At 35.9% G+C, this 72,089-nt stretch overlaps 4 protein-coding genes across 6 annotated transcripts in view; 2 read left to right on the forward strand and 2 right to left on the reverse strand.

Moving 5' to 3' along the window:
- LOC143541389 (uncharacterized) overlaps positions 1-2,354 on the reverse strand; it is a 7,387-nt gene extending 5,033 nt beyond the window's left edge. The window contains exons 1-2 of one of the 2 annotated variants that reach the window (XM_077034228.1): positions 2,219-2,338; positions 1,876-2,093 (exon numbers count right to left, since the gene is read on the reverse strand). In XM_077034228.1, the coding sequence (XP_076890343.1) occupies positions 1,876-2,082 (207 nt within the window). In that variant the 5' untranslated portion in view covers positions 2,083-2,093; positions 2,219-2,338. Of the gene's footprint in view, positions 1-1,875 lie in introns of both variants that reach the window. The other variant, XM_077034229.1, reaches the window with a different exon arrangement.
- A 9,767-nt stretch (positions 2,355-12,121) lies between these two features.
- On the forward strand, positions 12,122-12,937 carry LOC143541368 (uncharacterized). The gene has a single exon (XM_077034208.1). The coding sequence runs from the start codon at positions 12,122-12,124 to the stop codon at positions 12,935-12,937; it is 816 nt and encodes a 271-aa protein (XP_076890323.1).
- A 20,719-nt stretch (positions 12,938-33,656) lies between these two features.
- On the reverse strand, positions 33,657-39,878 carry LOC143541390 (ubiquitin carboxyl-terminal hydrolase 17-like). 2 transcript variants are annotated; one of them, XM_077034231.1, is made up of 12 exons: positions 39,445-39,878; positions 39,179-39,366; positions 36,931-38,230; positions 36,748-36,836; positions 36,598-36,683; positions 36,352-36,514; positions 35,912-36,032; positions 35,688-35,845; positions 35,026-35,110; positions 34,734-34,946; positions 34,584-34,645; positions 33,657-34,497 (listed from the first exon to the last, which is right to left on the reverse strand). In XM_077034231.1, the coding sequence occupies exons 1-12, from the start codon at positions 39,691-39,693 to the stop codon at positions 33,957-33,959; spliced, it is 3,255 nt and encodes a 1,084-aa protein (XP_076890346.1). In that variant the 5' UTR covers positions 39,694-39,878; the 3' UTR covers positions 33,657-33,956. The 2 variants fall into 2 exon arrangements, with proteins under 2 accessions (XP_076890346.1, XP_076890345.1); XM_077034230.1 differs by having other exon boundaries at positions 39,179-39,878.
- A 3,630-nt stretch (positions 39,879-43,508) lies between these two features.
- LOC143541370 (uncharacterized) lies at positions 43,509-49,806 on the forward strand. Its single transcript, XM_077034209.1, has 24 exons — positions 43,509-43,730; positions 43,832-43,939; positions 44,042-44,176; positions 44,727-44,763; positions 45,101-45,177; positions 45,244-45,314; positions 45,394-45,472; positions 45,664-45,808; positions 45,923-46,042; positions 46,111-46,188; positions 46,351-46,406; positions 46,590-46,659; positions 46,740-46,824; positions 46,919-47,165; positions 47,665-47,844; positions 47,924-48,217; positions 48,297-48,331; positions 48,445-48,547; positions 48,688-48,801; positions 48,903-48,976; positions 49,062-49,104; positions 49,214-49,300; positions 49,412-49,483; positions 49,581-49,806. Exons 1-24 carry the CDS (start codon positions 43,509-43,511, stop codon positions 49,803-49,805), a joined length of 2,757 nt encoding a protein of 918 aa, XP_076890324.1. The 3' UTR covers position 49,806.
- The last annotated feature ends 22,283 nt before the right edge of the window (positions 49,807-72,089 follow it).

The following is a 72,089-nucleotide window of genomic DNA, read 5'->3' on the forward strand; positions in this document are numbered from 1 at the left end:
CCTTCTCCGGGAGGTTCATCATCATTGCCCGTCTATCTATCTATGGGTCCAGTTCCTTTATACCCAGCCGGCTAGGTTGTACGTTGGTGATGGGGTTCAGCAGGGAGACCCCCTTGGGCCCCTCCTCTTTGCCTTAGCATTACACCCTCTTGTTCTCTGGGTACAAAATGACTGTAACCTCCCATTTCATGCTTGGTACTTGGATGATGGGACTATTATTGGTGGTGCCAACGAAGTCGCTAAAGCCCTAGACATTATCAGCTCGAAAGGGCCATCATTGGGGCTGCAACTTAATATTAAGAAAACCGAGGTTTTTTGGCCATCGTGTAATGGGGTGAAAGTCAAAGATGGGCTCTTACCTAGTGGGATTAGTAGACCAGAGAGAGGGGTAAAGCTCCTTGGAGGGGCTGTTAGTCGAGATCCCTACTTTATTAAGGAGTTGGCGAGGCGGAGAGCATCTCGTGCGGTAGATCTTATGAAACTCTTACCTTGCCATAGGGATCCCCATAGCGAACTCCTCCTGCTTAGGTCTTGCATGGGGGTTGCTAAGTTGCTTTTTGGGTTTCGAACATGCCACCCCCATATGATGGATGATGCGGTATCCTGTTTTGATAAGGGGCTTCGAGAAGCCATCGAAGACATAGTTGTATGTGGAGGCCCGTTCTTTGGTGATCTTCAGTGGCGACTTGCATCTTTACCGATGCGCTTAGGGGGTTTAGGCCTTCTTTCGGCTCATGATGTTGGGGTTTACGCTTTTGTAGCGTCGAGGGCTCAGTCTTGGAAGCTACAGAATCACATCTTAAGGAATAGCGGAGTTGTCGACCTGGACTCAGACTACGTGCAGGCCCTGGAACGCCTAAATGGCGCTCTCCCAGACTTTGACATTGGCGGTTTCTCTAATAAGGAAACAGCCCCACCAAAGCCTCAAAAAACTTTGGCGAATGCCCTTTTTGGCAAAATCGCTCAGAGCCTGGGAGAAGTTTTTGGATTGTCCCCCCGACAGAAGGCGGTTATTGAATGCTTACAAGGTCCTCATGCCCAAGATTTTCTGACCGTTATCCCGATTGATGGCTTGGGCCAAAGCATGTCCGCAGTCGAGTATAGGGCCATTCTTAAGTACCGTTTGATGGTCCCAATGTACCCAGAAGACGAAACATGTCCGATCTGCCGTAAGGCTTGCCTGGATAAATTCGGAGAGCATGCGGTTCATTGGAAGGAGATGCCTAGGTTCAAATACCGACATGATTGGGTGCAGGACGTTCTTTGGGACATCTTAAGGCGAGCTGGGATATCAGCTAAAAAGGAAGCCCCCGTAAACTTCCTTACAGACCCCACGGAAGGGAGATCCACTCTACGACCGGCAGATTTGCTCGTCTTTGGTTGGGCCGGGGGAAAACACGTTTGTGTTGACCTCACAGGGGGTATCTCCCTTAGCTGGTTTGAGGGATAATGGGTTTGTAGCTGGGCAAACAATGAAAAGGGCTGAAACGAAGAAGGTGGAGAAACATGTTAAAGCCTGCGAAGAGAACCAACATGTTTTTGTCCCTCTGGCTTTTGATACCTTTGACTCCTTGGCATCGGAAGCCATCCGTTTCCTAACCAGGGTCCAACGGGTTGTGCATAGCAATGTGTCGACTCCAAAGGGGCAGGAGTATATCTTTAGCAGGTTAGGGTTTGCAATTCAGAAAGGGGTGGCGGCGCAGCTTGTTGCCCGCCTACCTGCTATGTTGATGTAATATCTATGTTTCTATATAATGAAAGACCCAAAACCAATTTTTCCCAATTATTTTTATCCCCAAATCGTGTAATCGATTCAACAATAATAATCAAATTAATAAAAACCAACAATTTAAGAAACAAAAACACTGAATTTACCAAATCAGCCTCGCCGTCCTGCGACTGTGAGTCACGGCGGCCGGCGGAATCACCGTCATCACAGCTTTCATCATCATCTTCAATACACCCAGCATTACTTAACAATTCAAGAGCTCTTTGGCACTGATCAAGAACTGCTTCAAGGGTTTTCCTCTTCACACGCATCTCATCTCTTTCCGAATTGCCGATGATGGTTTTCGCCTCCATGAACAGAAGCCCTAAATTAATAATTATTATTATTATTACACATCTGAAGTTGTGAAATTGATGAACTGGGTATGAATTTGATTGGATTTGTTAATGATTTGGGTGGGTTAAACTAAAGGGTTGGAATTGGAGTTACCGTAGTGGAATTGGATGGATTACGTGTGAATCTTGATGAATTTGGGGTTTGGGTGCTGGCGTGAGCCGCCTACGTACCGTTTCTCCATTATTGATGCTTATTATTATATATATAATTGGTTTGTATAGGCAGGCAATCTACAAAGACAAATTCGGTTTTTTCGTAGAAAGTTAATCTGAACTTTGGATTTGGGTTTAATAATAATATACTAATCCAATTCGATAATGACTCAAATTCTAAGAATAGTATGAATCGTAATACTAAACATAACATTTTATACTTTGCATCTAGGTTATTATCTCATGTAACACACAAGTTACAATGTATTGCATAATAAATATTAATGAATCGGCAATTATATATTTCTTAAAAAATATATATAGATTAATAAGAATAATTTGTATTTATATTTTTAAAAAAATCAAAAATAGAAGGTTCTGAATCTATGTCTATCAAGGAAAAAAGGATAAATATCAAAAAAAATCATCCTAGTTGAGTTGGTAAACAACTTTTATTTATAATGTTTTAAAATTCAAATTAGTAAAAAAAAGGTTTTCATTGTTTGATAAAGTTGATCAATTAATTATGAAGAGCGTAACTATTTTAAGATTTTTAACATAAGTGAGAGTTATGATTATTTGATTCGATTTGTGTAAACTTTTTACATAATGAGTATGTTAATCGAAAATTTATTTGTCTAACTTATAAATAATATATACATAATTCAAACTATGATTTAATATATATATTTTTTTACTAGATATTAAATTATTTTGCATACCACTTAAATAAATATTTGTTTTCAATGATACAAATCCCAACTAAAAACTTGTTACTTGATGATAACATATAACATATGTATTTTTTTTATATAATTTGAGGTTTATATTGGTTAATTAACGTTTTTATTAATAAAATCAAAATAAAATTTATGTAAATAAATAAATAAACTTATTTAGATATGTTATAGAATAGTTTTAGTACTTGAGTAACTTTTATATAAGTAATTAAATAATTTAATGATAGCTTTTGTACATTATGGAAAAGGCCAACGAATATAACTGTCACGTGTATATATATCTCAGATTATTATATTACAAAATTTCACGTGCCTAATTTTTTTTTGGAATCGACAAGCTATAGCCACAAATTCATAAGCTTATTAGAATAATATATGAACTTTGAAGTTAACAAGAGACAAGGGAATAAAAAATATAAGACTTATTAATCTTACTGGGATATCTTTACTCGTTGCACATACATCATATTTATAGTGTCAAGACATTACTTGAATACACTATCTAGGGGGGACAAAAACCATATAATTGGTGCATATAAAAAGTTTGTCAGTGAGGTCAAATAATTGGTGTCATCCAAATAATATTGTCGGTAATTCATAACACTCCCCCTTGGATGACACCTTTTCAAAACTTCGGGGTCTTGAAGTACTGCCTCATTAAAAACATTGCTAAAGAAAAACCCAATGGGAAAAAGCTTTAGCTAAGGAAAAAAGAGTGCAGTAGATAGCTCTCCCTCAAGTTGCAGGTCGTTACATTGTCTGTACATGGCTCATGCCAATATCATGGACATGTTTTTTGAATGCATTATGGGTAAGATTAGATTGTTTCATGATTCTATGCCTGTCCCCAGCTGATGTTTCTACTCCCAGCGAGAGAAACCTATCATAGCTGAGGTTGTCTAACTATGTTTTCATTCCAGGCTAAGACACCCGGTATTGAACTGGGAAATGCCATTGTTTGTATCCATGCTTGTCATCTAATCGTATATCAGTATTCCATAGGTAAAGACACCAGAGAAACAGAAACTGGGTAAATCCTTAGTTTATATCGTAAAAGGAAAATAGAAAATGGATTATTGGAAAGATGTTGTTTATGATTTAGTTAAGGCACGAGGTGATATGAGTCTTGTGAAAAGGTTAGAGGTATCAGATTTTCTTTATTTTGCATATAAGGACTGTAATAACACAGGAATCTTAATCATTGAGGAAGAATATCATAAAATCAAAGATCAAATTGATTGTGGTAAGTATGTTTTCAATTTTCATATTTCAGATTTACTCACAAAAGAATTCGATTCTGAGTTGGCTGATGCGGAATCTGATATTTCAGCATTCTCAGGATTCTACTGGGATTCTTGGCTAGAGAAAGGTTCTGTGACATGGACGTCCAGCCCAACTCGGTCGGTCGGTTGGCCCACCTAAGATATTCAAAAATGATCGATCAATTTGATCAAATTTGAAAAAGTCTTTCTCACTATTCAGAACTTCTCCCCCTATAGTTATAGCAGTACTGGGGAATTTCTCTATCTTCTTTGAATGAGGAGAGAGAGTACTCATTCCTCTCCCTCTGGTCGAGTGGCTTCGCTCCTATAAGCTAGTTCTCACTTCCGAGCTCTAACTCCTTACTTTCTTTCTCACCGTAGAACTCCAATCGAAAGGGGAATCTCCCCTTGGTCCGCTTTCTCTATCTGGGGTTCATTCTGTTCGTACACATCTGATCCTTCTTTCTCAACCTTCAACTTCTTCCGATCCTCTTTAAGCAGGAAGTGCGATCTGAAGGCCTGGGTTAAGCAAATAGATTTCTTCAATGGTAGATTCCACTCCATTCGCTTGTACTGCGCTCTACTGGCTCTAAGACCCAACATTCTAGGAGTAACCTACACTCGCTCGCTCCCTTTCATCCGATAGAGAGTTTGAATTCAGTGATTTAGGAGCATAAATGTACTATCGGGAGAGGGCAAAAGCAAGCCTATATTCTGGATTGGATACTGCGCGAATTGGTCAACCGGAATATGGAATAGGAAACTCTCTCCTTTCATAGCTCTCGGGCCTATTCTATTCATTACAGGAGAAAGTCACTATCCTCAGTTGCCTTGTCTCTGCATTTAGCCCCCCCTTTTCAGCCCTAGACTGGGTAGATTCTTTCGATTCTTCAATGAAAGCCTTCATGAAAGCTGCAACAGGATAAAGGATATCCTCTCTTCTCGCTCTGTCTGCTTAATGCCTTCTATTGAATCGATTGGTGCCATTTCTTCTAAAGTGCTTTTGTGAAAAGATCAGCTGAGTTGTTGCTGGATTGGGCATATCTCATCTCAACCTGATTGTCTTTAATAAGGTCCCGAGTATACTCAAAGTATCTTGGAGGTATATGCTTTCTTCTGTCACTTTTGATATACCCTTCCTTCATTTGCGAGACACAAGCTGCATTATCTTCATAGATAGGAGTTGGGATTCGATCTTTCTCTAGTCCACAAGAAATGAATATGTGTCGTGACATAGATCTTAACCATACACATTCTCTTGAAGCTTCATGCAATGCAATGACTTCAGCATGATTTGAAGATGTTGCAATGAGTGTTTGTTTCTGAGAACGCCATGAAATCGCAGTTCCTCCATTCTTAAATACGTATCCAGTTTGAGATTTTGCTTTATGGGGATCAGATAAATAACCTGCATCTGCATAACCAACTAACCCTTCTTTTGAATCGTTAGCATAAAATAAACCATTTTCAGCAGTTCCTTTTAAATACTGAAAAATATGTTTAATGTCATTCCAATGTCTTTTAGTATGAGGTGAACTGAATCTTGCCAATAAATTAACTGCAAAAGAAATGTCAGCTCTTGTACAGTTAGTAAGATACATAAGTGCTCCAATTGCACTGAGGTATGGTACTTCGGGACCAAGAATCTCTTCATTATCTTCGTAAGGACGAAATGGATCATTGTCAACATTGAGTGATCTAACAACCATCGGTGTGCTTAAAGGGTTTGCTTTGTCCATATTGAAACATTTTAAGAGTTTCTCAGTATAAGTTGACTGATGCACAAGTATCCCATTATGCATATGCTCAGTTTGTAAACCAAGACAATATTTGGTTTTTCCAAGGTCTTTCATTTCAAATTCTTTCTTTAAAAGAGCAATTGCTTCATTAATTTCTTTTTGTGTCCAAATTAAACTGAGATCATCAACATACACAACTATGATCACATATCCCGATGTTGTCTTCTTGATGAAGACGCATGGACAAATAAGATTATTTGTATATCCTTTGCTTATCAAATAATCACTCAGACGATTGTACCACATCCTTTCAGATTGTTTTAGTCCATACAAGGATCTTTGTAACTTGATGGAAAACATTTCCTTAGGCTTTGAGCTTAATGCTTCAGGAAGTTTAAATCCTTCGAGAATTTTCATATAGATATCACTGTCTAGTGATCCATACAAGTAAGCTGTGACAACATCCATAAGATGCATCTCTAAATTTTTAGAGACTGCTAAGCTGATTAAATATCTAAACATAATAGCATCCATAACAGGAGAATACGTTTCTTCATAGTCAATTCCTGGTCTCTGAGAAAAACCTTGAGCTACAAGTCTTGCTTTATATCTTGTAACTTCATTTTTCTCATTTCGTTTTCTCACAAAAACCCATTTATATCCTACAGGTTTCATTGAATTTGGTGTAATGACAATATGTCCAAAAACCTTTCGACTGTTTAGTGAGTTTAATTCAGATTGCATGGCATCTTTCCATTTGTTCCAATCTTGTCGATTTTTACAATCATCTACAGATTTTGGTTTAGGGTCATCATTTTCTTCCATGATATCACTTGCCACAGAATAAGAAAATATATCATCAATATTTTCCCTTTCATCTCGATCCCACATTATATGTGATTGACCATAGTTGATTGACAATTCTTTATTGGAATCATTTATTCCTTCCTGAGGAAATGTTACATCATTTATTCTTTCCTGAGGGAAGGTTTTGTCAATCATTCCTTCCTTAGGGTCAGTATCCTTTTCAGAGCCCTTTTTTTTTCGAGGATTTTTATCCTTTGAACCGATTGGCCTTCCGCGTTTTAAACGTTTTTGGGATTCATGAGATGCATTATTATTATTTTGCTTGCTTGGAATCTCAACTCGAGCTGGAGCATTAGCAGCTGGTATATGAGATTTAGTGACCCTGTTTATATCAGTAAATGCATCAGGTAACTGATTTCCAATTTCTTGTAGATGTATTATTTTTTAAACCTCTGTCTCACTTTGTTTTGATCTTGGGTCTAGGTGTAACAATGATGGCACACACCATGATATATCTCTTTCTTGTTTTTTCATTTCTCCCCCTAATGCCGGGAACATTGTCTCGTTAAAATGGCAATCAGCAAAACGTGCTGTAAATACATCACCTGTTAAAGGTTCAAGGTATCTTATAATGGAAGATGTTTCATATCCAACATATATTCCCAACCTTCTTTGGGGACCCATTTTTGTGCATTGTGGTGGTGCGATAGGAACATACACAGCACACCCAAAAATCCTAAGGTGAGAGATATTTGGCTCATTTCCATAAATAAGTTGTGTGGGAGAGTATTTATGATTTGCACTTGGTCTCACACGGATTAATGATCCAGCATGCATAATTGCATGACCCCAAATAGAAACAGGGAGTTTTGTCCTCATTATTAATGTCTAGCTATTAGCTGTAGGCGTTTGATCAACGACTCGGCTAAGCCATTTTGTGTGTGTACATGAGCAACATGGTGTTCTACAACAATCCCCACAGACATGCAATAATCATCAAAAGCATGTGATGTAAATTCTCCCGCATTATTAAGCCTTACTCTTTTAATGATATAATCCGGAAAATGTGCACGTAATTTGATAATTTGAGCAAGAAATTTTGCAAAAGCAACATTACGAGTCGATAATAAAGAGATATTAGACCATCTGCTGGATGCGTCTATTAAGACCATGAAGTATCTAAATGGTCCACATGGTGGATGAATTGGTCCACATATGTCACCTTGAATTCTTTCAAGAAACATTGGTGTTTCTTTATCGACCTTTAATGGCGAAGGCCTTGTAATTAATTTGCCAAGAGAACAAGATGTACATTGAGACATTTTATCTATTTTGTGGATCTTTTGACCTTTCAGTGGATGCCCATGTGTATTTTCAATGACCCTTTTCATCATTGTGGATCCTGGATGGCCTAATCTGTCATGCCATAAGTTTATGATACCAGAATCGCAACAATTTTATTTGACTGCCATATGTGCTTGAGGCACATTTATATATGTATAATGCAAACCAGAATGGAGCATTGGCAATTTTTCCAATATTTGATCTTTGCTTGTGATATGCAAATATTTTTCATTACTAACAGTCCTTGACTGAGTATCATATCCATTATGATATATGTATTTGAAATTCAACAAATTTCTTGTTGATTTTGGGGAAAATAAGCATTTTCTATTTTGAGATTTGTACCATTTGGTAATGCTAAATTAGCTTTTCCCACTCCTTCTATCAAGTTTGTAGGACCTGATATTGTATTGATGATCCCTTTTGTTGGTTTCAGTTTATAAAAATATTTTTTAGATCTAAGTATAGTATGCGTGGCTCCACTATCCGCTATACATATATCTTCTTCATTTGTTTGATCTTGTGCTCCAGTGTTTTTCATTTTAAATCTTGAAAAATATTAAGAAAAGTAATAAGTGTATAACGAAGACATATGATATTTTAATAAGAACTTTATTTAATTGAAACACAAGCAGTACATGAAAGAGGAACTACATAATTAAAGATAATGAGAAACACACTTAATTATTGCATCTAATTATAGTCGTCAATCAACTTTTTTCAGAGTTCCACCTCAAAGTCTTCAACGCTCAGCTCAACATTGATATTATTAAAGTTATCAACATGGTTCACTTCTTTCTCTTTTCCTTTGAGGGAGGCTTGGTACAGTTCACACAGATGTGAAACTGTGCGACAAGCCTTTGCCCAGTGGTTTGTACTTCCACATCTAAAACAAGAAGTGTCATTGTTTTCGGACCTACCAGCTTCATTCCATTTATTGTGTTGGTTGGAATTGTTATTTTGTGGAACATGGTAATTGTTGTTTCTCTGGCTATGACCACGGCCACGGCCACGACCACGTCCGTAAGAATTAGTGTTCCATTTAAATGAATGGTTACGATCATTAAAATGTCTTCTGTCAAAATGACCACGTCCACGGCCTCGTCCACGACTTTGTTCCCATTTATGACCAGAAATTTTATGAGAATTTTTGTGAGCAACATGTGCTTCTGGTATTGCTAATGAACCCGTGGGGCGAGATTGATGATTTTTCATCAATAATTCATTATTTTTCTCTGCTACAAGGAGTAATGCATTTAGATCAGAGTATCTCCTAAAATTCTGCAAACGATAATGTGTTTCCAAGTTTATATTTGATGCATGAAACGTGTAGAAAGTTTTCTCTAACTTTTCTTCCTCTGTTATGGGATACCCACAAAATTCTAGCTTTGAGCAAATTCGGTATAAAGCAGAGGTGTAATCATTTACCCTCTTAAAATCTTGGAACCTAAGACTATTCCATTCATCTCTAGAAGTAGGAAGTAAAACTTCCCTTAGATGACCAAATCTGCTTTTCAAATCTTCCCATATCATATATGGGTTATCACAATTAAAATACTCATGCTGTAGTAATTCATCAATATGTTTATGGATGAAAACATTAGCTCTTGCTTTATCCTGGTCAGAGCAATCATTGTCTTCTTGGATTGTACTAACACATCCATTGATTTCAAATGTCTTTTGACATTTGCTGTCCAAGACATATAGTTTACTCCAGAAATGTTGAGTGCAGGGAATTCGAGTTTTGAGATATTTGACATTTTGTTGCTAAACATAATAGAGCAAGTAATAAGATAAATATTAGAATCCATATATATCAATCAACAATGAGATACAATACATTGGTAGAGCTATAAACATATAAAAGAAAAAGAAAATGCCGAAATCTTCAAATGGGAGATTAAAAATTAGAATGAGAAGTAGTATAAGCATTATAGTGACCAACAGCAAAACCGGGTGAATCATTTTGAAAGCTTTATCTTGGATAAATTTTATAAGAAGAATGTTTGTTGTAAATGAAATGGGGTTGATAATTGGTTATTTACAGTTAAAATTTATAACCGTTTTACAACGGTTATATTACCGTTTTATAACGGTAACATTACCGTTTGTATGTGTGTGTGTGTATATATAATATTAATTATTTTAAAGTAAGATAATAAATAAAGTTTATTTTTATAAAAAAATATAACTAGTATGAATAATAATAAGAATAAAATTTGTTAGTGTAAAAAATCTAACTTCTAAATGAAATATTAGTGTGCATATATATATAAAAGTTAGAATAGTTATCAAATTTTAATAACAATGTTTATACACATTATTGCTATTACTTATATATGTATATATTTCCAATGTACATAATTAAAGAAGTGTTTATGATGCTTATGTGGATACCTTTGTGTCTATTACATTTCTTGATTATGATATAAGCGGCTCGTGCTGATAACGTGTTATAATATTAACTCTAACTATAACAAGCTTATTAGAATAATATATGAACTTTGAAGTTAACAAGAGACAAGGGAATAAGAAATGTAAGAATTATTAATCTTACTGAAATATCTTTACTCGTTACACATGCATCATATTTATAGTGTCAAGACATTACTTGGATACACTATCTAGGGGGGGACAAAAACCATATAATTGGTGCATATAAAAATTTGTCGGTGAGGTCAAATAATTGGTGTCATCCAAATAATATTGTCGGTAATTTATAACAGTCCTTAAATTGTTGTTATTTTCCGGGTACATTTATCTAACAATAGTTTTTAGAGGAAACACCGAAAAAACATTTTATGATAAAAAAAAAGTTAATTATGGCTGATTAAGAAAAATTATTTTATAAAAATTTATCTAAAGCGTTGGCAGACGCACTTTCAAAATAAATTAAAGTGAATAAAACGAATTGACAGGTTTGCTTGAGTCAGCTAGACTGGCCATTTTTTACGGTTTGACGGTTCAGTTTGGTTATAACGATTTTGAATTTTTTTTTCCAAAAGACTTAACTTTACATTTAATGATAAAAGCGAATCACAACTATAATACATATTCATAAAGTGAAAAAATATAATTAAAATGTCAAATAGTTGGTTCAATTTACACAACCGATTCCAAATTCCAAATCATGAAATGCCAAACCATCAAAAGCATATTGTGGATCAAACCGGATATATATCAAACTAGTCAAACAAGATAATGAGACTGACTTGATTTCGTTTGGATGTGTCGATGAGTTTCAATTGTTTATGCGCACCCTTATCTAGGCTTAATGGATCGTTTTCTCTTTCTTGAAGACTAGAGCTAGGACTATGGACCAAAGCAACATATATATATATATATATATATATATAATTATAAAGAATGAGCTCATACATATTGGGGATTAACTCATCGACTTTTTTATTTCTCGCCAATCTTCTTTCGTTTATCCCTGTTGGTAATTAACCGAGTCGGACATGTCGAGTCCGGGCCTAAGTATCTCATTATGGTGTATGAGATTAACAGGCTATATGGTAGTTAACATTAACTAATGTAGTTGGCATTAACTTATGTGGTTGGCCATAAATAATGTAGTTGGTCATAAGTTTGGTGGTTGGACATTTATGTCAAGTAGTTGGACGTAAATGCAAGTAGTTGGCAAATTGGATAAACTAGTATAAATAGATCTAACAAGTTTGAGTTAGATATCACCCACCACTATCATCTTTCAAAGTTTATTATATTAAGGTTTTGAGCTAGTTTTCTTGATATAATAATAAGTGAAGTTCGGTATATTTCTTTGTTCGTTTATTCGATTGGCTTGGGACTTGAATTGGTATCAGAGCCGTTCAAGGACCAATCGATAAGCGTTTATTGCTGCCAAGGAGAGAAACCGAGGTGTTGATACTTTGGTTGAACGAGCTAGGTTTAATCAAAGATTGTTCAAACAAGTTGGGTTTGATCAGTCATGGGTGACTCAACTACAACACCGCCGCTAGCCAAGCAAGGCAGTAGCACGGGCTCGTTTCAATGGACGATGTTAACCACAACAAAATACACAGTATGGGCACTCTGCATGAAGGTTATTTTTAATGTGCATAGCGTATGGGATGCGATAGATCCTTGTACGACTGATGCAAAGACAAATAACGTGGCGACCGCCCTACTTTTCCAATCCATACCCAAACAACAGATTTTGCAAGTCGGCGGTCTGAACCCAGCAAAAGAGACGTGGGAAGCAATCCGAACCCGACATCTAGGACCCGAAAGGGTAAGAGAAGCAAGGCTCCAAACATTGATCGCTGAGTTTGATGCTTTGGAGATGAAAGATTCAGAAAAGATCGATGATTACGCAAACAGAATATTAGAGAGCTCTTCAAATTCTGCCACGCTCGGAGAGACTTTTGAGCAACAGAAAATTGTCAAGAAATTTCTCACAAGCTTACCTCGTCGATTTATTCATATTGTTGCTTCATTTGAACAAATCCTAGATCTAAAGACGGTTGGGTCTGAAGACGTAGTGGGTCGGCTTAAGGCTTATGAAGAACGAACCAACGACGAAGAACCACAATCCGTAGATCAATGTAATCTGTTGTTTCATTATTCTGATGACCGGAATTGTGAATCAAGTAAAGGAAGGGGACGAGGAACCGGTGGAAATCAGAGTAGGGGTCAAGGTCGAGGTCGAGATAATGGCCAAAATTGGGGAACCCGAGACAACTCCGAACAACAAACCGATGAAAAACATAAGGGTAAAGATCGGTCAAATGTACAATGTTTCTGATGTGACCAGATGGGTCATTTCGCTTCCTCTTGTCCTGAACGAAGAAAGGAATCAAATCTAACCGAGGTCAATGAGACCCTTATGATGTTACAACAAGTAGATGAGTCGGTCTACGTATACGAGGAGAAAGTTTTACCATGTCGGTACCAATCCGAAGGACCGAAAGAAGGGATTTGGTACCTCGATAATGGTGCTAGCAATCACATGACAGGAGAGATGTCATTCTTTTCTAAGCTTGATGAAAGAGTGGTAGGTCGAGTCCTTTTCGGTGATAATTCCCAAGTCAAAATCGAGGGGAAAGGCACTATAATGTTACATTCCAACAACGGGGAGGTAAAACAATTACTAATGTTTATTTTATACCAAGTCTTCGGTGTAATATTTTAAGCTTGGGTCAAGCTACGGATAATGGGTGTGAGGTTCTTTTGAAAAAAAAACGATCTTTGGATGTATGATGGTAGCGGTAGGATAATCATGAAAGTACCAAAGAGGAACCGACTTTACAAGGTCAAGATGCGTGTTGCAAAGAACATGTGTTTGCACGTAAACGAAGACCGGATTTATCAAACATAGCATGGCCGAGCAACGACCCAAGCGATAAAAGACAGGTCTCCGAATGATGCATTCAAATAGCAGAAACCGAATATAAGTCATCTAAAGGTATTTGGTTGTATTGTATTTGCAAAGTTTCTGATACAACACCTAAAGAAACTCGATGATAAGAGTAAGAAATTGGTGTGTCTTGGAAACGAGAATGGTTCCAAGTGTTTTTGCTTATTCAACCCGCCTACAAAGAAAGTTATGGTTAGTCGGGATGTTAAATTTGATGAAGGAAAAGGGTGGAATTGGTTCGAAAATTCGAATGAAACAGTTAATGAGCGTGTTTAGCAAGATTTTGTCATCGATAGGGGAGAGGAAGATGTGCAATTCGATAACGAAAATGAGTACGAGTCTGTTTCCGAACCGATCAACGGCTCGACCTTATCAGCAAGCCCAAACAGGAGCAGCTTGGGCTCATCATCTAACCCGAACAGCAACAACAACTCAGTTTTGGATCACGATTCAAGTCTGATACTTAGGAGGTCCACACGGGTGTTGGTTCCACAAAGATACCTTGATGATTATGTACTCGATGAGGATTTAATGCTTTTAATTGAAGACGGACCTACAAAATATGAAGAAGCAAAAGAAAGTAGAGAGTAAGTTTAAGTAATGAAAGCCGTGATGGAATCAATCGAGAAAAACAACACGTGAAGCTTATGGTTTGTCCTAATGGGGTGAAGCCTATAGGGGTAAAGTGGGTTTTCAAAGTTAAGAAAATTTCGAGCGGGTCAGTAAACAAGTACAAGGCACTGTTAGTTGCAAAAGGGTATGTACAAGGACACAGGATCGATTACGATGATATGTTCGCACCCGTGGCCCGACTCGAGACTGTTCAACTTATTCTAGCTTTAGTCGCGAGTGAAGTATGGGAGGTACATCACATGGATGTAAAATCCGCCTTATTACATGGTGATTTACTAGAAGAAGTGTTTTTTGAACAACTAGAAGGGTTCGTAAAGGAAGGAGAAAGTCATGAAGTGTATAAACTCTCGAAGGCTCTTTACGGGTTAAAACAAGCTCCAAGAGCTTGGAACTCAAAGTTAAAAGGAGTTCTAAGTGAGATGAGTATCAAAAGATGTATCGAGGAACAAGCCGTATACGTGATGAAATCAACCAAGTCCATATTATTTATTGGTATATGTCGATGATCTCTTGGTAGCCGGATCCAAAATTGAAGAAGTAAAGGCGTTCAAGGAGATGCACAAGTTACTTGGAGTTGAAGACCTCCCGAAATATAATAAACCACAAAATAAATTAAAGGATAAAGTAAGAAAATGAAAGGAGAAAATTTCATCCCACATTGGTGGAGGAAAGAAAAGGAGAAGCTTCAACCATGGTATAAATAGAACTGTAAGTCCTTGTCCCACATCGCTAGATTATAAAATTAGTGAGTTCTTTATAAGAAAGAAAAGTCATATGTTAATATTCCTATAAGAAAATTCACACCCAGTGGTCCTAGCGGAGGGTGCGAAGCACCCGAATGCGCACAGGCACGGGCTCGGGCGAAGTGCGATGGGCACAATGTGGCACTTTGATGGCGCGCTTTGCACTTCGCACGCTCGCAGCCGCTTAAGGGCCGTCTTAGTATTTTTGTGGAAAATTAAGATTTTTAATAAACCACCCATCGCGATACGCGACGGGTTTAGATTAGCCTCATCGCGTTACGCGATGAGGTGTAAAGATTATCCAGAAACATTGCGGCGTAGCGATACGCGATGACCTATTAAGGTAACACATCGCCTATCGCGACATGAAGGTTACGCAGACGAGACACGTCGCATGCCACGTGGCGTGCCACGTAGCATGCCTAAGGCTAACTCGGCGAAGCTATAGATTCTTTGCAATACGCGATGACTTTTGTTTATATCCATCGCGTATCGCGATGGGCTCCAGAATTTGCTATAAATAGGTTGCAGACGGGACATTTCTTCTTCGTCCAAAATCATGCTTTCTCTCTGAATTTTCATATATATATATATATATATATATATATATATATATATATATATATATATATATATATATTAAGTATTTGGTATTACATATATATATTAAGTATTTAGTATAATACCCGAGTATTGTAGCGATATCCTATCCGATCGAAAGAAACTTATATACGCGAATCCAAAAGCTCTACCTATTAAGGTAACACATTGTGTCATTGTGTAAAGTTTCTAATATCGTGATTATCGTTTTGATTATTGACTTTATACTAATCTAGATATACTACATTGTGTTTAACCTAGGTGCTTAATATCATGAAGCTTTCTTTAAATTGTAAACTTGCAAGGTGAGACATTCGAGTTTTTGTACCACTCACATTTGTGTGAGACAACTATTTTTTTGACACTGTCATGATGATTTCAAAACCTATAAAACTCAAGGCAGATGGTCAAAATGGTTTCAAATATATTCTTAAAGTTTTTTTGTAACACCCCAACCCAGAGCAGGCTGACGTGTTACTATTACAGATGTCGTAAACCAAACAAACACCACTAGAAAGAAAGAATTAGAATCCAAACCAACGAGTTCAAACAAACCGAAAGAAATCCTAAGTCTCATTTATTAAAAACTGAATTAAAAGAAAATAAATAAAGTCTTGATTCTTGAACTTCATTTTACTCTCATCACTGAATTCCCTGATTTCCCGAATTACCTATCAACAAATAATACAAACACAACAAGAAAATACAGCAGAGCCAAAGATTGCCCAGTAAAGAAAAGAACAATAGTGATGGCGATAAGAAAAATGAACGAAAGAAAAATAATAACAAAATTTATTATAACCGAAATAAGTATGATACTGAAATCTGACACTTTTAGAACATATGACAATATAATATCATAACAAAAACCAATACTAAACAGATAATGATGTTGCTGAAATAAGTCCCACAATTAAAGGAGTACCCAGAGCCAAAACATATAACATATAACTTGTAACATATAACGTATGACGTATAACAAATGACTGAACTAGGATCGATCCATACGCCCCTAAACGGCCAAAGTACTACCAAAGTACAAGTTAGAGACGCAGTAAACTTTTAAAACACACTGTCACGAAAAGGGTTGTGCTCGGATAACAGAGTACTAAAACTAAAAGGCAACATAAATACTACCTAACATATAACATATTAACATAAATTCATATTATTGTTAATAGGAACATACAATAATGAACTAGTAACCAAAGCGAATAATAAAACAAAACCATATAAAAGTGACAACGTATAAAATGTCCAAAGACCAAACGGATCGTATCGATAGAGACAACTTGATGGTACTAAAATATGAAATACGGAAAGTCCGTACTACAAAGTAACGGATTAGAATTTATACTATAAGTAAATGAAAACAGAAACCATACTACGAAGTAACGGAATATAATAATACTATGAGTGAAAGAAACCAGAAACCGTACTACGAAGTAACGGAATATAATAACACTATGAGTGAAAGAAACCAGAAACTATACCTTAAATTATCAAAGCAAAAGTAAGCAATTAGAGCGTTTTCAAGTTGTTAACACCTACATTATAATTTTCTTGAATCAGGTTTACAAGTTTTGGCCTAGTTGTTCTGTTCGTTTGCAACTTCTGTTCCAGCAACTTTTTGAAGTTTCCTTAACTTGTTTTATATATTTATATATTTATTTTAAAGGTTTATACTTGAAAAGTTATGACGAGTAATAAGAAGTCCAAGCTTATTTTAATATTAATACCTTTGTATTTTTCTTTACCAGCCAAGCTACTTTTAGTTAGTGTTAATGGTGAAGGATTGATTTATTTTTCAAAACATAGGATATAATAAAAGCTTCTGTGCATGTTCTTAACCAAATTAAATTAAGATAAGAATTTCAATTATAACATTTACAAAGTATTCATAATGGGAAATTCTTTTGAGTTTTTTGTTCTGATTAACCGTGGTTTTATCAAACTTTAGTTTGGGATCAAAATCAACATTTATAATGACTGAAGTGTCTTATGACTTAATCGGCATGGACCAATGTGTCTTATTCGGTTTAAGAAAAACAAGTCATTTACATTCGCATTGAACATGACTTCACATATAACTAGTATTATTTTGTTCTCAACGTGAAAGTTCCGAATAAACTAGGTTTGTGTTGCCGGAATAAATCAAACGATCACATAAGTCACTCTCAAAAAAAATAAAGCATAAACAAAACAGAAAACGGAGGACCGCATTCATTACCTGAATCGTCAACAGAATGAATTCGGGAGCAAGGCAGCGGCTAATTAACGTACGTGTGATAACGGTTTACCGGCGGAATCGGAACGGGAGATCAAATGGAAGCCAGAGAGATTATATGGAGACGAGAAGTGGGAGGTCTTCATGATATCGTATGAAAGGTTAAAGGCCTTATAATAGATTGATCAAAGTAGATGATGAGGGATTGAAATCCCATATTTCCGGAAATTCGTTCGTAGTGGATCTGCTTTTAAGTTTTGAGAGTTTGTTTATATTAAAACAATATATTGCACTCAAACTCAACTTGTCATGTCCTACGTAGATGAATATATATTTGTAGATATCTTTTAATTATTTTACCTTTTCTTCTAAAAGACTAAAACTCAAGAGGTTTCATTTACTTATCATCTAGGTAATTAATTTGTTTATTTTATCAAGTATTTTTGCTTTTATCATTATTTTGATTATTAGTATTATTTTAGAGTATTACATTTTTTAAATACATTACAGTGATTAAGTCTCTGCAGACTTACGGGATGGTTACTACTGGTATTGTGGGTTTTGTATACAAGGCTTGCCTACTGGGCTATTACACGTTACTTATTGGACAAGTGTTAGCCAATAAGTAATATAACCACAGTTAGGGATGGGCAAATTCGGGACTGGTACCGGTTGGTACCGGTACCGTACTGGTACCGGTACCGAAATCGGTACTGATTTGGTACCGTCGGTACCGAATCGGTACCAACGTTTTGAGTTTCGGTACCGGTACCGGTACGATACGGAACCGGTATTTCCCGAAATTTCCCGAAATTTTACCTTAAATACCAGTACCGTGCCGGTCCCGTACCGGTACCGGTACCGAACCGAATTTTTCGGTACCGGTACCAAGAATCCGCGAAATTCGGGACCGGGATTTTTGGGACCAGGACCGGTACGGTCCCGATCTCATCCCTAACCACAGTCACAGATACGGTCGAGTGATGATGACCATCGTTCAAGTCAATCAAAAACCTAACTAAACTACCTAGATAGGATAAGTAAGGTATCGTATCTACCAGGAGTACGTGGTCAATGTAATTCGTGTAAAGACTTAATATTATGAAGTAACTAGTTTTTAGTACTGATCACACAAGCAATTAAAGTGAATTTCGAAAACTAAGTAACAAGCAAGTAAACGAGTTTCAAGCAAATCACACCCGGGAATTCAAGTAAGCAACATACAGTTATCTCATGCAACCTAACAGATTAATTATTAACGATTAACTACAGACTGATCAATCAAACAAAACCTTAGACATCAACAATCGCTTTACACACGGCACTGTTATCAAACAGTCCTTGCCAGTGTGACTCAGTTAAGGGCAATTGTATGTTTTATCGTATTCAATCTAACTAAACAGTCATATGATCATAATTTAGCAACTGGTAACAAATCGTTCAGACCAACGTAAACCTAAACCGACTGAACACACAGAAATACTAAACATCAATAATCATTTATCAACCATAAACAATAATTATACAAGAGTGTTCTTAATATCATGAGAAAATTGTAAAAGTTACAAACTATATATCCGGGGTATGATTCGGAGAAGACTAGCCAAACATCGTAATCGATAGATCTTCAATTATGATGAGGAAGGCCATTAGGATTGATCTAGAGATGATTGGTAGCCCTGGAATTCACCCAAAATCGCCGAATAGCTGCTGCTGGTCGTCAATATTGATTAGGGTTCGCCAAATAGATAATATAGGTCAAAACCCGTTTTTTCCCGTTTTTTATGTCCATCGCGATACGCGATGGCCATATGACCATCCATCGCGTATCGTGACCTAAGAAAACATCATTTTCATATTCCTCTCGTTGAGAAACCCAAAATTCATATATTATGGCTCCCGTAACTCATTTTCTAGCTCAGGATATGCTCATTTTACTTCAAGGTTGCATTTTGTCAACCCATCTTGTTCAGTTTTAGCATCGGCTTATGATTTCTCATCCATACTCTTCCCGAATCCTTGTAACACTTCCCAAAACATAAAATCATGCTTCGGTCTTCCCGAGATATCATTACATGCTCGTACAAGTCTCCAATTTAGCATCTTTAATGATCAATGACTTGAAATACAAAAGCACGTATGAAATACCAAAGTTCTAACAATATATTCAATAAAACCACATAATTAATACACTAATGTAGATACAAAATGCCCGACCATCACATCCCCATACTTATCTTTTGCTTGCCCTAAAGCAAACTCTAAAGCAAACATTAACCTCCATCATATGTATGTAAATTATCACAGTTAATACTAGTAAGGTTTAAGGTCATACCCAGTTTCCCAGACTGACACTTTCTAGATTGACATCCCATAATTAAGGTTAAGTGCTATAATAAAACAATAGAGCCGCCCAGACAAGTGTACTTTGTTTCCGGTTAAGGTACACATGCTCATACCCCTTATAATATAATAACTCTCCTCTCGGTTTAATATCTAGAATAGCAAAATATGTGCTAGTATCACTTGCTCATAGTATCACTCATAAACAAGTATCCATCCATAAAACTGCTTTGACACAAATGCAAATCAAAAGGACTTAAAAAGGGTTGTAACGGGGCTAGGTGTAAGGGTATGGAAGGAAAATTTTTAAGTAGCTCAAACGATCCGACCCGGCTTATTACAAAACATCTAAATAAACAAAACTAACATGCAAACTGATTTCATCTTTTTTTTACTATACATAGACGAACTACTACTTGCGTAACTGAATATAAACAAACATTTCTTTAAGCATAATAACGTGATTCTTAATGATGGAACAAATACAATACAAATACAAAAACAGAACAAATACAAATACAAAGAAACCTATTATGTCGGATCGTTTCGTAACATAATATCGGGGTTAATCAAATGAAAAATAGGTCCAAGAAATGTTTTCTAAGGGAACCAACCCCCCGCCCCTCTCATTACCCACGCTCATATGCATAATGTATGAGGCCCAACCCCTCGGTACCCACACTCTCGCTCATCCAGACGAGGCTTAACCTAATTGCCTCTATCACTTTTGCATTTTACCAACTACGATCCTGTAATCCATGAACATCGATGAAAGCACTCAAATGACATGTGTGTACTATATATTATATATGTGTATTATATATATGTGGTCAACTCACACACGTATCGGAGGAATAAGGTTTCCGATATAAACATGTGTACATGTCCCCATGACTCATTATCCCCGCTTAAACGACCCCATTTTCAAATTCTCGTTATGAAAACATTTGTGAGTAAGACTATTGAGAAGCTGAAAAATCAACCATGACCAGAAACCTATAACTTGGCATTAATGACAATAATTAACAGTTAATAACTTTGGTTTCTGAACACTCTTCGAGGTACTATCGGGTAGTTTACATTGTCCTCAATGTTAAAATATTTAAACAATTAACGAACATTTGAGGGACGGGGTTGAAATTGACTTTTTAACTGTTAAGCAATTTAAAACTCGGGGCTACTTTATAATATTAAGTTTGTACACGAATTATGTTGACCACATACTCCTGGTGGATACGACACCTTACTTATCCTATCTAGGTAGTTTAATTAGGTTTTTGATTGACTTGAACGAGCGTCATCAAAATGGCGTCGTTGCTGGGGAGTTAGTGCGCTTAGTGTTATTCGTGTTAGTTGATTTTTGTGTTTATTTTAGTTTTAAATTTAGCTTTGATTTTCAGTTGTTAGTTTAAATTTTATTTTTCTTTATTTTACGTAGGTTGTGTTAGTGTGCAGATAACAAGTTTATGCGCACCGCCATTCGGGCCGACAATCACCATTAATTTTCGAGCCCGAAATCGAGAGGTAAGCTCGGCATAACCGAGTTCAGAACAAAAATTCAGAGATGTAATATCAGAACCAGAAACAGAACCAAAACGAAAACCATAACCAGAACCAAAACCAAAACCAAGACCCACTCCCACACAATAACGCGTTTCACCCAGATAACATACCTAACCCACTAAACTTCAATAACCAAAATGACCAAAATCACTCACCTCGTACTTCCAGAACTCGAAACTGAAACCAAAACCGAAATCGAAACCTGAACCTCAACTTTGACCAAGCCGGACCATCAGTTCCAAATAATAACCCCAATTGCAGAGTTTGGATGGATATTGATGATGTTCAACCGAGTATTCCGACAGAAGATGAAGAAGAGGGGGAAAATAATAATAGGAATGAGGGTTTTGAGATTGAGAACGAGGTAGATCGGTGGGTTAGGAGAAATCGAGCGATTGAGCCTGAGAACAAGGTTGTGGAACCAGAAGAAGTGGATGATGATAATGGGGATGAAGAGGTAGAAGAGCCAGTTAATCGAAGACGGGCTGAAGCAGTTAACAGAAACGAAAGGGGTCGAGACAGGGTGAATCGGGCGGAATGGCCCAAAAGAGTTCGTGGTATTCAGGTTAACCGGGGCGGTTTGGCGAACCCCGGGGGGCTCAGGAGAATTATATGACCCCGGTTCATGGTGTTAACAGTCGGTTCAGACCGGCTATCTCAGATAGAGAATCCCCGTTGGTCCCACAGGAACAAGTGCCGGGACAACAAACTTTATGTCCCGGCCATCATACATCAACATTGTTCCTCATTTCCACGGATGGATTCGGAGGACCCGTATTCTCACTTGACCAATTTTTCAGCTATTTGCGGGTCTATTGGTGATCGTACGTTTGATCAGGATGAGATCCGGTTGCGATTATTCAAGTCTTCCCTAAAAGACAAAGCAAAACTCTGGTTTAATTTGCTACCGATGCACAGTATCAGAAATTGGGCCGAGATGCAGCAGATATTTCTAAACGAGTTTTATTCACAGTCGAAGACTAGCGAGGCCCGTTCAGAAATTCGCAACTTTTCATAGTTATCGGGTGAATTATTCCATGAAGCTTTTACCAGGTATAAGGATATGATCAGAAAATGCCCACACCATCAGATTGAACTATGGGAACTGGTAAAGTGCTTTGTTGATGGTTTGACATACGAGGACCGAAAGCATCTAAAGGCCTCGTGTAATGGTCAGCTGCTGAATCAGCCTGCAGAGGATGATTGGGATTTCTTGGAATTTATGTGTGAAGATTCAAAGGCAGAAGCAACAACCGAGAGACGAAGACGTGGTACTTCCTCCAGGTCAGTCAATTCAGTCACGAGTGAGTCTGAAAGAATTGCTGAGTTAGAACATGAACTGGCTGGGTACAGAAAGGGCAAGAAGAAAGAAGTTAAGAAAATTGGAGTGAAATTCCCGGTTTGTGAAGATTGTGGTAAGCTAGGGCATAAGGCAGAAAATTGCCCCGAGTTTTATGATGACGAGGAGGATGAACCCGAGGAAGTTAATTATGCTTACGGGGATTCCAGTGGTCAAGAGTTGAATTCAAACACCTATCACACGGGCCTGAGGAATCACTCGAACTTTCGTTACGGTAATGCGTCCACACAGTTGAACCCGAACTTTCAGGGATCGAGCCAGAACAGGTCGCAGCGTAATTACCGCCAGGGCGGTTATCAGCAGCAGCAAGGTTCATATGATCAGAATTGGGGGTATAACAGAGACGGTAACCGGGGTGGAAATTCATCAAGTAATCATGACCAACATAGGGGGTCCTCGGGAAATGCGGATGAGTCTGTGCACTCAAAGTTGGATGCATTGATGAAGATTATGGCATATCATAAGGCTGAAACGAAGAAACAGTTTGAGTTACATGATAAGTCAGCAGAGGCAATGTCAAAGCAGATTGGTCAGCTCGTAGCAGATATGGCAAAGTTGCCGAAGAGCGCATGCCAACTCCCGAGCGATACTACAGTCAACCCGAACCATTACTGCTCAAGCTCCAAGAAGGGAAACATTGTGCACATCAACGTTGTAAGTCTTTTACCTCATTTTGAAATTTCAGTTGTTGAAGTTGATTCACCACCACAGTTTGTTTAGGGGGTGGTGGAAGATGTTAGTCGTGAGAGTGACTGTGTTGGTCAAAATGAATCAATTTTCCAAAATAAATCAGAATCAAAAACATATGAAATGTCTTTTTGTGAAAATTGCACATGTGAAAAATGTTTAAATGGTAAATTGACCAACATGAGAGATGAGGAGGTGGAGAATAATACCACCTCAATAAACTCCAAGACCCAGGAGTGCCGCTTTTATCAATTCAAATTGGGAAATTTAAAACTGATCGGGCACTTCTAGATCTTGGAGCATGTGTGAGTATCATGCCCGTTAGTTTATATGATCAGTATGAATTTGGCCCATTAGAAAGGGTAAACACCACCGTAGTGTTGGCGGACCAAACTCATACACTTCCCGGCAGCGGCGCCATTTTGATGACCGTCGTTCAAGTCAATCAAAAACCTAATTAAACTACCTAGATAGGATAAGTAAGGTATCGTATACACCAGGAGTATGTGGTCAATGTAATTCGTGTACAGACTTAATATTATGAAGTAACTAGTTTTTAGTACTGATCACACAAGCAATTAAAGTGAATTTCGAAAACTAAGTAACAAGCAAGTAAACGAGTTTCAAGCAATTAACAAAGAAAATCACACCCGGGAATTCAAGTAAGCAACATACAGTTATCTCATGCAACCTAACAGATTAATTATTAACGATTAACTACAGATTGATTAATCAAACAAAACCTTAGACATCAACAATCACTTTACACACGGCACTGGTTATCAAACAGTCATTGCCAGTGTGACTCAGTTAAGGGCAATTGTATGTTTTATCATATTCAATCTAACTAAACAGTCATATGATCAATTATTTAGCAACTGGTAACAAATCGTTCAGACCAACGTAAACCTAAACCAACTGAACACACAAAAATACTAAACATCAATAATCATATATCAACTATAAACAATAATTTTACAAGAGTGTTCTTAATCGCATGAGAAAAGCTGTAAAAGTTACAAACTATACATCCTGGGTATGATTCGAAGAAGACTAGCCGAGCATCGTAATCGATAGATCTTCAATTATGATGAGGAAGGCCATTAGGATTGATCAAGAGATGATTGGTAGCCCTGGAATTCACCCAAAATCTCCTAATAGCTGCTGCTGGTCGTCAATATTGATTAGGGTTCGCCAAACAGAAGATATATGATGTATATAAAAATATACATCTTTTTAGCATTAAAAAATCTCTAAAACTTGCAACTTCTATCATATAATATAGTTAAAATAACTACTTATCATGTTAAAATGTATTTTCAGGTGAATCCAAACCTCAAACAAAGACACGAATGAAAAACGAAGAAAAACCAAAGAAAACCCAAGAAAACAACAAAACATGGGGCTGTGTTTCAGAAAGCATAGAGCTGTGCTTCTGAAATCATGGGGTCGTGCTTCTGGAAGCACGGGGCCGTGCTTATCTATCAGAAAAGACAAAAAATATACAAGAAAAGACAAAATAGTGGACAACTAGACACGGGTCCGTGGTCACCTTTCAGAAACGACAAAAAGAATTAGCACATGTCACTAAAAAGCACGGGGCCGTGCCTCAGGAAGAACGGTGCCGTAGTCACCTTTCAGAAACGACAAAAAGAATTAGCACATGTAACTAAAAAGCACGGGACCGTGCCTCAGGAAGCACGGGGCCGTGGTGAGTCATCGTGTACGATCTGACAACATGCAACTGGGACACGTAGACACGAGGTTGTGCTTAATAAAGCACGGGGCCGTGCTTCTATTTCCAGACAGCCTATAAATAGAGGCTCTTGTGTCATTTGATAAGTGTGCCTTGAAAAGAATTCTATCCGGTTTTCTTTTATAAAAACACACACTAACACTCACATAGAAGATTTAGTGAAGAGTTTGAAGGCTTGAAGGTCATCACCATCAACCATCATCATCATCATCCATCATCATCATCATTAAGAAGGAAGATTCGTCTACATTTGGTTAGATTGTTCCAAGTTTAATCATGTATTTGTTATCATCATTCATCTTAATGTTTATCATCATACTCATTATGAGCTAAACTCCTTTTACCATCTAAAATCTATGAAGAAGCTTTGTTTTATTTGATAATTATACAAAACATATGGTGTAGTCTAGTAAAGTGCATGGTTATATTACAATTATCTTTTGATGAGAAATGTTTCACCATCTTAAATCACTAATTCAAAGTTGGTGGTTGTCAGTTCTATTGGCAATCGTTCATGATCGATTCATGTTCTTAAAAGATAGAAATACTTTGATACATTATCGAAACAAGGATCCTCATATTGTACTTAGAAATGATGAGATATAAGTTATGATGTATTTCTCTAAGTCTTGGTAATTCGAAAATGGCTTTGCTTAGGATATCATGCTAGTTAAAAGAATCATATGTTAATGGAATGTGTAATTATAACCTACATAAATCAACCAATGGGAGGTTGTGTGACTAAACTACAACCACCCGAAGTTGTTAGAATTGGTATTTGAGAAATCGAAGTCAATCCTAATCTTTCTACTTTACGAAACTACTTGTCAACTTAAATTGAAATCATTTAGGTGACATGACATTAGGAAAGGGTGGACTTTAAAATGCGCATGTTACCTCCTTAGTGCCAAAGATGCTCATATATGGTTTAAGGAGCTATTTATATATTGCTATGGAAAGTTTACCACATGTTTGAATATTAATTATCAATGCTAAATGGAGTGGATTCTTGATCTTAGATAGTAACCTTCGCATAATTGAACAACTCGTTTAGAATCTCTCGTCTTGGTCACCTATATATATTATATATATTATATATATATATATATATATATATATATATATAAGTATTTATATTTTATAAAAAGTTCAAAAATTAACCCAAAAATGATTAAAATCTCCGATTAAAGTAAAACAACGATTTATCATTAGAAACATTTGTGTCCATGGATTGATACTTGGTTCTTACAAATACTATTCTACATATACGATAGGTACACTTGCCTATTTTGTGTGTGTTTAATCTTTGTAGAAATCACTTTTATAAATTTAAAACACGATCTTGTGCAAAACGCTAAATATCCAATCCATCCCATCTTTTATATTTCACCACACGCACAACACACATCAATATAGGTCAAAACCAATTTTTTCCCGTTTTTTATGTCCATCGCGATACGCGATGGCCATATGACCATCCATCGCGTATCTCGACCTAAGAAAACCTCATTTTCAGATTCCTCTCGTCGAGAAACCCAAAATTCATATATTATGGCTCCCGTAACTCATTTCTAGCTCAGGATATGCTCGTTTTACTTCAAGGTCGCATTTTGTCAACCCATCTTGTTCAGTTTTAGCATCGGCTTATGATTTCTCATCCATACTCTTCCCGAATCCTTGTAACACTTCCCAAGACATCAAATCATGCTTCAGTCTTCCCGATATATCATTCCATGCTAGTACAAGTCTTCAATTTAGCATCTTTAATGATCAATGACCTGAAATACAAAAGCACATATGAAGTACCAAAGTTCTAACAATATATTCAATAAAACTACATAATTAATACACTAATATATATACAAAATACCCGACCATCAAGTGACAAGTACTTTTCGGTAATTTGTAAGCAGGCAAATGTAAAAACATCTTAATACTTTAACTGTAAAATGTGTCATTTACAAATGAATGTACTCACCAGTATTTCTTGCTGATCAAATATTTTAAACATGTTTCAGGTGACTTGTTTAAGACAAAGGAATGATGCCTGTGGGCTTCCAGCTTAAATAAGTGGCTTGTCACCAGAATAAAGAAACGTGTTTTGTAAATTGGGGTTTATCCCTATAAAGTTTATGTTTTTATCAAAATGGATTAAATTTTCAGCTTATAATAATAATAAATATGGTGTTTTTATACCTCTGATCATTTTTCGTAACTAAGGTTCTGATAAAATACTACGCTGCAAAATAATTTAATAAACACCGATACCACCAATCAATGTTCACATATTACCTCCCAAGGTATAGGGGTCGGGGGCTGTGACACGAAATCTGACCCGGAAATTAGGGGGGGTGAATGTTGGTAATTAACCGAGTCGGACATGTCGAGTTCGGGCCTAAGTATCTCATTATGGTGTATGGGATTAAAAGACTATATGGTAGTTGGCATCAACTACATAAGTTAATGCCAACTACATTAGTTACTGCCAACTACCATATAGCCTCTTAATCCCATACACTATAATGAGATACTTAGGCCCGGACTCGACATGTCTAACTCGGTTAATTACCAACATTCACCCCCCTAATTTTCGAGTCGGATTTTGGGAGGTCATCAACTCCAAGTAACTCCTGGTTCTCCTTGAACGCCTTTACTTCTTCAATTTCGGAACAGGCCACCAAGAGATCATCGACATGTACCACAATAATCAATATGGACTCGGTTGATTTCTTCATGATACAGCTTGTTCCTCAATACATCTTTTGAAACCTAACTCACTTAGAACTCCTTTTAACTTTGAGTTCCAAGCTCTCGGAGCTTGCTTTAGCCCGTAAAGAGCCTTCGAGAGTTTATACACTTTATGACTCTCTCCTTCATTTACGAACCCTTCCAGTAGTTCAACAAACACTTCTTCTAGTAAATCACCATGTAAGAGGGCGGATTTTACATCCATGTGGTGTACCTCCCATACTTCACTCACGGCTAGAGTTAGAATAAGTCGAACTGTCTCGAGTTGCGCCATAGGTGCGAACACCTCATCGTAATCGATCCCGTGTTGTTGTACATACCCCTTGCAACTAACCGCGCCTTGTACTTGTTTACCGACTCGTCCGGATTTTTCTTAACTTTGAACACCCTTACTCCAATCCTTTCACCCCGTTAGGACAAACTGTATGCTTCCACGTGTTGTTTTTCTCGATTGATTCCAACTCGACTTTCATTGCTTGAACTCACTCTTTACTTTCTTTTGCATCTTCATATTTTGTAGGTTTGTCTTCAATTAAAACCATTAACTCTTCATCGGGTACATAATCATCAAGGTATCTTGATGGAACCGACACCCGTGTGGACCTCCTAAGTATCGGACCAGAATCGTGATCCAAAACTGAGTCCAAGCTGCTCCTGTTTGGGCCTAATGATGAGCACGAGTTGTTGACCGGTTTGGAAATAGACTCGTACTCATTTTCGTTATTGAATTGCACAACTTCCTCTCCCCAATCGATATGAAAATCTTGCCAAACATGCTCATCTAACGTTTCGTTCGAAATCTCAGAAAAAATCCACCCTTTTCCTTCATCAAATTTAACATCACGACTAACCGTAACTTTCTTTATAGTCGGGTCAAATAAACGAAAAGCCTTGGAACCATGCTCGTTTCCAAGATACAACAATTTCTTACTCCGATCATTGAGTTTCTTTAGGTGTTGGGTCGGAGTTTTTGCAAATGAAATACAACCAAATACCTTTAAATGACTTATATTCGGTTTCTACTCTTTGAATGCATCATTCGGGGACTTGTCTTTTACCGCTTGGGTCGTTTCTCGACCATGCCATGTTTGAGAAATCGGGTCTTCATTTATGTGTAAACACGTATTCTTTGCAACACGCATCTTGACCTTGTATAGTCGGTTCGTCTTTGGTACTTTCATGATTAGCCTACCGCTACCATCATACATCCAAAGATCATTATTTTTTAAAAGAACCTTACACCCATTATCCGTAGCTTGACCCAAGCTTAAAACATTACACCAAAGACTTGGTATAAATAAACATTAGTAATTTGTTTTACCTCCCCGTTGTTGCAATATAACATTATAGAGCCTTTCCCTCGATTTTGACTTGGGAATTATCACCAAAACGGACTTCGCCTACCACTCTTTCATCAAGCTTAGATAAGAATGACCGTTCTCCCGTCATGTGATTGCTAGCACCATTATCGAGGTACCAAATCTATTCTTTCGGTCCTTCGGATTGGTACCGACTTGGTAAAATTTTCTCCTCGTTTAAGTAGATCGACTCATCTACTTATTGTAACATCATAAGGGTCTCGTTGGCCTTGGTTAGATTTGCTTCCTTCCTTCGTTTTATTAAGAGAAAGCGAAATGACCCATCTGGTCACATCGGTAACATTGTAACTTTGACCGATCTTTACCCTTATGTTTTTCATCGGTTTGTTTTTCGGAGTTGTCTCGGGTTCCCTAGTTTTGGCCATTATCTCGACCTCGACCTTGACCCCTACCCCGATTTCCATAGGTTTCTCGTCCCCTTCCTCCACTTGATTCACAATTCCGGTTATCGAAATAATGAAACAGTAGATTACCTTGATCTACGGATTGTGGTTCTACGTCTTTGGTTCGTTCTTCATAAGTTTTGAGCCGACCAGCTACGTTTTCAAACCCAACTGTCTTTAGATCTGGGATTTGTTCAAGTGAAGCAACAATATGAACAAATCGACGAGGTAAGCTTGTGAGAAATTTCTTGACAATTTTCTGTTGCTCAAAAGTCTCTCCGAGCGTGGCAGAATTTAAAGAGATCTCTAATATTCTGTTTGCGTAATCATTGATCTTTTCTGAATCTTTCATCTTCAAAGCATCAAACTTGGCGATCAATGTTTGGATCCTTGCTTCTCTTACCCTTTCGGCTCCTAGATGTCGGGTTCGGATTGCTTCCCACGTCTCTTTTGCCGAGTTCAGACCGCAGACTTGCAAAATCTGTTGTTCGGGTATAGATTGGAAAAGTAGGGCGGTCGCCACGTTATTTGTCTTTGCATCAGTCGTACAAGGATCTATCGCATCCCATACGCTATGCACATTAAAAATAACCTTCATGCGGAGTGCCCATACTGTGTATTTTGTTGTTGTTAACATCGTCCATTGAAACGATCCCGTGCTACTGCCCTGCTTGGCTAGCGGCGGTGGTGTAGTTGAGTCACCCATGACTGATTAAACCCAACTTGTTTGAACAATCTTTGATTAAACCTAGCTCGTTCACCAAAATATCAACACCTCGGTTTCTCTCCTTCTTGGTAGCAACAAACGCTTATCGATTGGTCCTTGAACGGCTCTGATACCAATTCAAGTCCCAAGCCAATCGAATAAACGAACAAAGAAATATACCGAACTTCACTTATTATTATATCAAGAAAACTAGCTCAAAACCTTAATACAATAAACTTTGAAAGCTGATAGTGGTGGGTGATATCTAACTCTAACTTGCTAGATCTATTTATACTAGTTAGCCAACTGTGTAGTTTGTCGTTAGCTCAAAACATTAATACAACAACATATACCTTCATATTCCTAAAATGAAAAAATATAATTAAAATGTCAATAGTTGGTTCAATTTACACAACCAATTCCAAATTCCAAATCATGAAATACCAAACCATCAAAAGCATATTGTGGATCAAACTGGATATATTTCACACTAGTCAAACCAGATAATGAAACTGACTTAATTTCGTTTGGATGTTTCGATGAGTTTCAATTCCTATCTAGGCTTAATGGATCGTTTTCTCTTTCTTGAAGACTAGAGCTAGGACTATGGACCAAAGCAACATATATATTAAATTATAAAATGAGCTCATACATATTGGGGATTAACTCATCGACTTATTTATTTCTCGCCAATCTTCTCTTGTTTATCCTTGTCAAAAACATTCTACAACCCCTGTATACAAATCTCTAGCAGTCCATACATTAGAGTATACTCTAAGCATATTGAAGGTTTTTGTGTTGCTAGTTTTCAAGATTTGTGTTTGTTATATAGGTGTAAACTAGGTTATAAACTCGTGTACTACATAACATTGGATGCAAAAAATCTGAACTTAACATCATTAATTATTGTTAACATGCTTGCACAAAAACACATCATCAAAATAAGAGAAGTAGAAACATGGGTTGATATTCCAAACGAAACAAAAGCCGTCATAAATCTACTTTCTATACTCTGGTGAAGCCAGTTTTTAGAATAATATCAAGTTAAAATAAAACATGGGGCTGTTGTAAGAATGACACCTTTCAGAAAACCTTATTTTATCATAATAGTGATTTATACACAAAACATCTTGTGTTAATATTTATAAATTGTGTAGAATCAATTTAAATGTTTTAACATGGTGACAAATCTCGCTCTAGAACACACGAAAACTTAAACTTCTAGACATAACCTTCAACCTCCATATCTCTTACAACATTAAACCAGTCCACCGAATCATAACCGACAAGATGAAACTCTACAAGAGAATATTAGTCAATTATTTGGCGAATAATAGATGAATTTGAAGCCATTAATTATGTTGGGAAAAGTTCGAACCAAAAGAGAAAGAACAAGAGAAGATCAATCAAAATTATGAGCAATTAAGATAATTCTTAAGAGATTTAGACCTATAAATCTTTACGGTCGGGAAGAGAATAGTTGGCATACATATTAATTTATCTAGGGATATTGCTTTTTAATACTCTCAACTTTCACACGTTGGTTAATATCACTCCCACCTTTCACTTTGTCTCCTACCACTCCCAACTTTCAACGTATTTGTTTTTTTCACTCCTCCGTTAACCGACGACTAACGCCGTTAGTGAAGATGCTGACGTGACATTTTTTTTTAGTTTTTTTTAATTAAGTCGGACATGAGGTGGCATACCTACTTGAAAATTACCTTTTTCTATATCAAACATCTTTATATATATATATATCAAACATCAATAACCCCTTAAACAAAGCATGAGATTCAACAATCTGCAAATCAACCTCATCGTCACCATCATCATCATCCCAACTCGTCACCACCGGGTTCTGAAACCCGAGCTCCGGATTCCAATAACCCCGGAATCACAAAACCCACCTCCCATAATCTTCTATTTCAAAATTCTTATCCAAAACCAATTAGGGCTTCATCTAAAACCCTAGCTCCTGTATCTACCAACGACAACACCTTCTGGGTTTCAATTACACCTTTATTCACAACCAAATTCAACTTCTTATCATCCAACTTTGAGCCATATAGAATCTCATCATCATAGCTTGGAACCCTAACGGTATCAATCGGACGGATATTCGGCAACAGCGGTGATTTTACCGGCGGGAAGACATCGATTGAAGTACAGATCGCCGAACTCATCGTCTTCCACTGGATTATTAAGCTAGGGTGAAAAAACGGTGAAATTGGATTCCGTTGGTGAGTCATACGGGTTATGTGGGTTGAATCATGACTGATGTGATGGTTTTAAGGTGAATGATAATGTGGATTGTGTTAATTTTGATATGGATTTTAGGGTCTGATGGTTTATAGGGTTTGAAGGTGAATGATAATGTGAATTGTGTTATTGATGTTTGTTATAAATAACAAAAAAAATGTAATTTCTAAGTAGGTATGCCACCTCATGTCTGACTTAATTAAAAAAATTAAAAAAAGGTCACGTCAGCATCTTCACTAACGGCATTAGTCGTCGGTTAACGGGGGAGTGATAAAAACAAATATGTTGAAAGTTAGGAGTGGTTGGAGACAAAATGAAAAGTGAAAGTGATATTAACCAACAGGTGAAAGTTGAGAGTATTAAACACCAATATCCCATTTATCTACGAGAAATCTGTTCAAATCATATAATCTACAGCTACTAACTGGAAATGGGTGTCATTAACTAAAAATAAAATAGGTAAAGATGGATGTGAATAGTAATGGGTTACCACACACCCTAGTTGCAATAATCAATGATAATAAAAGCGTGCTCATTAAACATTGTGACATCATCTCACACACAAGTAGAATTTGTTAACGAGTAAATAATTAAATGATAACATATATTCATAAAATAGTTTAATATCTACAGAGTATATAAATCTCAACTCTCTTGTGGCTTGTTTGCTTATGTGAAAAGTTCTTGCAGTTTATAACTTTTAAGAAAAAACAAGGCCACTTGACCCATTTCAAACATGGACACAGAACAAGTGTATGATGTCAACCCGGCGCGGTCCCCACACATGACACATGAGACCACACAACCAAGAAACAACAATCACTCATGAAACATTTTGTATAACATTATAAAAGGGGGAAGAGAGTGACAAAATGTTGAAGGCTCGGCTCAGCTCAGTACATTTAACACCTTTATGAAACTTGAATACATACAAAGACACCCCACCCCCAACTCCTCCCCTATTTTAACTCAAAACCCTTTTTAAAAAAGGGCCTTTTTTTCTCCTTTTCTTCAAATTTAGTCCGTTTTTCCTCGGCTTGTTGATCTTCTAACGGTTACACTCGGTTTCAAAGTCGGGTTAGTAGCCCGCCCTCCTAATCTATCCAAGTTAGTTATCCTACAACTATTACAACTACAATCTAAGTTTCTACATACCTTACTTATCTTATTATTATTATTATTATTATCTTCCTCATGGTTTGAAGTTGAAGCATACAAGCGAGCAAGCTTGGAGTACAAGGGTGACGGGAAGGAAGAAGAAGACGAGGTGTCAGAATCTGATGAATTCAAGTTAATGTGATCTTCGATGCTGCGAGTGCTCTCGGTGCTGCAAGAACATGACTCAGCGAAGAAAGATGAGTTGTCACTTGAGGTAGATTCATCCTCGAGGCTGATGCGGCGGGCATGTGGCGGCTGATAGTTGCACGCATCCCACGGTGCGGTTGAGTGAGATTTTGATGTGAATGATGGTGGTGGTATTTTGTGTTTTCTTGAATCATGGTGATGGTGGTGGTGGATTATTGAGCTGCGAATTGACCGTGGGGCCCGTAGTGAACACCTGGTGATATATTAATGCTAAATTAAAGTATGCACAGAATTTAATTATTATTTTAATAACACTGCTTTGGTAATCAGATTTATTACCTAGCATATAGAAGCATGTAAGCTTCTTTTGTCAGCACATGTTTCAGATCCACCTCTATTACCTACATCGCCAATTAAAATCATAAGATTTCCCAAAATAAAATTGAAAATGCTGTCGTGTAAACATGTGACAATAAAGATGAAACGTACCACACTGTCATCAAACTTGAACCATCGATTCTGAAGGTTCTTAACATAACAAACATAATGACCAGAAAACGCAGCATTCATTGTGTCTACATGAACCACCACTCCATATAAACTGTAAATTGGTGACTTATCACTTGAGCCACTGACATAAGGAGCCATGTCAAGAATCTCTGGGAATTTAATTGATTTGTTGATCTTTCCAAATTTACCAGACTGTAAAACAGTGAAACTATGTAAGTACGAAGAATAGTAACCATGTACACTAGATTCAGTAGTAAAAACTAAATATTACCTGAAATCGTTTCAATGCGATGGTAAGCACATTAGGAGCCTCCAGTAAAGCAAATTTCTTTTTTGCTTTCTCATAAGATTTGCACCTAAACTCAAAGTAGATATAATATTAATACAAGTAGTTCATATTTTTGTTTATCATCTACAACTAGCCAAGGTATACAGTTCCCAACAATGGTATCACAGCCGCTTTTGCATGTTTTGAGAACCCTGATTCGATTTATTTGATGAACCGAATCAAAGGTTTGAGTTAAAAAACTGAATCTTTACTGTAAAAATACTTTACATTATTTTATAATCTTTTAGTTCATAAAGTTTGAATGCTGATCATGATTGACTTTGACACTTGTATATATGCAATTAAGCCAATTAGCCAATAGTCCCAGATTTGTGTTTGTTGTGATTGAATTTTATCCTGGCTGTACTCTAGTTTTTGGCTGTTTTAAAAGCCTTGTACTTTTCATAAACAGTGAGTATAAGAACAATGTGATTCATCTTTCAAATCAATATTTGTTTTATTGAGTTTCTTTGATTGCATATTGAGCTTGTCTGATTGTACATAGGGACAGAAATCACACAAATAGGGTAGTTCATGCTATGTATATTATTAGACCATGCGTTTCTTTTTGTTATCTTATTTTTCGTGCTTAAAGATTAACGAACCTGTTGCATTTATATTTGTTTTCACCATCCAAAATCTCGGTACACGTGAACTTATTCAAAGCCTCTTCTAATGTTCTTATACCACCTTCTATCTCAACAGTTAGATCCATCATCCTCTCATGTTGCTCAGATTTGCCTCCACATTTCATGCACATTATCTATGAATCAAAAGTATTAAGATTATACAAAATATGACCCGTTAAATGTAATAACAATATTGTTACCTTTGACCGTAGATAACCACCAAAGGTTAGACCAATGAGAGTTGTTTCTTCTTCTAAAGGGTTCAAGGACTTTTTTCTTGATTCCTTAATGCAAACCGATTGCAAAGCGTCAATAACATACCTAAAATCCATATTAAGTTAATGACTAACTCAGCCAAAAAAACATAAACACTTCTAGGAAACTGAACATAAATTTACAAAAATAACTAAGCTGGGCCAAAAAAGTTTAAACAACCGAACGAACATAAAGGAACAGCATAAGTGCACGTAAACGAATGAACATAAACACTCATGAACAAAAGTTCATGAACATCGATGAACGAACAAGACATGTGTTCATGTTGTTCGCTTAACTAAGTGAACAAAGGCCTTTGTTCATGTTGATGCGTTTATTACTTTATTAGATAAACAAACGTCCGAACGGTTCACTCAATGTTAACCTTAGAAATTCATGAGCATCTTCTTCTTTCCCATGGCCAAGATTGCTTCCAATGTTCTCAATATGTGTAAGTATGTGAATAGGAGACAGCGGAGAGATCCCATCTTTCGCCTTCCTAACAAGGCCTTCAAGTTCACATGTGAAACACCATCCTCTCTTCTCACCTAACATTATGACAAAAGACTCTCTTAATAATAGTTTAGTATTGAGGTCAAATAATGTGCGATTGTAACGCGTGATAACATACATGCTTTAGAATGAAGTCCTTCTAGAAGATAAGCGGTTAGAGGTGGAGTGTATATCAAGCATTGAAGCACAGCATTTGCATAACAACTGCAGAACACGTAGGTCATGAATATATATATAATATCAAAGTATTAAATAAGAGAAGCTTTACCTATTTCCACAGTTTTTGAGGCCACAAGGCTGCAATTCAACATGTTTACAGTTGTATAGCTTAACAAACATTTCATATGGAAAGAGACCCTATCAAAAGCATATCAAAACTATCACGTTAAACTGTTAAGAATCTCATAGACAGCAATTTTGAAACTGGAAAAAGATAGTTAATAAGCAAGACCTTGAAACTGTAGTTGTGAGTTGTGTCACTTCCTCCCTCTAATGACTGTTGATGAGACAACTTAGAGGACTTGAGGTGATCAACAACTTTTGATTTGGATGTTTTTGATACTCGTCTAGTAGCTTCTGTCGACTGGGATGAGGAAGTAGTGATCCTAGGGTTTGCATCATCAATTACCATCACAGGCTTTGTACTATGAGCTACATTTCTACTAGTAACAGTTTTCAAACAAGTATCTGGAGCTTTGGGTGATGATGTAACTGAATCCCTAGCTTTAGACATGTCAGGAGCTGTGCTATTGTTACCAAAAGCATCATTTGACTTCTCACTGACCTTTAAATACTTTGGAGCAGTTGGCAAATCACTGTCAGCACACCTATCTCTGTGATTTACCATGCCCGTTGATGAATCTGTTATATCATTAGACTTTTTACTTCTCAAATCAGATTCACCTATAACTTTGGCTGCATGAAATCCATTGTTGATACTGTTACTAGAAGTAACTTCTGTTTTGTGGTTAGCCGCCAACTGACCATGTTCAGTCTCACCAACGCTGCCTGGTGCCACATCATCAGGTTCATTGATACTAGAGTTTGTTGAAGGCTCAGAAAGTGAAGACTCGTTAGAACCATCATCGGTCCAAAAGGATGAGCTTGAAGTCCCAGATTGTGCTTCTTCATCACTAAGATTAGATGTTTTCTGGATATTATCCAATACATCGGTTGACTTTCTAGCAGGGTTGGCCTGAGTCTTATGTGCTGATTTCACTGTCTCAAGGTTCTCAAAGGCAACACCAGCAGAAAAACTGATAGGCTTTGAAGGCGACTTTGATTTAGCTGATGCTTTCTGGATGTTATCCAATGAATCAGTTGACTTTCTTGCAGAGTTGACCGGAGTCTTATGTGCTGATTTCACTGTCTCAGGGTTCTCAAAGGTAACACCTGCAGAAAAACCGGTAGATGTTGAGAGGGACTTTGATTTAGCTGATGTTTTCCGGATGTTATCCAATGAATCAGTTGACTTTCTTGCAGGGTTGACCGCAGTCTTATGTGCTGATTTCACTGTCTCAAGGTTGTCAAAGGTAACACCTGCAGAAAAACTGGTAGGCGTTGGGGGAGACTTTGATTCAGCTGATGTTGCAGTTTGCTTGGCTTCGGTATCAAAGTTGTCACCGTGATCTTTATGATCTCCTTGCTTATTAGAGCTGCCTCCCACATTGTTAATTTGAGTCACGGGAACATAAGGGCAACACTCATCTTTGTGACCTTGTCTCCAATGAACAATTTGACATTTGCCAGAGCTGACATTCAAATGTTAGTTATTAATAATGCTATAATAGATAGAAAAAGATTGTATTACTAAAGTTAATTAATGTCTTCAGAAAAAATAAATATTTGCAGGGCCGCTTCTAAATTTTGGAAGTTTTGTATCTTCATAGCTTTTTCGTATTTTCTATATTTATAAGGCATTATATTATACGACACCTGGTTTTTGAAAACGGTTCAACCGTCCATACGTTTCTAGTCTTACATTTTTTCAATCGTATATAATATTTTATCTCTGCCTTGATCTATCCATCTAAAAATGGTGTTAGATACTTTTGTATCCTATGCCTATTATACATGTTGATATTTTTGGAAATATAGTGTGCTTATTGTCTAGGGTGTGCGCTTGTTTCGCTCCTTGCGACTTTGACTACTATGTCTTGCCATACCAGTATGACAACACAGACTCTCCACGTGCTGACTAATCATATGAAGCTTAAGATTTATCAGATTTGTTCAAAAATAAAAATCTAGTAAGATATAGCTACACTCCGTGCTTTTGCCAAATATGGGTATCACTTTACTGATCTAATGCAGTAACACACGTGCAGAACGTAACGCACATGCACAACATGACACACGTTTAACGTCACGCACTTGCAGAGCGTGAAACGTGTGCAGAGCAATTCACGCAAATACAAAAGCTAACCTCTAGCAATTAACAATTGATATTTGAGATCATCCTATCACTGCTTAGACCACTAGAATACCGCGTCAATAAAACCTTCACACATCAGCAAGCCAACCAATCCAGTCTAAATAAATTTTAACCACTTGCTAGCTATTAGTTATTATCTCCGTAAAGCAAGTTAATGGAATAAACTTACCCCTAAATGAAAGTTTCTTTCCTACAAGTTCCCTATGTCTCTACAAGAATTCAAACCGCAATTCAAATTACAGGTTTCCTAAAGTAGTGAACTTACCAGTAACGAACAGATTTGCACTTGGAACATCTTGTAGTGGTGGGGCGAAAGCAAACAGCACACTGATACTGCGGTTTTGATGGCGAACCCGATTGAACCGATTCATAATGTGGCGTCAACGGCGAACCCAATTGAACCGAATCATAATGCTGTTTCGATGGCGAACCCGATTGAACCGAATCGTAATGCTGTATCGATGGTGACCGCGACTGAACCGAATCGTAATGCGGCTTCAACGGAGAACCCGACTGTACCGAACCGTAAACCGGAGACGAAACCCTAACTGAAGGCGAATCGTTCCCACCGTAATAATACGCTTCTTCCCTTGCCAACTCAGCCCTAGTCGACTCCTCGGAAGCCGAAACCAAAAGCCGCCTAACCTCCTCACTCCTGGCCACCGACTGCCGCCACTTCCGCCGGAGAAACAACACGATCACCGGCACCACAACCACCACCACCACAACAACCGGAAACCGAAACAGAAACCCTAACCCTAGCGCACTTTGACCACGCATTTACACGAATTGAAAACACATCCAGTAAAACAACGGTAAAACCCTAGTTTAACAGCAACAATCATATGTGATTGGATCAGATGAAGCCGTCGTACGGATCGAAGACGGCAGTTTTGCTGCAGAATTGATGCTTGCGATGTGGATTGCGAATCATATACGAGTGTGGTTTTATGATGAATTGATGATTGTGTAATTTGGGGATTTAGGGTTTCAGAATATGAGAATAGAATAGAATATTAGTACGTTACAGAAGGAAGAAGGAAAGAAACGAATTTTAATTTAGTATCGAGAGACGTGACTTCATTATATTCCCGACCCAACCCAAGCATTAAATGATAAGATATCATCACATTATTATTATTATTATTATTATTATTATTATTATTATTATTCCACTGCTGACTGGATATATATAATTGATTAATGTTGATCTGGTAACAATGTGATATAGTAGCCTAATCCTATCATCACATGTTTTGAGAAAACTCATTGGTTAAATGTCTATATTGTGGTAAAATTTGGTTGAGGTTAGATAGGAACTTGAAATCTTATATAGTATTCGACTTAAATTTTCACTTTCGCTTTCATGTCAGTTAAGCTAAAGCTTATTGAGAGCGTGATATAACATTATATTCAAGTTTTTTATTTCTAAAAAATATGTGAATAAATAACTCAAAACCAAAATTTTAAAGCACTAGCCTTTTGGTTGCAAATTTTCTAGTGTGATTAATTTATATCATGAAGTATTGATTATGTTTGTTTACTATTTAAGTATTAACATAAACTAATTTACATGAATATTTGATGGAAAAGGTTAAAATACAAAAAGAGATAAAAATGAGAATCGTGAAAAGAATTTTGAGGCAAAATAAAATAAACTAAAAAAAAATCAAATAATTATAACTCGTATAAATAAAATGGGAAAAGAAAAACTAAAATGTTTCTCCGTCTTTCTCGTTCAAAAAAAAAGACAAAATGTCATGACAAAATACACAATGACGAAAATAAATAACAAACACAATGATAAATAAAAAAAGACAAAATATATCGCAAAATATTACGCAATGTCCAGCAAAATATAATACAATGTTGATTAATATAACAAAATATCAAAAAAAAAACACAATGTCAATAAAAAATACACAATTAATAACTAAAATAAAATAAAAACCACAATAATAAATAAAAATAGACAATGACCTTTTTTCCTCAATGTTGTGTTTATTTTTTTATAACAATAAAACATTTTTATTATAGCCCAAATCCTTCCCATTCTTTTTATTTTTGTCCTCTGTATAGAATACACTGACTCATATCTAATACTGAGATTTGAATATACTATTGAAGGTTTAAACTTTTTAACACCTTTTATATTATTGAGCAACCATCATGAATCACCATCATCCGTTGTATTACATCTCTTTTACAACCGTCAACTATTACATTACAGTTGTAAGTTATAAAACATGAAGGGGATTAAAATCTTTAAAGATGGAAGCATTGTGGCACAACGTAATAACGTGAGTTGAGGACATGACATACAATCACATGTGTTATGTATAATTAAATGGTGTGTAAATCGATTTTTTGAAAGGTAAATAAAATCTAGTATATGATGAATGGTTAGTATAAATTCCTTAAGTCACTTTATAATTTGACGTGTTGACTAGCTACCATACATTAACCTTCATAATTATATAATTGAACCGTCTGAATTTTGAATATAATTTTTTCCTTTCATGATGAAAACACTTCTTTAAAGTTAAAGAACATATTCAAAAACTTAATAAATAACAAAATTCATGGAACATATAATATATATAAAGATTAAAAAAGGTTTGAGTATTTGAATAAAAAATCGCTAAGTAACAATAGAGTTTTGAAAGATAAATATTGTCTTGGGAACTATAAGGTAAAACTAAATTGACAGTTATATTTACAGTATAAAAAAGTAAAACCAAGTGAATTAAATGAAGAATTATTAAACGAAACTAATGGAAGATGTATACATCTAAGAGATTATTCAAATCGTGCAGGATGCATGCACATGTGATTTATTAACATTAAAAGTATGGAATTCTTGCCCCACAGTAAGGGTATGCTTTACACAAGCCCTTAAAAAATAATATTCCAAAGTTATTTTTCTTGTCAAGAAACTAACGTGTGATATTTTTTCGACTCCTAAGTCTTAAAGTTTCGTTTTTAGTAGAATTAGCTTTGCTATTCAAAAGAGGATTGCAGCGCAGCTTGTTGTCTATTTGTCTGTCACTTTATTGTAATCGTTTTGAGTTTAATGAGAAAACTTGTATGTTTTCATTTGGAAAAAATAAAAGTAAATATATAAACATGATGATCGTTGCCAAAGTCACACAAAGCCTTAGATAAGCAAGAAAGCCGTTGTAAGCAAAGAATCATTGAGTGCATGCAGGTTGTGAGTTACGAGTCCTTGTAAGTGTAAGGTAAAACTGAAATTTTGTTGTTAAAAAAAATGGTATATTTTTTTTAAGTTGCTAGTTAGTTAATCATATCACATCTTATGAACTAGTCATTTTATATAACTATGTATAGATGATTCTAACTCATGGTCTGCCTCCTCAATCATGTATAAGGTCTTCCATGTTACATTGTTACCTAATAACAAGACATCTATCAAAAATAAATTAATATCACTTGTAGTGAGAAGAATCTTCTCTCCATTTCCTACTTAGATTAGCAACTTAGCAAGGACTTTCTCGTGGGCAAACACTTTCTTCACTTGCATTGTCTGCCAAAGAAAAACACACATATTGAAAAGAAAAAAAAAATAGAAGCAATTTCAATCTCAAGATATAGTTTTATAGAGACCACTTGAAATAACGCCTGACTTAATTATTATAATCTCACATACTACATTCTTCTTTTTTTTAAACGGCAATTTCTTTTATCAAACCACGACAAAATCTAGCTAGAAGCTAGAAATACCATATACAAATATTTTATTACAACATACTTTTAGTATTGATTCTAATCTATGACAATCATTCAATAGATAAATTCCTTGATCTATCTTTCACCCATAGGAACGAACTCGTCTTTATGCCTTCATAATTTTAAATACTAAAACAAACATATTATTGAAGACTTTACCAATTTTACTTCTCCAAATGCATCATGTCACCATATATACTGCTTCTTGGTATATCGAACACGTTTAGCTCCTTTAATTGACTCCAACCTTCGCATAATTGAGTCAAGGGAAAGATGAGACCGAGATGTTGCATGACACACACTTGATTCATTTCAAACAATCGTAAATGTTGTAATGTATTCAAACTTCAAAACGACACACTTTGATGTCTCGGGTTATGCAAAACATCATAACGTCACATGATAACACGTCATTGGCTTATATCAACACAATGTCCATACCTTAAACCATCCACAACAACAAACATTCATAAACCGTGCTATAAGTCTCTAAATTATAAAGATTTAGCGTGTATAAAAAAGGCAATATTGTACGCAATAAAATAGGAAAAAGGAGTGAATACAAAGATCTGCAATTTTTATCACCCCAAATCCAAAAAAAAAAGTGAAACCATCACCTTTTCACTCTCTCAATCTCCAATTATTATTATTATTATTTTCCAATTTCATCAATGATCTTAAGCGGTACGTATGCATATTATTTACATGATCTTAATTAATTCATGCATGCACCATTGATTGTTAATCCACGTACAATATGACATATGAACTGCATGCAGGTGTTATTAATTTGTTCAAATGAGATGCGATTCTGAATCAGATAATATATGCCTAATTCCAAACCTAATATGGGCGGTGAATCGAAGAACAACAGCTCTACGAGTAAACCTAATGCTAATGCTGCTGCTGATGCTGATCATTTGAAACATAATACTTCCGCCATTAGCAAAAACAATAGTTCGGATACGAAGAATAATAATCAAGCTGCTAAAAAAAATAATAATTCTGAAGCTAAAAACCACCATCCTGATGATCATTCGAAAGCAAACGCTGATCATGCTTCCTCTCAGGTTTAATATTAGCGTAACGAGAGAACTGTGGTTTTCGTCTTTGCTATCTGTTCAAATTTATTTCGGTTTAAAAGTTTAAAATTTGCTATTTTCGTTCCCAGAGCTTCATTGTCTTTGCAATTTTCTTCCTCCTCACTAACATATTTTGGACTGAAATAGCAGATTTTAACAAACCACAGGACGAAAACTGCAATGAAAATGAAACTCAAGTAACGGAAATTGAAAATCTGAACAAACCACTGGAACAAAAACCGAAAATCTAGCTAAAAAAAGTTAATTAAATGTTCATAGGTTTAAGAAACTGATTATAGGATTGTTTAAGTTGGATAAAGAGATCAATGGCGACTTTTGTTGTTATTGTGATCCAGGGAGAAGGTGGTACATTATCTTCTCATGGGGCGGCTCAGCCATCGTCGGAAACCGAACATTCTCTTGATGACAATAAGGTTTTTCTTTATTCGTTATACATTTCCGGACATTTCATTACTTTATGGTTATATAATATCTTGCTCTTATTCGAAATTGATCCTGTTTCATTAATTTAACATTATATAAGTATTCCATTTGTAGAACCTGTTTAATGCACACACAGTCATACAGGCCATATGATACGACGAAAAAGGTCATAGGGTCGTATGAGGGCCAGATTATGCAGTCGTGTGTTTTTTTGGCAACAAAGGAATGACTGATGACCTTTTCACTTGTATACGACCCATATGACAATATGACATCATACGGGCCGTATGATTTTTTTAACTCATAGTAATGACTGAAGTGACCAATGACAAAAGCCACATGGGCCATATGACCTTGTTCGTCTTATCATACGAGCCATATGACCCTTTTTGCCCCATCATACAGACCATAAGGCATTATGCGGCCCGTATAATACTATTGGCAAGCTGGTGTACCCTTTTGGGATGGTAACTCGATTTCAGGACCCTGTAGTTATGCTTTTGTGTATCCCATTTGATTCCTGTAATTATTGATTTACAGGTGTTCAAGAGTGGATCATTATTTCTTTCATCAAAAGGTGTGTTACTTTCATCACCGTGTGCGTGTGCTAACAAGCGTTACAGTGGTGGTTTTTTCCTTATGTGTTATTGTTGTCGTCTACTATGCTTGCGGATGTAAAATAATGAAAACCCCGTGAGGTTCTAATAGTGGACTTGGGTTATAAACTAATAATGCACTATCTCATTGGGTTTGATTGTTCTTGTTACTACAATTAGTTTTTGTCTAGTTTGACATCAAATAATTGGTAAATTTGATCAAATATATTATTTCCAGTAACCATCTTATTCTTTCCCAGAAAGAAATCATTAAATATCATACTTTAAAAGAAGTCTGTAATTACACTTGCCATGCAGGGATTGGCTGGACGTCCTGGAAGAAAAGGTGGTTCGTGCTGACACAAACATCGTTGGTTTTCTTTCGAAGTGATCCCGTAAGTTGCATATTTTATGTGGATGTCTTGTTGTGAGTGTAGCCACTTATATTTGTTAATGTTCAGAACACTGCTCCTCAAAAGGGATGCGAGGCGAATCTGACCCTTGGTGGCATAGACCTTAACAGTTCAGGCAGGTTGGCTTGCTTTCTTTAAGTTATATATATAATATATGAATTACAACTATTTTTCCTGATTTTTACTTTTGAATTTCAGTGTGGTTGTTAAAGCAGATAAGAAACTATTGACAGTTTCCTTTCCCGATGGTCGTGACGGGAGATGTTTTACTCTTAAGGTGCTATTTATATCGGTTTTGTAAATGCAGCAGTCTAATAATTAGTTATAACTTATAACCAATATTACGAAAACAAAAGAACACGAAGGCGTTAGAATTTGTCATTTAATATGTATCAGTCTAATGATTAGTCTAACTAATTAGACAGTTATTTTCTTAATAAAACTGATTACTGATTTATGTTATTATAGGCTGAAACTACAGAGGATTTAAATGAGTGGAAGACTGCATTGGATGAAGCTTTAGCAAATGCGCCAAGTGCTAGTCCAAAGGCGGGGCCCGCTGGAACGGTGAAAAATGAGAAAGGCAATACAGCTGACGGTTCTTCAGAACAATGTAAGGAACAATTTACAACAGAAAATCAATTTGTTCATACATTCAGTGTTAGAACTTAGAATGGTAGGAGTGTCTTTTCACTTCTTGTATTTGTTTTTGTTTTTGTTTCAATAGCAAAAGATAGATCCCCGGATATACCAAAGGTTCTTGGTCGTCCGATCTTACTTGCATTGGAAGACGAAGATGGAACTCCGTCTTTCTTGGAGAAAGCTCTTAGATATGTTGAAGATTATGGTAATTAAGATGCAAATTACAAACTACAATAGTTATGGATGTATTAACTTTTGACTTAAATGTCACAGGAGTGAAAGTAGAAGGCATCTTGAGGCAGGCTGCAGATGTTGAAGACGTTGAGCGCCGAATGCGAGAATACGAACAGGGTCGGTAGTTGCATCAAAATACAATATCAAAATTTAGTTTTCACACATTTAACAATCTAATAATAACAATAATTTGGAAAATTACACACCCTTATATTTGTCCAATTGGAAGCATGATTTGTTTGAAAGTTACACATGACATATATTTATGATCTTGTCCAGGAAAGGTGGACTTTAATGAAGATGAGGATGCACATGTTATAGGAGATTGCATCAAGGTATGGAATATGTTAATTATAACTAATTACAAGGTATTGTTAATGTTAGGTACATTTAACATGTTTAGTCTCTTTTAAATAATATAAGTACATTTAACATAAATATACTTACTATTAATGCTTAACAGTGCGTTAAAAGTATTCGCGTTTTTCACATTCTACTTATGATTATTTTTGTTTCAGTATGTTCTTCGGGAATTGCCATCATCCCCAGTTCCAGCTTCTTGTTGCAATGCTTTGCTAGACGCATATAGTAAGTTTCCCATGGCATTTTATGAAAGTTTATATTATAATTTACCATGTTAGCTTATAGTTATGACAACTTATAACTAGAAACTGATCGATCCACAAGAGTCAGTGCTATGCGTGCAGCCGTATGTGACACATTTCCTGAACCAAATCGCCGTTTATTACAGAGGTAATTAATTATTAATTTATTACTAATTACTAAGCATGCATTAATATTTTATTTAATTATATCTTACTTGATTAACTAACTTTACTGTTCACAGAATCTTGATAATGATGGAAACAGTTGCTGATAACAAAAATGTGAACCGAATGAGTGTTTCAGCTGTTGCTGCTTGCATGGCACCGTTACTTCTTCGACCCATTTTAGCCTGCGAATGCAATCTCGATAGTCAGTTTAATATGGGAGGTGGTGATGGATCTGATCAACTTATGCAAGCAGCTGCAGCTGCTAATCATGCTCAAGCAATTGTCATCACTCTTCTAGAAGAATATGATAACATATTTGGTGTAAGCTTTTGCTTTCTTCCGTTTGAACAATTAACCACGAGGTTTTCTTGTTCGTGTTTAAGAAAATGAACATGTTCGTTCATTAACAATATAAACAAATGGTTCATGAACCATATTGAGTTGGCCTAAAAAGTTATTAAAACTAGACTAAATGTAGTGGTCTAACAAGGTTAAATGAATATATTAACAAACGTAAACGAACAATCTTAAACAAAGGTAAACTAATGAACATCAGTGAACATAAACAAACAACCGTAAACGAATTTAACTGAATGAACATTCACGAACATAAATGAACGAACGAGACATGTGCTCATCTTTGTTCAATTAACTAAATGAACAAACTTTTGTGATCATGTTTGTTCGTTTATTATATAAACGAACATAAACAAACTGCCCGATGAAACGTTTGGTTTGTTTACAGGTCTACCATTAATATCGATATCACTATATGTGCATTTGGTATTAACAGTTAACCGAATAGTTACTATGTTAACAGGAAGGAGATATGTTAAGTGATATGTACACTGATTCAGAAGATCTTGGAAGTGAAGAGCTTAGTGAGGATGATTATGATAACGGTGAATATTCATCTGAAGGTTCTGAACATGCATCAACATCTAGTCACAGCGGCGGTGAAGGTGATGGTGACGGTGAGGGTTACCAGAAAAAGACCAAGGTTGGATTCTTGTACTTTTCATTCGATCGTAATATTTTGTTTTATTGTTTTTTTTTCCTAATTAAATCTATCGATGCAGGGACCTAGTACCATTAGATCACATACCATTTCGCATAGAGTAACTGACGATCGGGTAGCCAGGTTAAAGTCACGGTCAAGAACTCATGCCCGATCAGTAAGCCAAGTTTCTGACAGTGTTTCAAGCCAGATTAATGACCACTCAACAGGAAAAACAGTTGAGCATGTTGGACATCATGAAAGCGACAGTGTACAACATAGTACAAAAAGAGAGTTGGATGATAATATTCAGAGATCATCAACTGCTGCCGATTCACACACCAACACGAAACACACCACTTCTCAACAAACTGATGTAAGTATGAATTTGTAACCTTTTCAAACTACCAAATTGTAGATTTTGTGTATCTAGTGATTTTTTTTTCTGAGTGCAGGCAAAGAAACAGTTACCAAAAATCGAGGATAACGAGTAAGTGACAAACTTCTTTAACTGGCATAAATTTATATGAATTTTCAGTTTCTGAAATTACTAATCTTTATTGCTTGTATCTATTTAATTGTTTGTTTTTACCATTTCATAAGGTCCGAGGACACTAAAGAAGAATCGAAAGCTAAAACTGAAGCAGAGGAATTGTTGAGCAAAACGAAAGCTTTAGAAGCACACCGCCAACATCTCAAACAGGAAGTACGTTTATTATACTCGTTGTATTTTTCTTATCGTTTATTCTTTTTCTTGTTTCATTAATGATGTTATTTCTAATGAACAATATATTTTTCTGATGATATCTATCATATTGGCACAATGTTTATTTTAAATGTGTGTAGGTTGCGAGGTTAGAAGAAAAGTTGCAGAAGGAGTTGGAATTGAGAAAGAAACTCGAGACTGGAATTATGATATCTCAACAAGCCTTGTTTTCACAATTTCCTACTGATGAAAAGGTTTGATCCCTATATTATATTGTTTATGAGTTTTTAATATGTACAAAATTATAAAACTATAGATGTTCTAGAGATAAAGATATGTGAATAATTTTTCTCAGGCAGAGAGTGATGTCATCAGCATAAGTAAGAAATACAATGATCTTGAACTACAATCTTCAAATGCAGAAAAAGAGTAAGTGTTGTTGTGTCCATCTGTCGTTTTCAGATTGCGCGTCCCATGTTTGCTTAGTAGTACTTTTAAATGTTGTTTGGTGCAGAAACGATGATAATGAAGCTACGGTTACTTCTCAGGAGAGTAAGGTGACACTCTTTAACATTTGTATTTAATTGATTACTGATATTAATATGAGATCTAACTTAATCACCACATTTTAGTGTTTATCCGTAAAGCATCTTTTAAGTGTGACAGGATACACAATCTAACAAACATCAAGTTCACTCGTATTCTACTAAATTACCACCACACAAACAGCTTGATCCAACTCGCAGCTCAAAGGTACGCGCAAATTTCATTTTGCAAGCTTATAAAATAATATTGAATTTTCCTTTAAAGACACAATTGGAGATATTGTTATGTTGAGATTTCATTTTTTGTTTTTTGTTACAGGAGACAAGTTCTAGCAAAGATATGAAAAGGTCTTCTACAAACAAACCTAAAAGGTTGAACTCAAGGAATGAGGTAAATATACATGCATATTTTTCATAAGTAATCTATAGCCTATAGGTGTTAGTTATAATTACAAAAGATGTTATTAAGGTACTAATCCATTTGACAGACAACCGGTTCAACAATGTCGAAAATAACAAACGGACTTAACTTTTTAAAAGAGAAAAGCAACCACCTAGCAGATGAGTTGCAAAGCATGAAGTCACAAAAACACACTCGAAAAGGTTCACAAGATGAATTTGATATGCAATCATCGGGTGGACCGGGAGAAAGTCAACACCAACATTTAGATTCACATGTGGATAGTAGTAATGTACAGGAGAGGGAAAACTGAAAGGTCGTTAATAGGTAAACAACACGATATGGGCCCACAACGTACCTTTTGAAGATGATGAGTGGGCCCGATCATCGTGTGATTTGTTTGCTTATGTGTTATATGATTTGCTATAAATATGTATTATGCTTAATTTTAGTTGTGTAATGTAGGCCTAAAGAGTGGCCTTGGTAATGAATTTATATGGATATGTAAATTATAAATATAAGTTTTTTTGTTTAAGTTGAAACTTGCAACTTTGGAGTTAAATAAGCAAAACCCCAAACACCCTCTTAGATGATCTTAGAGATACATGTTCACTTTATATCTACAAAATATATATGTGCACACACAAAATTAATGACTAGTTCCCATAAGCAATTAATTTTATGTGCAAGGGTTAAGGGGGTGTTTGGCCTAGCTTTTTTAACAAAGCTTATAGCTTTTTTAGCTTTTTTTTACAAAATAAGCTTAAATTATTGTTTGGCTTAGCTTTTTAAGCTTATGCTTATAGCTTATATAAGCTCATTTGAATAAGCTTATTGAAAGATGGTTTTTTTAGCTTATTTGATAAAGCTTATTTGTTTAAGGGTGTAAATTACTCATTTGTCCTCAAATGGTGGTGGATTAGTAATTATTACTCTAACAAATTAAAGAATGATGGATTTAACAACTTATTAAGACATATAATTAACTTGTAGAATATAAGCTAATCCAAACACTTAAAAAGAGCTTATCAAAAAATAGAAAAAAAAAGCTATAAGCTAATTTTTTATATAAGCATAAGCTAAAAAAGCTAGGCAAAACACCCCCTAAGAAGTGGAAATAATTACATATGTAAGGCATGTATAGAATGAAAACTCATTTAAGTTGAGAAAACTCGTAAAAATCCTATGTAGCATCATTTTTTTTTTGGTTTCTTAACATATGTAATATATGTTGTTACATTTAACACAAAACATCAAAAAATTTAAAAAAAAAATTGTTTCGTAATTTATTACATTTTTTTTACTTTTAAACATTTTTATAGCATAACTAGTAAACTTTATTGCTTAATACTTGTTAAATAAACTAATTTTGATTTTATATATATTGAAACTTGGAGGTCCTAGGTTTTCGCATCATGAGTGACACTACCCATTGTGGTTTAATTAGTTAGTCACGTCTCTAGCAGTTGGTCATTCAAATTATTGGAAGAGACAAGGATCAATCCTTAGGTGTTTATGCCTTTATGGACAAGTGATGTGTATTCCCCTAACTTTCCACGACTACTTGTGTATTGGGATTGTAGGACTCGTCCCTCGTGCATGCATATACGACCCTATGTACCAATTACACAATTTTGGATATTGGTTTACAATTAATTTATGTCATGTTCAATATGATATTTGCGGGTTAGGCTAAACGTACTTTCTCTCTTACTTTACATACCTCATCCTCTGAACTTTCAACTCATTTAACAATTTTTTTAAACATGTTACTTCCCCCTAACATTTTTTTGCATTTTATAGTTTCTCTTTAAAATATTAATCAAAAACTATAAAGTTTCAATTAAACTACCTTTACAAATATAAATACTATATCTATGTTAAAGCACTAATTATCACATACTTGGATATTTTGTTCTCAATTCACAAAAATTGTGCACTTTATTACGTAAAAACAATATTTATTTCTTTTTTTATCAAACAATATGCAATTTGTTTTAAAAAAATGCAAACTTTTTTAAAACTATTTAAAAAAACACCCACTATAAAATAAAATAGTTATAGAAAAAAATTTATTTATAAATAATAAAAATATATTAAATAAGAAAACAAGTTTTTTTGTTATTAAAAAAACAAAAAATTATTTTAAAAAGTAATATATATATATATGTGTGTGTGTGTATATGTGTGTGTGTGTGTGTATATGCTAGACGAATGCCTGCGCGATGCAGTGGGTAACACTAAATTCTAATAATCACGTAACAATTATATATGTTCATGGTTAGTTTGAAACCTTGAAATCTTTTAAATTACTAATCATCGGTTTGGTTTCATGGTTGGTTTTTTCCTTTTTTGGTAATAGGGTTTCTAATTTTTTAAACCATAGCAAATAGCTAGTTTGCAGTTTACACCGAAAACCGACCATATAAAATCTGACCGGACGGTAAATTTATAATTAAAGCTCCATCTGTGAAACTAAACTGTTAGTAACAATTCAGATTAAATTGTCAACTGTGTGTTTGGTCTTCAACGACAACAAAATGTTACTGGCGATTTGGCTCACGGTTTAACTAAAAAAAGTCAAAACCGAATTAAGAAAACACATATAGTTTACATGTTAAATTTTTTAATTGAAAAAAAAATAAAACAATACCATACTCAAATTAAAGACAATAGATTGCTCATTTTTATGGTGTAATTTTTTTAAAAATTTATTAATGTACGAAAAAGTTATGGTCGTTTAAAAATCGTTGGTGGGAAGTTAGTTTAAAATTGAAATTATAAGGAATATATGAGTAAAGATGATGGACCAAAGTTGATACTATTTTATAAATTTACAAAACTTGAGTTAAGTAAAAGGGGAAATATTGTAATTATTTTTAAGTAGTAATAAACAAGTTTGCCTTTATCTTAGATGCTTTATGAGATATATCATATGCATTACAAGTTGTAAATTACTTAAAAACTTAGTGTCTTAATTTGCCCTTTTTGGTGTATTATATATAGTAAATATATATATAGGGTAGGGTTAATGTAAAAAACAATATTTTTGTGAGAAGAATAAGAATAGATCTAAACCATTGGATCTATGATCTAGTGGTTGAGATTGGTAGTTTCTAAATAATTGTATTGTTTCTTATTTACATGGTATAGTGTCATATTTAGGTGGTTTTGTTTTATTTTAAAGCTCTTCTCACACTTCTCACAAAACAATTGTTTTTTATTTGAACTTTTTTCTCTCTCTATATATATATGTGTGTATTTAAAAATGTGTTTTGTAAACAACAATATAAAAGATAACAAAATGACAAAAAAAACAAAGCACAAAGAGTTTGAATTTGCATTAACGTAAAACTTGATGGAGATGGTATGTTTAGTAAAAATGAGAAGAAGAGATTAAGGTGTTGTTCGTTTTTGAAGACAAAAACTGTCTGTAATCTGATTTCATTTGATTTCATGTCTGCAACAGAAGATGTGATCTGAAATCTGAAATACCGTTTGTTTTATAAATTGTATATTTTCTGCATAAGCTGAAAGTTAGTTACCTATCATACATATCTCAGTAGATAGAAGTTATTTAATGTCTGCAGACTACTAATATCATTGATGGTGGTGTACGAACTATGAAAGTGTGTGGTGGTGGACGATTGGTGGTAGACGAATGTGGTAGGCGGTGGACGGTGGGTGGTGGTAGTGGACAGTGGTTGTGGCCGATGGTGGGGTGGTGGTGATGGTGGGTGGTGGACTGTGATAGTAGCGGACGGTGGGTGGTGGTAGTGGACGGTGGTTGTGGCTGATGGTGGTGGTGATGGACGGTGGTGGTGGTGGATGGTGGATGGTGGTGGTGGGTGGTGGTGGCGGATAATGGGTGGTAGTGGATGGTGGTTATGGCCGACGGTGGGTGGTGGTTGTGATGGACGTTGATGGTGGACAGTGGTGGTGGGTGGAGGTGGTGGCAGACGGTGGGTGGTGGTGTTGGACGGTGGGGGGGGCGGACGATGGGTGGTGGTGCACGGTGGGTGGTGGTGGTGGTATTGGACATTGGGTGTTGGTAGGATGTTAAAAAGTGTACAGATGAGGAGTATAAGCTTATTTTTTAAGACCATAAAAACAGTTTTCAGATTTTTTCTTTATAAAAAAACAACCGTCTTCAGAAGCTTATGTATGCGCATCCGCAAACATAAGTCCATTACAAACGTTTGAAGCAAAAACAAACACAACCTAAGAGAGTATGTACGTTTAGCAAGACCTATTTACTTTTATTTGCTTGAAAAGTATCCTTTTCATTTAGATTTCTTAGACTTTGTTATGCTCTAATTATTGATTTAGTATCTTATTTTGTTGGTTCGGTACCTTGTTATTTTTAGACACCATTACTTGTGATCTTGTTGTTGGGAGCCACGAACGGTAAAAATGCGGAATTAATCTTCGTTTGGCTAAACTTTTTCCCGACCCGAATGAACCAATGAGGATGCAAACAAATAGGATAATTAAAAGTAAAGAGGACATAATAATTTTAGCGTGGAAAACCTCTCAAGGCGAGAGTAAAAACCACGGGACTACTAGAGCCGCTTCAAATCCACTATCACCAATAATAGCAATACAAAAGTTCTTCTCTTGGTAAAACTAGAGGCATACACAAATCATCAAATACTTGGTACAAACTAGCATCAAGTATATGGAATAAAACTACTAAGAGAATACGAGTAAGTGGTATCACAAACAAGATAATGAATCGATCTCTGGCACGTCTCTTATCTTCACAAAACGCCAAAAATAATTGGAGCACTAATTTTCTTCTCTTCGTGTCTGCTTGTTGTGTTAACAAAAGCGGTACACAAAAAAACTCACAAATCTCACAAAATCAATACCCTCTCTTTGACTGAACCCTTTGACCACCAATCTTGCCTTGTACCTAGGCCGTGAGGTATGTTCTTCAGTCTTCACTTTGTAGACCCACTTGTTCTTCAAAGCTCTTTTACCCTTAGGAAACTTCACTAACTCAAAGGTATTGTTCTCATACAAAGAATTCATCTCATCTTTCCTGGCTTCAAACCACTCTTTTTTATGCTGATGTTCCATGGCCTCTTTATAATACTCGGGCTCTCCCCCATCAGTGAGTAAGACGTACTCACCAGTCAAATAACGAGTAGAAGGTTGACGATCTCTCGTAGACCGCCTGAGTGGGACAAAGGCATGCATATCTACTGGTAACTCGGGATGAATATCCTCATCCAACTCTACCTGCTCATGATTATCAACATTGTCGGTACCATGTTGTTCGTCATTTTTAATACCATCTTCGTGATGTGGCTCAGATTGCTGAGTAGGAATAGGATCCAAATCAATGAGATCATCAGTGTACTGAGGAACTACCTGTGTCTTCTCAATATCTTTCAAACTCTGATCTTCCACAAACACAACATCACGACTTCTAACAATCTTCTTTGAAACCGGATCATATAACCTGTATCCAAACTCATCTTGCCCATTGACGTGTGTGAATATATAAATAAAAATTTAAGTAAAAGTTCCACACAAATCGGGTTTTACAATAGGTTTTCACCTACAACTAAACCACACACGAAAGGCAAGTGTACCTATCATTTGTAACAAAGTGTCGGTAAGAACCGAGTATCAATCCATGGACACGACATATTTCTAGTACTAGCAAGTCATCACCAAGTCAAGAATCATAACAACACTCATCAATTTTCCAATATTAAGTGTAGGGTTTCATACTCATTAATAATTATATAACCAAGTTAATTTTTACTAGTCATTCCTAACTTAGTAATGTAAACAAATATTTCATGAACATTCAAAGTTTACAAACAAACATCTAGAACATAGTTTTCCAACACGAATGCCTAAACATTTGCAAAACTAACAAGGTTATGTAACATAACAAGCATGAACACCATCAATATCAACTTATAAATTCAACCATATTCTTGAAAGAAAACCACTTTACCAAAATCATGCATAGATAATATATCACATTAATAAGAGTTTCAATATTGTCTAGATAGCAAAAGTAATTAGCCCATAAGGCTTAATACAACTACAATCAAACTAGAAATAAGCTTACAAAACATGTTCAAGAACAAAGGAATGAAACTAAGATCAAGCAAGGATTGAAGAATGGAATGATAGATCTTGAGGATGGTGGAAGCCTTCAAACTCTCAAGGAACACATAAACTAGTTTTCAAGGGTTGAGAGAGAATCACCAAGGCTCCACACACCAAAATGAAGTGAAAATAAGTGTTTATAAGCTTCTGGACAAAGTGCATGGTCATGCACAAAAAGTGCATGGTCGTGCACTATTTTGGGTAAGTCAAACTTTCACTTTCGGCGGCTCAGAGTTGCAAGTTCCAAAAAAGTGCACGGTCATGCACAAAAAGTGCATGGTCGTGCATTTCCGGCACTAGCTAGTGCACTTTCAAAGTTGATGTGTTTTGTTCTCGGCATCGGATAATGCACGGGCTCGTGCCCTCGGGAGTGCACGGTGGTGCACAAAAAGTGCATGATGGTGTAGTTTCACTTTTGGCACGATAGTAGATGTGCACGGGTTCCAATTGTCACACCCTCAAAATCCACTAAAGGAGTTTTACCGTCAGAGGTGTGAACTAACAGGATCGGAATCATTAGTTATAACCAAACCATAAAAACATTAAGTGAAAATAAGTGCGGAAGCGTAAAAACATAGACCAAGTGTTGCGTCAAGCAGGACGACTTAAAAACCCACATATTAACAGTTTAAAACAAGTTTGCATAATCAATGGTGTTCAAAACAATGCATGCTCCTATACCGCGCGCCCGCCTCGGCTACCTGAGAATAACATACTAAAAGTGTCAACACGAGGTTGGTGAGTTCACAAGTTTATATAAAATAAAGCGTTTAGCGTTTTGCGTTTGGCGTTACCAGATAGTGTTAAATCAATTATATATCTATAGGTAGCTAGCCTATAAAGCAAGTATTACTAAGTGTTCGACACCGAAGCTGACTATTTATCAAGTGCCTTGCTACCAGGTCATCCAGACCATGGTAATGTGTTAGCCAAAATTACACCCACTCGACCTCCAGTCGAGTTTAGCGTTGGGTGGGGTTTGTCAAACCCAGTAGTACTACTCAACAGTGACTCGCTATTTTCCAATACTAAATGGTTCGATGTGTAGGACTTCAATTGTTTTGTTTGCCACTTAGCCTTTACAAGTGATATATAATTTACTAACAAAATCTAAAAGCGTTTTCGGAGTATGTTATCTCCCCCAAGTGAAAAGCGTTTAATAAGTTTAAAGGGGTAAGTGAAACTCACTGTTTGCAAAGAATTCCCAAAAACAAGTCACCAAGTGATGCGCGTCACAGAAAACTCTCACTAACGTTCTATAACAACAAGGAGATTTTCTAAGAATCGGAACTATTATCGAGTCTCTAGACCCGGCACATAATTCCTAAGCACAAAATACGTTTCGTGTTGCGTTTGTGAATCGTGTGTGAATTAACAAGCATATTTGTGATACGTTACACGTGTGAGTAACTACTTACGTGTCAAGTGTTAATAGTGTACGTATCTAGCAATTATTCCCCGCAAGGGCAATTTGGTCGAAACATAACAATTAACTAGCAACTAGCACTTTTCATGTATTTTCACAAAGTTCAGCAGCTAACTTTACCGAGACAGAATTCTACTTGAAAGATTATCCTATTCAACAGATCATATCATTTCAATTAATTCACCAAAAATCATCACAAAAGCATACGTGTTAGGTTTCCAGAACATATTTTGTTGTATTTTTATTCCACATATATTTCTCACAATGATCAATTTACTACAGCAAACTCACAACAGTCAAATTCATGCGCAACAGAATGTTATTTGTAATTCCCGTTAAATGAAAAATCCAACAAATGCAAGACCAATTGGGTTAGGTTCTTAACTCAACAAGTTAACTTCCAGAAGTGGAACCAACCCATTTGGTCTTGTAGTTCATGAGATATAATATTTACAAAACAACCTAACAGCTGGTCTCACAATTCAGATTTGCACAACTTTTTTGTAAAATCATAAAAGTTAACTTTTACACGTCCAAAAATTGCAAATTTATATTCTTTAGAAACTAGACACAACCTAGTACACTGTAGTATTAATAATCTTGACCAGTTTTCACATTCACACCCCGTTACAGTCAATTGAACATCAACAATACAATCTGTCCAGAAACAGTTTGCATCCAAACTCAACACATTAACCATCTATAGACCACAATCCGTTCATATGACATTCTAGACACCATAATCACTATCCATGCACATCCATTACACACTACATACATGATTAGGGTTTTATTTGACTCAAAATCAAAGAAACAAGCAATTAACATGCAATAACATCAATTCTAGTTATCAAATCAATAATCAATACACAATTAAACATTATCTAATCAAAACAAAGCATATGAACACCATATATATGACTTTCGGATTCTAGGGTTTATAATTATACCTTCAAAAGCACAAAACAAGCAAGAGGAAGGTGGAAGATGACTAGAAACGGGTGTAGGATGCTTCAATTGTGAAAACCAAGATCAAATAAGGGTGGTATGTGTGTGTGTGTGGGCTGCCGTCACAAGAGAGGGAGAGGGGGGGGGGGGGGCTGGCCGATCGGTCTAGTGAGGGAGAGAAGGAGATTAGGGTTTTACATATTATTAATAATAAGATGTTACACTTTGGTCCCTCAACTTCTAATTTGTACTTTTCTAGCCTAATTAACTTAGTTCTTGTTTCTTGTCTAGCATCACACATAATATAATCAAGTATCACATATGTCTAACACATAATTATCACATAATTATTGTTTTGACGTTTTTTCGTTTATTCCCCAATGGTTAGCGTCAACTCGTTTGCGTTTCGGTGCAATTCCCGAAAGACTACACATGTAGTAGTTGTCAAGCGTCATTTAAAACCTTAGTTTAAATGTAATGAGATGTGCGTTATAGATCCAATGATCTTAAGTTTGAATTGACGAGTTTTGAGTTAACGGAGTTAACCTGAAATTGACGAATGTCACACCAATAAAGGTGCACCATCATGCACATAAAGTGCATGATGATGCAGTTTCACAGCATGGTCATGCACTTTCCTAGCATGGTCATGCACTTTTGGCACGGTATCAGATGTGCACGGGTTCCAATAAAGGTGCATGGTGGTGCACTAAAAGCGCATGATGGTGTAGTTTGGTCAGCATGGTCATACACTTCCTTATCATGGTCATGCACTTTCTTAGCATGGTCATGCACTTTTGGCAGATTCTTGATTTTTGTCCGAAAAGCGCCATTTTTTTCGTCGTTTCTTCGTCGGGCGGGCACCCGGACCTGCAAATTCATAAATAACTCAATTAAATACTGAATACAACGAATTTGCATGGAGTTTTACCAAAATAAGAGGATAATTTGATGCTAAAAGGTGTACACTTTGTGTTACATCAAACATCCCCCCCCCAACTTGAACTTTGCTTGTCCTCAAGAAAATGAAACAAACTCCACAAAAACAAGAATAACCCGCAAGCAATAATCATTCAAAGTTTTTAAAATATTTACAAGCAAGTACTATTGATATTTCCAACAAGCCTATTAAAAATAAAGACATAGTCTAAAGAACATTACATTTGTTGCCATCATATTCCCACCTTGCAAACCTCACAATGTTCACTCATACACTCGGCTATATTTAGTGATCATACATGTAATATTGTATGTTGAGAACACTCGATGCCAAGACGATGACTAAACAAAGCATAGGCTTGTTTAAGGCTCAAATCTAACCGACAGATACATAGCATAAAACACGAGTACTTGAGGGTTGTAATTTGTCTTAGGGTTAGGGTGAGGAATTTTTTGAGAAAAGTGACTAAAAGGCTAGAAAATCCAGAACTAAGCTAGCTATAAATTAAAACTAACTAACTAAACCAAGTGGTCTAAACGAACCGAGAGCTAACGAACCAAAAATTGCTCTTTGAAATCAAACTTCATCAATATGGGATGAACCAAATTTCTTATTCTTCTCTTCTTTTCTTGTAACATTTTTTTTCTTTTTTTTTTTACCAAAAAGACTATACAAATGATACAAACTAATAAAATACTTTGGAAGATAGCATCGTGCTTCTAATATTCCCAAGTGATAAAATACATGAAAATGAAATGAAAAACAAACTAACTTAACCGAACCGGATTTCTAACCAAAAATGGGTGAAAAATAAAAGGCTTTATGGCTAAGTGGGCGATAAAATAAGGCGAAAAAGAAAAACACGGGAAAAGGCTAAACATGTGCTACTAGGAGAATAATGTGGGTAAGGAAATATAAGTGAAAAATGGCTAGACATGGGTTTATCCTAAATTCCTCAAATGGTTTATACTATGTATGTGTATATGGTTTGAAATGCATGCCAAAAACAAGTTCTACTTTGCAATAATCACCCGGCTCACTCAATTGCCCGCAAAAACATGAGCAAAAATAACTGATGAAGCTAACTCACGGAAACGGGCGGAATGGGTAATTTTTGCAAAGTAAGAATGTGAATCTTTTTGTTTGTCATGTTTAAAGGTATGACTTTTTAAAGATTTTCGGCTTGAATGTTTTAAAGATTTGTGTTTCAGGACAAGGCAATTAAAGTTTGAATTAAAAATTGCTTAATGGTTATTATCAACAAAAAATTTATTTAGGAGTTTTGCAAAAAATATCTTAATTTTAGACAAACAAAGTTCAAATTCCCTCCCCACACTTGAATTGTACAACGCCCTCGATGTACAACAAAAAACTATAAAAGTAAAGTGCAAAAGAGAGAACAGAAAAACTCCCCTGAAATCCAGAAAGCTGCCAGAAGGTGACTCCAAAGACTCGGAAATATGACAATCCAAAGACCCGACCATGCGACCGCGAGCGTCCAACAACCAACCTGGTAAAGCAACCAAAGCAAAACAAAACAAACCAAAATATGCCCATGACATGCTCGGTAAACACAATAACATAACAAAAGAACCAAATCCACAATACAATCCATAATATAAAGTCTACATACCGATAAAGTACTACACAAATAAACATAAACACAAAGAAATACAAAACACATAAAAAAAACTACGAAATTCCTAAACATGCTAAATTTTGAAGGAGTCGATAGCTAGACTCACACTCCCCACACTTATTTCATGAGGTGGAGGGAGAGAACCTCCAGTGCAACCTCGACCAGCTCACCCAAATAGTGTTTCAAACGATGACCGTTCACCTTGAAGATGCGTCCATCCACATGGCTGATCTCAACGGTACCATAATCGAATACTTGCCTCACACTAAAAGGGCCGGACCATCGGGATTTCAACTTCCCGGGGAATAGACGAAGGCGAGAATCGTAAAGCAAAACACGATCGCCCACTTGGAATTGTTTGTTGTCCTTCAAGCGGGCATCATGAAGCCTTTTGGTCCTCTCCTTGTAAATTTTAGAGTTTTCATAATCTTGGCATCTCAATTCCTCAAGCTCATGAATCTGACCAAACCTGTTTTTGCCCGCACATGCAAGATCAAGATTAGCACTTTTCAAAGCCCAATAGGCTTTATGCTCGAGCTTAACAAGGAGATGACACACTTTTCCATACACCAATTTAAACGGTGTCGTCCCAATCGGTGTTTTGTATGCGGTACGGAAAGCCCACAATGCGTCATCCAGCTTCTCAGACCAATCCTTACGGCTCTGACTAACCGTCTTGTCAAGGATCCTTTTGATGCCCCGATTGGTAACCTCGACCTACTCGCTCGTCTGCGGGTGATATGGTGTAGAGAAGCGATGATGAACACCATATCGGGACAATGCCTTTTCCAACTGGGCATTACAGAAATGAGTCCCACGGTCACTGATCAATGCTTTGGGGGCACCAAAGCGAGAAAACAACTTCTTCAAGAATTTCACCACCGACCTAGCGTCATTAGTGGGCAAGGCTTGCGCCTCGACCCACTTTGAAACATTGTCAACGGATACTAGGATGTAACGGTGGCTGAAAGAAGTCGGGAAAGGTCCCATGAAATCGATGCCCCACACATCAAAAACCTCACAAACCTGAATCGGTCGCTGGGGCATCTCGTCTCGTGATGAGATGTTGCTTGCCCTTTGGCAAGCATCACAAGACTGCACCATGTCATGAGCATCACGGAAGATGGTTGGCCAAAAGAAACCGGCGTCAAAGACCTTCTTCGCGGTGGTTGTGGCTCCATGATGTAAACCCATACCTTCCTCGAATGATCGTCTATAATTGTGACAAAATATAAGTAGCCGCCAAGTGTTCTAGCCTTCATAGGACCACATACGTCTGAATGCACCAAGTCAAGTATACTTTCTTTTCTATGAGGCGGATGACTATGAAAAGAAACTCTCTTTTGCTTACCATTCATACAATGAGAACACTTCTTCAAATGAACGTCTTTCACACCGGACAAGGCATCTTTCTTCAATAAAATAGACATCCCTTTTTCACTCATGTGAGCAAGTCTCTTATGCCACATATCGGTCACATCAGAATTCGTCAACGAATTAACCGAGTCTCTGGAAATCTTTGGATGTGCCATGTATAACTTTGAAGTTCTTTCACCTCTTGCCACGATCAACGAACCACGAGTGAGTTTCCAAATTCTACCACCAAAGGTACTATGGAAACCATCATCATCTAATGTGCATGCGGAGATCAAATTAAATCTAATATCCGGAACATGTTTCACATTGTGTAAAACCAAATCCATCCCAGTATCAAACTTCAAACAAACATCCCCAACACCAACGATCTTTGATAGCCCATTATTACTCATCTTTACATTCCCAAAATCACCAGGAGTATAAGACGAATAAAATTCCCTTTGTGATGTCACATGACAAGTAGCACCACTGTCAACAACCCAACTCGAATCATCACGTGCAATGTTCACCCAATCATAATCACAACAAATATGAAACTCTTCGGTGACAGTGTTAGTTTCAGAAGTTCCTTCATCACCGTCATCTTTCTTATGGTTATTCTTTTTATTGTTGTAATTAACCTTCTTGTTCTCCTTTTTCAATTGTCTACAATATTTTATTGTGTGCCCTTTTCTACCACAATGATTACACTCATAATCTTCAAACTTCCCTCTAGACTTACTGCAGTGCTTTGCTTTATTACTCGGACCTCTGCTATGGCTTCTCCCCCTACTTTCGGTAACCAAGGCATCTATATATGAAGAGGAACCTTGTGACTTTCTTCTCATCTCTTCATTTATAATACTACCTTTAGCCAATTCCATAGTGATAATACCGTTTGCTGCGGAGTTGGACAACGATATCCTAAAAGTCTCCCAAGAATCCGGTAAAGTACCAAGAAGCCATAAACCTTGTATCTCGTCTTCAAACTTAATACCCATACCTGCAAGCTGATTAATAACACCCTGAAAAACATTTAAATAATCAGTAACAGGAGTTCCATCACGGGTAGTTCAAGTTTATCAACAGTTTAATCAAGAACAACTTATTGTTCCCGGTCTTCCGAGCATATAACTCTTCAAGCTTGGTTCATAGAGTACGAACATGACTCTCCCCGCTAATATGGTTCAAAACATTATCATCAACCCATCGCCAAATATACCCACAAACCTTCCGATGCAAAATATTCCATTCTTCAACAGTTTTATCTTCAGGTTTATCGGTACTAAAAACAGGCAAATAATAATCCTTCACATAAAGAAGGTTTTCCATCTTGCCTTTCCAAACATGATAGTTAGAACCATTCAAACTCACCATCATACCTGTATTAGCTTCCATCGTTCAAACGAGTCTTAACCCAAGAACAAGAGCCGAAGCTCTGATACCACTCTGTTGGGAAAATGACTACCTAGCCACGAACGATAAACAAAAATATGCGGAATTAATCTTCGTTTGGCTAAACTTTTTCCCGACCCGAATGAACCAATGAGGATGAAAACAAATAGAGTAATTAAAAGTAAATAGGACACAATAATTTTAGCGTGGAAAACCTCTCAAGGCGAGAGTAAAAACCACAGGACTACTAGAGCCGCTTCAAATCCACTATCACCAATATTAGCAATACAAAAGTTCTCTAGGTAAAATTAGAGGCATACACAAATCATCATATACTTGGTACAAACTGACATCAAGTATATTAAATAAAACTACTAAGAGAATACGAGTAAAAGGTATCACCAACAAGATAATGAATCGATCTCTGACACGTCTCTTATCCTCACAAAACGCCAAAAATAATTGGAGCACTAATTTTCTTCTCTTCGTGTCTCCTTGTTGTGTCAACGAAAGAGGTACACAAAAAAACTCACAATTCTTTTTCACGTATGCTTTTAGTTGCGGCTGGAATAACATCAACTATTTTAAATGATTCTTGAATCTTGGTGTACACGGTATGACCCATAGTCATGGGCCCAAAGCCCACCAAAAAACAAAACCAACGCATGAAGTAGCAATAATGCATATCATGTTTAATTTTTTTTTCTTCTCTTTTATGATTACTAAATAATAATAATAATAATAATAGTAATAAAACCCATGTAATATATAATTATTTGGTTTACTCATTGGCAAAAAATATCCCAACATTTGTCAAATTGTTACCCCGATTCAGTAACGTATCGCTACTCTAAAATATGTTAATATGTGCGTAACTTAATAAGTAGATATCTTCACTGCGAATATAGCTTTTGTTAACAGGGATAATTACGCTATTTTCTAAACACCTTAAAAATTGTATTACAAATAAGTAAATTATACTTAAAAATACATATGAATTCTGTTCCTCTATTCGATATGTGCAAATTTGGTTTGTCCTTTCATTACAGCTCACTTCCTGTTTTAGTGTTACTTATTGTCGTCCATTATTGGGCATTGGGCTCAATCACGTTTATATTTCCACGTTACAAATTTACAAGTTTTCTTAGTAATAAGTTATTTCACTTACGCAATTCATCCAAGAACTTTTGATATTTATGGAATGCCCTTTTTGTTTCTCATTTATGTAATAATGACACATCCGTCTTTATGGACTTGAAGCGTTACAGGTTGGCTAGGAAAGAACAAGTTTGATAGTACATCTAGTCGTTGAAACTCACCCGTTAGATGGTCATACTACTACGGATGCTGGACAAACCAGACATTAGAAGGCATGAACAATACTTTGTCATGATGTTGGAAGATCAAACATCTTCTTCTCCTATCTGTCTCTCGCTCAAATCCCTCCTTCTTTTCAAGATCTACATGTATGCATTCCGCATTACACTATGCCACAACTAAGGGTGGCAAACCCAACCCAAATGGATTGTTTTGGGTCAAGATGGATAAATTTTAAAAGTAAAATGGGTTAGGATGGATCATAAAAATTTTTCAAGTGGGTCAAGATGGGTTGAAAATATACAAGTGAGTTTCATTTATAGGTTAAAATGGGTCAAGACAAAATATCCAAGTAATCCAAAATTTATCTAATTCAAATACCCAAACTATCACGTGCGAAACAAGACTCATCCGAAACTCAATAAACGATCAAAACGAAACAAAAACCCCGAACCGACTAAAGCGAAACAAAAACGAAACTGAACCGAAATAGAAAAACGACCAACACGAAACAAAAAAAAAACGGAATGAAACCGAAAAGCTGACCAACGAAACAAAAAAAGCGAAATGCAACCGAAAAGTTTACCAAAACTAAACAAAAACACCGAATCGACCAAAGCGAAACAAAACTAAATCGAAATAGAAAAACGACCAAAACGAAACAAAAAAACTCGATATGAAACCGAAAAGTTGACCAAAACGAAATGCAAGTGACAAGCTGGTCAAAACAAAAAAAAACACCGAACCGACCAAAACGAAACAAAAACACCGAATCGACCGAAACAAAACAAAAAAACCAAAACAAAACTGAACCGAAATAGAGAAACGACCAAAACGAAAAAAAAGCGAAATGCAACTGAAACCTGACCAAAACAAAACAAAAAAACAGAAACGAAACTGAACCGAAATAGAAAAACGACCGAAACGATAATAAAAACACCGAATTGAAACTGAAAAACTGACCAAAATGAAACATAAAAAAAAACTAAATGCAATTTAAAAACCGGACCAAAATGAATCAAAAACACCGAACCGACCAAACGAAACAAAAAAACTGAAACTAAACTGAACCGAAATAGAAAAACGACCAAAACGATACAAAAAACTATATGAAACTGAAAACTGACCAAAACGAAACAAAAAAAAGCGAAATGCAATCAAAAAGCTTAGCAAAACGAAAAAAAACTGAAACGTGGCCGACCAAAATAAAACAAATGAATCGAAACGAAACAATAAAAACGAAATGAAACTGGAAAAACTGACTAAAACAAAACACTGAAACCGAAAAAACCGAAAAATTAAAACCGAAATCATTGAAACCGAGCAAATACCGAAACCGACCGAAATAAAAAAAAAAAAACCGAACCGAAACCCCCCTCCCCCCCGAAAAACTAGAACCTGAAACCGGTATAAAACGTTTTTTTTTATGAATGAGGATGATGGGGGAAACATTTTAGTTATTTTACATTTTGCGTTTTTTATTTATATTTGCGTTATGATTTTTTTAATAATTTTTTTGAATATTTTTTTGAGGGGTTTTTAAAACCCTTTGTATGTCAACATTCACTTGGGTCAAGATGGGTTAGTTTTACCCATCTTAACTCATATCCATCCTAACCCTCTATTTTAAAAATCCATCCTGACCCCATATCCATCTTGACTCATACTCATCCTGACCCATCACCTAAATCCAACCAAACCACTCTCATTGCCACCTCTAGCCAAAACCATTTGTTTGAACATGTTTCTAATCCAATTTAATCAACCATATCCAAAATTCAAAGTGCACTAGTAACAATTTTGTTTTATAAAATATTACTGGAATTGGTAAATATATCTTCTTGACGTAAGCACTAATTTTGACGTTATTTTACTAATCTCGTGAAAATAACGTTAAAAGTGACGGACGGTTAATCAGGCATCATGTAGTGGCGTTGATAGCCGAAAGACAAAGGTACATGCACCGATCAGCCGGTGTCCCGATGATTGAGTGCTATGTGCCTTATGTCCAAGGCTTGATGCAAAACTACTATCGAGCCGGGGGTCTCACCGGAAGCAGCCTCTCTATCCTTATGGGGTAGAGGTAAGGCTGTCTACATCTTACCCTCCTCAGACCCTACCATAGCTTAGCTATTGGTGGGATATACTGAGTACGATGATGATGATGATGATGATGATCTTCTTGACGTAAGCAATTGAGCTAATTCCATACACAACAAAACATACCTGGCTCCTACAAAATAAAAACATAAGATCCATCGAAATTATGTACTCTAAAATATATTCATTCATATTTTCCAAACACTAACAAACCATATATTTCATTTTCGTGTCTTGTATATTAACTCTTGTGAGATACTTTTAAAATTTTAATATTTTATGTTTTCATTTATATTGTTGACTAGTTGATTGTGTACTCGAATCCTATGTAGGGTTGTGCATGATCGCAAACTTGACAAGAAAACGATAAAGAAGGAAAAACCAGATACCGAACCGTTTGGGGGTTGGTTAGTCCAGGTTCGACACGGGTTAGGCAGTCGGGCTGGAATCCCGGTTTGGGCTGATCGGATTTAAGTATTCGGCAGCAAATTTGTTTTGAACCGGATTCCGATTTTAGGCTGCAAATTGGCTTCCAAGTTCCAATAGAACATGCAATGGATGTTATCATTATTCCAAACATTCTAATTTAGTACTTAAAAGATTTTTGACTCCAAAATTCGTTTAAATTAAACAACTATTAATTTATAAATATAAAAAGTAATAATCTCAGCATTCTTTTAAAATTAAAACCAACAGATTAATATGCATCCGGGCAGGTCCTGACTAGATTCTACAAGTGTAAACGAGCTAAGTCGAGCTCAACTCGTTTAATTTAAGAGGACTCAAACTCGGCTTGTTTAAAACCCTACTTCTAAAACTCGAGCTTGGCTTGTAAGTAGTTTCTAAGCTCAAGTTTGGGTCATTTATTGTTTATTACCTTTTAATATTTAATGACTTTTATGACATACAATAAAATGCATATATTATTTTGAATATAACTATTTTTATTATAATTTTGTATGTTATAATATTTATTATGTAAACATACATTAAATAAAATTAGATAAATAAGAGGTTATTTTAAGCTTTTAAGCATAGTCAAGCTCTCTAAAACTCGAACCAAGCTCATTTATTAAATGAACTTATATAAGCTCGGACCCAAACATGTTTAAGCTCGATTCGATTAAGGCATTCAAGTATTCAACCTTAGAGTAACTTATGCAACACTCAATTGGTTTACACCCATCATTATGATGCCTACACCCCCTGCCCCTAAAATAATAGTTGCTCAAAGGAAGGAAGCCTTTTATATGTTTTTTTTAGCTAAGTTGAGCATCTTTGAATATGAAAGTGCACATTTGACCACATATTTTAACATTTTGACCATCTAATTGGCATCCTAAAGGGACAAAAGCAATTAAAAAGGAAGTCTTTGGTCCTTCACCAAACCCCCCTTGTGGCCCCACACCTTTCATGGTTCCCAAAGTATACACAAATATAAAACAACACTAGTTGACACTTTTGTGTATATATAAAGAGAAATCTGCGTTTTGTCTCCCTAGTTTATATTGTTGCGCGATGGGTTAACCTCTGAAAAGGATTTTGCAAACTTTGGGCCCCTATGTTTCTCCGGCGGGTTCTTCTGACTCCTACCGTCAGTTCACCGTTAGTTGACCGTAGGTATTTTAGTAATAATACAAACATATTAAGGGTATTTTAGTAATCTTCTAATAAATAATAAATATAATAATAATAACAGTAATAATAATAATAATAATAATAATAATAATAAATAGAAATAATAATAATAATCTAGAACAGCAGCTTCATCATCTTTATAACATCAGGAACAACATCATCTCATCTTCATCAACATCTCATCTTCATCATCAACAACCTCAAATCCTCAAACCCACCACCAAGTAATCCCTCTTAATATCATCATCTTCATCATCAATTTCATAACAAGTAATCAAATCTCTCAAATCCTCAAACCCTAGATTTCATCACTCAAATCCTAAAACCCTAGATTTCATCACTCAAACCCTCAAATCTCTCAAATCCCACCACCAATCGCTTCAATAATTCAACCACCGCACCCATAAATTATTCCGATCAAAACCCCTAACTTCCGGTACCACACCGTCGCCACGGCAGCCACCGCCGCCATGGATTCCGGCCATCGCGTTTTTCCGGTCACGGCAGCCACCGCCACGGCATCCATGGAAGCCACCACCACCATCGCACCTCCACCCCGTCGCAAGCCCACCCCTGTCGCACCCGTTTCTCCAGTCACTGGTGGTAAAAGATTCCGCTAGAGTGATTGCAAATGGTACTTTGATTCCGAGAGAAGAATATTGATTTATATCTTAATTCTTTTGTTTTTCTATTTCAAAAATTTTATTAATAATTATTAATTCTTGTGTCATATTTGTTGTTATTGGATTTTTGGATGAATATTGATATTTAGATCTTAATTGTTTTGTAAATATGGAGATGATAATGAACTTGAGATGTTGAAGATATGGTGATGATGATGATGTGTTTATAAAATCTGGAGTTGATGGTGATGATAAACCTTTGATGAAGTTATAAAGTGGATATATATATATTTATATTATATAGTTATAACAAACATTAGTTTAGTTCAAATTGTTTGTTTTGTTTGTTGTTAACCGAGACGTCGCCGGTTCGAACCCACCCTCTACACAATTTGGATTATTAGTTTTAGAGTTAATTAAAGGCTCAGGGGTAAAATAGTCATTTCAACCTTTTTTGGTCAGTCAACGACGGGTCAACTGATGGCAGGAGTCAGAAGAACCCGCTGGAGTAACACAGGGAGATAAAGTTCGCAAAATCTTTTTCAGTGGTTAACCCATCCAGCGACGATATAACCCAGGATTATATGAGATTGGGATCTCCTATGGACACCACAACGTCTAGTAATATATTTATATTTTCTTATGTGGGTAGAATGAAAGAATCATATTTTACTTATAAAAGGTGCACAAATCAACTTTGTTATGGCTAAGTTCATATCGGGTTTCCATTAAATATGATATCAATATTTTAAAGGCTTCTTTGGTATGAAGCACGGGAATTCACGTCATAATGGAATACATATGAAATGGAATTTATCATTATCGTTCCATTACATAGTTTCCTTACTTAATGAGAATGAAATGAACATTCATTTTGTATTATTTGCTAGCCATGAAAAGATTAATGAATTGGATACAAATGTAGTGGTGGTGGTGTATGGCTAGCTGATTGGCGGCCGGTGGTGGTGACGGCTTTCGTGGTGGTGGTGACAGGGTGGTGGCGGTCGGAGATGGTGGTGGTGGTGGTGATGGTAGCCGACGGTGGTGATGGAGGGAATGAAATGAAAAAAAACATGGGAAGACAAATGAATGATTTTGGGGGTGTTGAAAGAGAGAGATTATATGTGGAATGGATTATTTGATTGAACTTTTATTGACTAAGCAAACACATTTGTTCATTCCCTTATAATAATAGTACACTTTAAGATGTGATCTCTACATACCAAAAATTACATAATGTTTGTATCTTAAATATATATAAACGAAACCTTTAAAAACTCTTTGGTTGCTCTTTACATTCTATCAAGTCACCAGATTGTTTTATTTGTAAATTAAGGTTTCTCATACATTTTACCTGAATACACGGGTATAGGTCTCACCAAACCTAGATAGCCCTTAAACATGTTATAACATCTCATTAAAGTAAATAATTAATCTCATTAAATATTTGATATGAAAATCCTATAAAATATAAATATATATTAAAAATTAATATCTAGTTATATTTAAAAAATATATTATTTATAATTAAAAAATAGTTTTATAGTAAAAAAATAAGTGAGTTATAGGTTTCATCAAACCCACATTCGTTTAAACCACGAGTATAATATCTCATTTATTTATAAAATCTTTTTATCATCAAATCCTAAATATATTATTAATTTGATTACAACAAATAAAATTAAAATAAAATATATATATATATATTAGAAATAAATAATAAAAAACAATCATATAATATTGGAAGATAAAAACTAGTATATTATATTACCCAAAAGACTTAATTTAATTTGAAAAATACCTTCGTACATGCCTTGATAGGTAAATTTATTGAAAGTGCCATGTGAGGTGATTATGCTACATAAGCTAAAAGACAAGTGGAATGATTTCTATATAATAATTAGACTATATATCTACAATTATAATTGCAATATTATATGCCTTTGGGATCTTTTATGACATGTTAAATGGAAGTCTTAGTCGTAGATAACTTCTTTTAAGTTGTAGTGTATTCCATATTTTCCTACTAAAACATACAAAAAATCAAATATACCTATCAATCATGTTTACAAATTCAATCATAAAGACAATTACATAAATCTATATCTAAATATTGGCTCTTTTATATTACTTAAAAAAATATATCAAATATAATATCAATCCTTTTGCGTGGGTATATAATCACTTCAATTCTATAGGTATACTTCGTTTTGTTATGAAAAAATGATTACTTTTGACTATAACAAATAGAGTTATTGAAACTATATAAGTCACTAGCTTCGTTGCACATGCCTTTAGTTTGAAGTTTTGAGCAGTCTAATAAGCTAGTGACTAATATTTAAGAGCATGCATGAGTTATTTATATATTAATTATTTATTGATAAGGTCTTTGTTTTAGTTTAATAAGGTGTTGATCTCAAGGTCTTGTATGAAATTTTAAATACAAATTTTCCATATTCTACTAACTGTACAAAGTCCTTTCATGCCATAATTATGCATGATGTAGAAAAATTACGGTTGAAGTAAAAAATAATTACACATAATTTTTAGGGATATTGGTTTTTTAATAATCTCAACTTTTATCCGCTGGTTAATATCACTCTCAACTTTTGATTTGTTACCCGCCATTCCCAACTTTCACTCTATTTGTTTCTGGCACTCCCGAACTTAACGGACCCTAACTCCGTTAGCTTTTTGCTTATGTGGCATTATTTTTGTTGACATGTCATTGTTCTTGCTGACATGGCTCTTTCTAATAATAATAATAATAATAATAATTTGTCTTCTAAATCGTCTCTCTCCACTCTAACTACCCCCTTAATACACATCGCCGCTGCCACCGTACAACTCCTCACAGACACCGGCACCACCTTACAATCATCATTCGATACCTCATCTCCTGACGGATCCAACAATCCGAGATCCACCAGTTCCAGTAACAACTTGCTACATCAAATACGATAACGAAACAAAACCTAAATCATCCGCCAATCGACTCTTCGTTTCGTCAAGCTCAAGTCAAGCATACGTCAAATATCACTTTAATTTCACCAAATGAAGCTCAGAATATTAATAACTCAGGT

Source organism: Bidens hawaiensis, unplaced genomic scaffold (genome assembly GCF_021521415.1).
Source record: "Bidens hawaiensis isolate Kalapana, Puna unplaced genomic scaffold, B.hawaiensis_p1.1 tig00012557_1, whole genome shotgun sequence".
Classification (NCBI taxonomy): Eukaryota; Viridiplantae; Streptophyta; class Magnoliopsida; order Asterales; family Asteraceae; genus Bidens; species Bidens hawaiensis.

What these genes read in the sequence shown, in the direction of transcription:
- LOC143541370 (XM_077034209.1), top strand. Translation starts at nt 43,509, where the DNA reads ATGGGCGGTGAATCGAAGAACAACAGCTCTACGAGTAAACCTAATGCT. An exon ending in AATGCGAGAATACGAACAGG is followed by an intron (nt 46,189 to 46,350) that starts GTCGGTAGTTGC and finishes GATCTTGTCCAG; the next exon opens with GAAAGGTGGACTTTAATGAA. An exon ending in AATTTCCTACTGATGAAAAG is followed by an intron (nt 48,802 to 48,902) that starts GTTTGATCCCTA and finishes AATTTTTCTCAG; the next exon opens with GCAGAGAGTGATGTCATCAG.
- LOC143541390 (XM_077034230.1), bottom strand. Translation starts at nt 39,693, where the DNA reads ATGCGTGGTCAAAGTGCGCTAGGGTTAGGGTTTCTGTTTCGGTTTCCG. An exon ending in AACAAATATAAATGCAACAG is followed by an intron (nt 35,111 to 35,687) that starts GTTCGTTAATCT and finishes CTTTGAGTTTAG; the next exon opens with GTGCAAATCTTATGAGAAAG. An exon ending in TACATGCTTCTATATGCTAG is followed by an intron (nt 34,498 to 34,583) that starts GTAATAAATCTG and finishes ATATATCACCAG; the next exon opens with GTGTTCACTACGGGCCCCAC.
- LOC143541368 (XM_077034208.1), top strand. Translation starts at nt 12,122, where the DNA reads ATGGGTGACTCAACTACAACACCGCCGCTAGCCAAGCAAGGCAGTAGC.